Source organism: Vipera berus (genome assembly GCF_964194415.1).
Source record: "Vipera berus genome assembly, chromosome: 9".
Lineage (NCBI taxonomy): Eukaryota > Metazoa > Chordata > Lepidosauria > Squamata > Viperidae > Vipera > Vipera berus.
Window position 1 is genome coordinate 4,762,751 of NC_138212.1, and position 69,769 is coordinate 4,832,519.

Below are 69,769 nucleotides of genomic sequence, written 5' to 3' on the forward strand. Positions count from 1 at the left end.
AATGAAGGCTACTGCTAAGCTTGTAAGCCGCCCTGAGTCTTCGGAGAAGGGCGGGATATAAATGGGATTAAAATAAATAAATAAATAAAAAAGTCTTGAAGTTGCCACGGTCGGACATCCCTGCTCTATACGGACACAGCCCAAACATTAAAAGAGATACAAGAGTTGGAACTTTTCCTCTCTTCCTGCAAGTCTCCCAGAACTGCAGTCCTGGGAATTGGGTTGCCTTCCAAAGTCCCGCGTGCACTTTCTCTGCACGCGCCTCTCCTGTTTGGGCAGGGCAGGGCCAGGCTCGGCCATAAGGTCCTTCGGGTAACGTTTTTGCTACGATCGCCCTGTGCACCTCCTCGAAGGATCGCGCACAATCGCGGGCTAAAAAAAACGCTGTCCCCGTTGACTTTAGGCCAGGGGTCTTCAAACTTGGCCCTTTTATGACTTGTGGACTTCAATTCCCAGAATTCCTCAGCCAGCATGCCTGGCTGAGGAATTCTGGGAGTTGAAGTCCACAAGTCATAAAAGGGCCAAGTTTGAAGACCCCTGCTTTAGGCAATAAGAAAGGGGGAAAAGAGAAGAGCAGGTGGGAAAACGCAACGCATGCACACGCACACGCACGCGAGAAACCCTCACTCCGAAGAACGACCTCATTCCCACGTTGCCAAGCACACTCGACTCCCGATTTCTCGCCCGTTCTTGTCCTGTTGGAAGCGTTTTCTGATTGGCCGCCGACCTTAGCGACAGCCACCAATCAAGCTGCACCATGATGACCTCATTCTTCGGCCGCCCCAGGTCAGGATTGGCTGCTGTTGGTCCCGCCTCTCTATCCCCACGTGGGGGAAAAGGGATCCCGGTCCGGACGCTGATTGGTCGCGGCGTTGTCGGCGCTGGCTCCTCTGTTGCTGAGGGGAAGTGCAAGGGCCCGGCCGGGACAAGACAGGCCAGGAGCGGACCGCCGGTAAGTTGATGCATATGCTAATGACATGCAAATAGGATTCAAATGAGCCCTCCCGTGAGGAGATTTCTGATGGGAACGAAGTCTACCTTCCCTCACCTCAGGAGTTGTACTTTGCAGTCCTACAGGGGGGAGGGGACGGACTCGAGGTAACCCGCATAGCCTGATGGGAGTAGTAGTTTTCCAATAGGGAAGTCCCCAGGAAATCGGAACGAAGGGTCGCCGCTGCGGACTACAGTTCCCATGGAATCCGCGCGCCGGTTCTGGGCTTGTTCAGGAGCTCTATTTCCTCAAAGCATGATGGGTGTCCTAGTCTTTTCGCTCTCGCGTCCTTCCACTTGTCCGGTCCTAAGCGCCGCTCCTGAAGATTTTCGCTCGGGCGAAATATCCGGCGCCTCCACTTTTCAAGAGCCACGGTGCGCGCTGCATCTTGGGAGTTGTTCCCCCGTCTAGGAGAACTTCCTGGTTTCTTCTGTAACACTTTGTGGGTTCCGAGACTACTACGGCCGTGAGGCTTTGCGCGCGCCCCAGCAGTTCGAAGACGGGAATGGCTTTGCCCTGGTGCAGCATGGGAGTTGGTGTCTTTTCTTCCTGAGGGGTGTCATTCCCGATAGGAAGGATAAGGTGCAAAATTACAAGTCCCACAAAGTCGGACTCTCTCTCTCCTTCACCCAGCCTCGTTTCGCGGTACCTTCTGGGAATTAAAGTTTTTTCTGGGCGAGCAGAACTGTTTAATCAGCTAAAGGAGGGAGCCCTGGAGAGACTACATGTCCCATGAGGCTTAGAGTAGGTTCCTTCTTCCTGTTCGCCTTGCGCCAGGTAAACAAGTCTGTCTTCTGGCTCCACCTCTTCATTCCTATTGGCTACTGTATGTTAAGTTTCTTCCCCTCCTTCCCGAAGTCGCCTTTTCACAGGTTACTGTAAGTGCTCCTCTCCAGGGAGGGGCAGGAGTCCTTTGAACGGCGCAGCCCTCCCTCTTCAGCGCCGATAGGCGGCGCTTGCTGTCGGTCTTGGGAGGCGGTGCACGGGAAAGCAGCCGTGAGGCGTCGTTGGCTGCGGCGAAAATCTGTCACCGAGTTGTGGGTGCCGATTGGACGGCTCTTCCAGCTGGTCCAGATTCATTCACCATTTTGTCTGTTGGAGTAAAAGGGGCTCGGAGGGGCCGAGAGGGGCTCGGGCTGGACCATCGGGGGGGGGGGAAAGGGAGGGGGGAGTTGAACTGTTCCAAGATTTCCTGGATGCAGACTTTGGCTCTGCTGAAGCCCTCTGGAAGAGGGGGAACCGTTCAGGTAAGGGGGCTGGGAGGTGCCAACTTTAACACCCCCCCTCCACACACACACACACACTAAGGCAGGGCGGGGGGGGGGAAGGGAAAGATCTGCAGAAGGAGACATCTGCCCCCGCAACCTTTCAAAGTAGGAGGAGGAATCCAGGGCAGACCCAACTTTATGGATTTGTTTCCCCCCCACCCCCACCCTCAATTATGCTGGGGAGGTACCAACTCTGGCACCCGGGGCATTCCCCACTCCCCACAAGTTTTAATGGTTCGCCCCAGAGAGAACCTGCAGAGCTGGGACAACCCTTCGGCCAAAAAAAAAAAGGTGGGGGGGAATCCAGGAGCGCCCCCAACTTTGCCCTTTTCCCCATCAGAATGCAGGGGCTGGGTTGCGTGTCTGTTTGCATGTGTGTGTGTGCGTGAGAGAGGGAGAGAGAGAGAGAGAGAGAAAGCGAGCGAGCGCAGGCATGTTTATTATGGGATGGCACCGAGGAGGCAAGGTTCCAAGCTGAGACCCAATACCAGTTATTATGGGATAGAGAGGGATTGACAGGAAAGCTCTGGCCGGTGCCTGCCTGGAGCAGGAGTGGGACGGAGAGGCTGGTAAGTAGAGGAGTTGCATAACATGGGAGGGTCTTCCCCAAGTGCAGAATTGGGGGAGGGGGGAGAGGGGGGAAGGGAGAGAGGGAGGGATCCATAAAGATCCAAGAGAAGGATCGCAGCTTTTGGAAAGCATTGAAGGTGGAGTGGGGGGTGGGGGGAGAAAGTGAGCAAGGTCACCTGCTGGAGGAGGGGATTCAGGGTTGGCTTTTGAAAGAGAAGGGAGGAGGAGGAGGAGGAGGAAAGATGGCACAAGCTAAGGCGGAGAGCAAGAATAAGACGGTGACTCTGGAAAATCCCTTCCGGAGATTCTCCCACCAGGGATTTTGGGGCTGGGGGAGTCGGAGGAGGTTGGGAGGAGGAACGCGAGGAGGAACGCTGGGGCTGGATCATTTGCAAGCCTCCCTAGTTGCAAGGAATCTGAAGTCGATGCCAAGGAGATGTGTGATGTAATGGAGAAGGAATGCCTCTAAGCATACACAGAATTCTGGGCATTAAAATAAAGGCAAGGCTCAGGCCGGACACCTAAGGAAAAGGGGGGCAAGGAGACTTAACACATGGAACTGATTGGAAGCTTAGAAGGGCCATTGGCACCACATCTGCCGTCCTTCACAAACAGCAGATCTTTGCAAGCTGGAAGGAGGAGGTTTCGAGTGATAACAATATGAATATTGTAGAGTCAATCCTTAGATTGCTTTTTTTCCAGGAAGACTCTGTCTCCCCCTCCCCCCGTCGGCTTTTTTTTTTTGAGGTAGGGTGGGGAAAAAGGAAAAAAAATTGGCCTCTGTCTCTACTTGACTATTCTGCATTCCTTTGCACCCTCCTCTCCTCTCTGGCCAGCAAGGAGACAAGAATTCAGGACTCTTTGGGAGGCCTCCAAACAGTTCTGTATTCACTTCCCTGCTGTAATTTACTATCAGAAATGAATTAAGTTCCTCCAGTATTGCCTATAAGTTTAAGCCTATAAAATTTAGAATCTTCTCGGTTGGGCTAAGGTTGATAGTGAATGGATGAGAGAACATTGAGTCAATGTGCTTTGCTAAAGTGTGAAGAAAATGGCTAGGTTTGAGCTATTTATTTTTTTCTCATCCCTTTATTATCTTGACAAACAAATCACGACAAGGAACACATCCAACACACATTCCTTCTCTTATTTTTCCCCACAACAACAACCCTGTGAGGAGGGTTGGGTAGAGAGAGAGGGACTAAAGTTACCCAAGCCACCCAGCCAGCTTTCTTGCCTAAGGTCAGATTAGAACTCACCATCTCCTGCTTCTTAGCCTGGTGCCTTCACCACTAGAGCAAGCAGACTCTCTAATATTTATGTATATTATAATTAATATTGGAGAAAGTAGTTCACTCTTTGGGACTTCATTGAACTCCAGGGATGTCCTTCAGCAGAATCACCAGTGTTAAAGGTCACATTTGTTTCTACCTAGATGCGCGCGCGCACACACACATACACACACACATATACTTACATACATATACATATATATATACACACACACATATACTTACATACATATACATATATATACACACACACACATATATATATACACACACATACATGCACACACACACACACACATATATTATATATATATATATATATATATATATATATATATATATATATATATATATATATATATATATATATATATATATACATACATACATACATAAACACATACATACATACATACATACATATATAAAGGTGTTTCTGCATGATTTAAAATGTAGCTAAAGATTGGCTTCATATCTCATACTAAGCCATTGTTTGCTTTACTCATGATGCAATAAGCTACAGTGGATGGATGGTAAGCTGTAAGTCATGGTTTGTAACCAGAAAGGCTGGGTTCAGGTAGACACCAAGCTAAATCCACATTGTTGGGATATTTTGAACATAATAACAATGGAAGTTGTAATCTCTCCTGTACTTACATTGTCACTGAATTGGTATCTAATATTAAAATTGCTGGAACTCCTGATGTTGAATAAAATAGAACTCTCTCTCTCTCTCTCTCTCTCTCTCTCTCTCTCTCTCTGTGTGTGTGTGTGTGTGTGTGACCTTATTTTTGTATCATTTATTTAGCACATAAATCCCAGATTTATTTTAAATTAATTCTTTGCTTCTTTCAGGAGAAGTAAGTGCCTAGACCGCCACCTCTCCCTTTAGGATGGGTTTACATTTAAATACAAAAAACCCCCACCCCTTTGCCTGCATATAGATATTATCGCATAATGTCTTTTTGTATTTATATATAACGTGTAGTTTGTTAAAAGTGTGCATCCTTATTTATTTCCAGCTCCCAGGCTGGAATTGAGGCCTTCTTACAGTTTGGAGTTTAGAAAGTTCAGGATAAGGAATTCGATGAGGATAACAGACACAAAGCGAAGAGGCATTGAGTCCTCCTTAGAAGTGACAAACAGCCGAGGAAGTACATATTTATTAATGAGTGGTTTATGGCTCAAGCAGGGAAGTTATTTTGTTCACATTTCAAAACACGTCCACTTTAAAGCCAAAATTTCAGACTTCTTGAGCTCGAAGGATTAAGTTGATGATTGGAGAAATCTGATTACAGGGGAGTGGTGGAACGGAGGATGGCCCCGTAACCTCCTTCTTGTCTTTTCCTTTTAGCTCCCTGAGTCTATGCCCAGCCTGGGAGGAAGATGAAACCGGTGAGAAAGGTGGCCAGTTCCTCCTCTTCCAGTAGCAGCTGCTGCAGCCGCTCTCCACCCTCCACCCGAGCCAAAACTCAGAAGCGCAAGACCGCCATTGACGAGGGCCCCACGCTTGAAGAAGGAGCAGAAGAGGAGGCGCCCGATCAAACCCCGGCTTTTGTGGGTGCCCGGCGCATGCAAGTACAGATGGACCCCAGCCTGAGGGACTTGGCCGGAGCTCACGATGACCCCTACAAACTGCCCGAAGGTGAAGCACAGATGGGGCCCGAGGCCTGCGGGACAGAAGCCTCCTTGAACCGCAAGACGGCTACGTTTAAGTCCCGGGCGCCATGCCGCAAGTACCCTGGGGGTGAAGAATCGAACGGCAGCGAGAACGTAGCCATCGCCTCGGAGGATGAGCCTCGCCGCTGTCCTTCTTCCAGCACGGACACAGCCAGCGAGCACTCTGCGGATGAGAATGACAAGGGGGTGGGAAACATGTGGGCGATGCCCCCCAGCGCGTACGACCTGCGCCAGCTGCGTTCCCAGCGGGTGCTGGCTCAGCGGGAGGGACTCTTCCAGCCAGCCATTGTGAAGCAGGTCAGGCGGGGGCAGGACTTGGGGGTGCAGTTTGTGGCGGACCGGGTCACAGCGTATTACGAAGGGGCCCTGGGGTCTGCTGCTGTAGATATTGTGCTGGACGCTACCCCTCCCCCTGGGGCTTTGACCGTGGGTACCCCGGTCTGTGCTTGTGTGGACCCCGAGGAGACAGCTTACCAGGAAGGCACGGTGGTGGAAGTCAGTATCAAGCCCGCTTCCTACAAAGTGCGATTCAACCGTTCGGTGGTTCTCCCTGGAACTGCCAGTGCCACCTGCAAGGACTCCGCCTGGGTGCCCCGCTCGGCCCTGCGTCTTCTGCGCTCCCCATGGCATTCTGACGATCCTTCTGAAGGCAACAAGCCAGCCAAAACGACAACGCCGTTGCCAGAGCCAGAGGAAGTAGCTCTGTCTCTCTCGGGCCCTGAGCCCAAGCAGCCCGAAGACGCCGAAGTATCCAAGATCAGTGCTGGGGTGCGGGCAGAGGAGAAGTCCATGGTGGTGCCACCCCAGATCCTCTCCCCTCCGAAGTCGCCAGCCTTCCCTCGCCTTCCTGAGCAGCGGTCGCCCTTGCTGAGTCCGGAAGCCAGCGGAAGCCGCAGCAGCAGCGTGATGTCCGTGGACAAGTGTAGCACGCCGGGCTCCTCTCGCTCCCGCACACCTCTCACCGCCGCCCAGCAAAAGTACAAGAAAGGGGACGTGGTGTGTACCCCCAACGGCATCCGCAAGAAGTTCAATGGGAAGCAGTGGCGCCGACTCTGCTCGCGGGACGGCTGCATGAAGGAGTCCCAGCGGCGGGGTTACTGCTCGCGTCACCTCTCCATGCGCACCAAGGAAATGGAAAGCCTGTCGGAAGGCCGAGCCAGTGGTTTGCGGGAGGGCAGCGCTGAATTTGACTGGGACGAAACTTCGCGGGACAGTGAGGCCAGCAGTGCCCGCGGGGATTCGCGACCTCGGCTGGTGGCTCCTGCCGATTTGTCACGCTTTGAGTTTGACGAGTGTGAAGCTGCCGTCATGCTGGTGTCCCTGGGCAGCTCCCGTTCGGGCACCCCATCTTTCTCGCCGGTCTCCAACCAGTCGCCCTTCTCCCCCGCCCCCTCCCCCTCCCCTTCCCCTCTCTTTGGCTTCCGTCCAGCCAACTTCAGCCCCATTAATGCTTCGCCCGTCATCCAGCGGGCCACCGCTCGCAGCCGCCATGTGAGTGCCAGCACCCCGAAGGGAGTCGGGGGTGCCGTGCTGAGCCCCGAGATGTTGCACCACGCCACCTCCCGGGAGCGCCATCATTCGGGCATCAGCTTTCAGACCAACCTCACTTTCACTGTGCCAATGAGTCCCAGTAAACGGAAAGCCGAGTCTCACCACAGCAGCACCACCTCGGCGGCCGACTTCCACAAGAACGACAGTCTTGACTCGGGTGTGGAATCCATTTCCCACACCCCCACCCCTTCCACCCCTGCGGGCTTCCGGGCTGTGTCGCCTGCGGGCGCTGGGTCCTTTTCCTCGCGCTCCCAGCAGGCCTCCCCGCTCTTGCTGGTGCCCCCGCCAGCTGGACTGACCTCCGATCCGAGCCCCACCGTGAGGAGGGTGCCTGCCGTGCAGAGGGACTCCCCCGTGATTGTGCGCAACCCCGATGTCCCGTTGCCCTCCAAGTTCACAGAGAAGCCGCTGGAGAGCCGAGGGGGCAGCCCAAGGACGGGGAAAGCCGGCTCGAAGGAACACCTGGCGGGCAAAGGGCAGTTGCAAATGCCGGTGCCCATTAATGTGGGCCGAACTCTGCCTTCCAGCCAGCCTAGCGTAGCATCTGTCCCCGAACAAGCCCCACCTGTTTTCAGTGTGTCCTCCCCTTTTCAGCCTGTGGCCTTCCACCCCTCCCCAGCTGCCCTCCTGCCTCTCCTTGTCCCTGGAGAGTACACCAGCCACCCGACCCCCAAGAAGGAGATCATCATGGGACGACCCGGAACAGGTAAGCTTTGGCCCTTTCTCGGTTCCCTTGAGTTTTGTCTTCGGGTGTTGTTGCATTTGCCTCTCTGTGTTTCTTTCACTTTTTTTCCCCCACATCCCTCCGGCACAAAATTAAACAGTCTTTAACCAAACTGCAGAGGCTCTGGGGAAAGGAGCGAGGGCTCTATGGCCATTTGCCGTGGCCAGCTCTCGCCAGGGCCCACTCACGATAGCCAACTTGCCGCAGGAGAAAGAGTTACACTAATACAGGGGTCTTCCAACTGGGCAACTTGAAGACTCGTGGATTTCAACTCCCGGAATTCCTCAGGGGGCTGGCTGAGGAATTCTGGGAGTCGAAGTCCACGAGTCTTCCAAGTTGCCCAGTTGGAAGACCCCTGCATTAATATCAACGAAATGGTGGAATGCTTAAGGAGGAACAAAATGAAATTTTTTTTGGTTTATTTTAAATAATTAAATTGAATGGCTAAATTGTCCCACGGCGAGTTCTCCTGTGACTGCAGCTAGTTGTCCCGTTCTGAGGTGCGGGGTTGGGGCGGGGGGGGGGGTTAGTGTAGCTGTGTGGGGGGGGGGTTACTCGGAGGAGTCCCAGTGCAAATGCCTATTTGAGTTTCCATATTCCAGCTACAGAATTCCGAGCAATTGCTTTTTTTCTCTTTTTCCTTTTTGGCATAAGGCTTGTCCAAAGAGCCCATAAGAAGCTGGAATCTTGCTTGGGTAGTCATAAATGACCAGGAATACGTGCTGGTGTCAGCGGCATGAAAAGCTGGGCTGATTTCTTTTGCCCAAAGCCAGAAAAAAAAAAGCAAGCCGCTCGAGGAGGGAAGCTTATTTTCTGCAACTGAAATAGAATTGCAGTTCTGCATTCCTACTCTGTCGGCCTCAACAGGCTATTAATCTCTCTTTTTATTTATTTATTTATTTTTTTAAAAAGCCTGGTTTTCCTTAGTGGATTGGATCTTGGAGAGCTGTTTATAAAAGGTTCTCTTGCCCCCCCCCATCCCTCAAATCTCCGTACACAGCTTTGGGCAATCCTTTTGTTTTTCTCCTCTTATAAACTATCACTTAACACTAGCCTCCTCTACAAAGGCGGTTGAGAGAGTAAGTACGTTAACTATAGCAGAGGTCCCCAACCTTTTGGGCACCAGGCACCGGTTAGGTGCAAAGAGGTTTTTCCGCGGACCGGAGGGTGCGTGGTTTTGTGTGCTGCCTGCATCTCGCGGATGGGGCTTTGCTGGTTTGTGAGGACCCGTTGGTTGCTGGCATGATGTGGCCTGGTACCAATCCACGGACCGGGGATTGGGGATCCCTGAACTATAGTAAAAGCTGGAGGATGGGTGGGTGGGTGGGAACAAGGTTTCTCTTCCAAAACCTGGGACTTTAGAGTTGCTACACCCTGCTGAAGTTGTGATATTAGAATTATTTGTTGGGCGACAGTTTTTCAACGCTCTCCTCCTCTGTCCAACGGAAAAAGGAAAGACTAGGTAAAGGAGAGAATATTGATATATCGATGAGAGGAAAACAATTTTTAAGGGGGACCAAAACTCCATTCTCGGGAGAGTGCTCCTGATGAAAAGTCTCTGCAATCCATCATCCAGTTGCTTCTGAGAATAGCTTCCAGATGGTTCCAGGGAGCTGAGTGTGAAGTCATCTCTGTTGCTCTACTCACTCGAGATTCCGGCTATGTTACGTGTAAAATAATCATTCGATGGGCCTGTCCGTTCCAAACCTCGATCGTGGTTTAATAGCGCCCAGTCTCCAAGTTGGTATGCTTTAACACGACAGACGCTGTCATGGTGCCTTTTAGTAAGAGAGATTTTAAAAACTGAGTTTAATTCTTCTGCCAGGTTTACTCTGGACTCGGATTGGCTCTTTATCCAACTTCCTTAATATCGTAAAACAGGGGTCTTCCAACCTGACCCTTTTATGGCACGTGGACTTCAACTCCCAGAATTCCTCAGTCATAAAAGTCATGAAAGAGCCAAGTTTGAAGGCCCATGGCGTAAAACCTATTTGATGAGTGTAGCATTGGTGTATTCAGAGCTCAGCTGGATTTTTTTATCTTTGGTTTCTTCCGTTATGATTGAAAGCAGGACCCAAAGAAGCCTTTTCTGCCTTCCAGAGATGACAGAGGGAATTCCCCCCCCCCAAAAAAAAATACAATATATACGATACGGGAAACGAATGTCTTGGGATGGTTTTGTTAGTTTTCCAGGTCGAGTTGTTTGCTTCTCTGTTTGCGTTTGAAGGAGATCAGAGTGACAGTTCTATGGGTGGACATGCTGGGGCCCCCATAGCCACTTGCAAAGCGAAGAAAGCATCCATGCTGGTTAATGTTTGTTTGTTTGGGTAATGAAGGGCCAAGGAAATCCATTTGGCTCAGTATCTGTCATAGGTTAATACTGAAGACCTGTAAATAGCAATCCACCAGGGATGAAGGGCAATTCTCTTTGGCTGGGAAAGTTTTTATAAAGTGAAAGGTGATTGGATCTTTCAGAATTTTCTTCCAGGCCATTCATAGGGTGGCTAGCCAATATCTTCCTATGCTTTATCCCGCACAGAAATCTTTGGCCAGTATGGTGCTCGCCGATAACGGTTTTGCCAGTTTGGTTGAGGTGCCAGACTAGAAACTGGGAAACCATGAGTTCTAGTCCCACTTTAAACACACAGCCAGCAGGGTGTCTTTGGCCCAATCACCGGGAGACTGTGAGTTCTAGTCCCGCCTTAGGCGTGAAAGCCAGCTGGGTGATTTTGGGCCAATCACCGGGAGACTGTGAGTTCTAGTCCCGCCTTAGGCGTGAAAGCCAGCTGGGTGATTTTGGGCCAATCACCCGGAGACTGTGAGTTCTAGTCCTGCCTTAGGCGTGAAAGCCAGCTGGGTGATTTTGGGCCAATCACCGGGAGACTGTGAGTTCTAGTCCCGCCTTAGGCGTGAAAGCCAGCTGGGTGATTTTGGGCCAATCACCCGGAGACTGTGAGTTCTAGTCCTGCCTTAGGCGTGAAAGCCAGCTGGGTGATTTTGGGCCAATCACCGGGAGACTGTGAGTTCTAGTCCCGCCTTAGGCGTGAAAGTCAGCTGGGTGATTTTGGGCCAATCACCGGGAGACTGTGAGTTCTAGTCCCGCCTTAGGCATGAAAGCCAGCTGGGTGATTTTGCGCCAATCACCGGGAGACGGTGAGTTCTAGTCCCGCCTTAGGCGTGAAAGCCAGCTGGGTGTCTTTGGCCCAATCACCGGGAGACTGTGAGTTCTAGTCCCGCCTTAGGCATGAAAGCCAGCTGGGTGATTTTGCGCCAATCACCGGGAGACGGTGAGTTCTAGTCCCGCCTTAGGCGTGAAAGCCAGCTGGGTGATTTTGGGCCAATCACCGGGAGACTGTGAGTTCTAGTCCTGCCTTAGGTGTGAAAGCCAGCTGGGTGACCTGCCAATTATCTTTTCCCAGTCTAGGAAGGAGTCTGTGGCACTTCTGAAATCTTGCCAAAAGAATTGCAGGGATGAGGTCAGGCAGTTGCCAGGAGTCAACACAGACTGGAAAGCCTACGCACTTACACACACACACACACACACACACACACACACACAGAGAGGGAGAGAGAGAGAGAGAGAGAGAGAGAGAGAGAGAGAGAGAGAGAAACATACTCCAAAGAGCACTACTGTAATGCTTTCTGGAACTTATATTAAGCTGTGATCCAATCTATTGAAGGAAACCAGATGAGAGAAAAGTAGCAGTGTGAAAGTTCCCTTCTAGAAAGACCAGTGCTTTGATCTGCCTCCTGTTACCAGCAAGGAAAAGCTGTTGTATCCTTTGCTGGTGTGTTCCCAATTCCCCCCCCCCTCCCCCCACTTTTTTTGTAGCATCTGGAGCCCTTTCTGATCATTGCTGTAAAAAAAACCAGTGTAATTTCCCACCCTTTTGAGGCCAGAAATAAATAACGGAAGCATTCAAACGACAGGCTTACCCAAGTTTAAAAGTTTAAAAGCCTAAAAAAAAAAGAAATCCAAAGAAGAAAGGGGAAAAAAAGAAGTCCTGCCAACATGTGTTATGCAGCCACATCTGTTGCAGCCCTTCGGTTTCCAAACATTTCATGTGGTTTCTCTGCCGGATCAAAAGGTTCCCCTCTACTGCATTGGCCCCTCGTTTTTTTTTTGTGGGGGGGGGGAGAGAAAAAAAAGTCTCAAGGAAATATAACCTGTTAAAAGACCAGGACTGTGAGATGAAATGCATAGGGTTGGAAAAGGAAGGGAGGCTTCTATCTGCCCACATGAGGGTGAACGCATGATGCGAGGGAATAGTTGGGACGTTCATCTATCTACCCAATCCTCTGTGGGAACAACAGGACACTTGAATCAGCCAGCAGCATGATAGCAGAGTTTTCTGTAAGTGCTGGATATTAAAAGTGCCTTTCTGGTATGGCCTTTTTTTTGTTGTTTTTCTTTTTCTTTTTTTTTAAATAATCGGTGTACGTGGGCTGCTGCCTCTTGAGTGTAAGCCAGCTGGAGCATCATGCAGGACACGTGATCGTGCAAAGAGTGGTGCAATGAGGTCATGAAGATCTGTTTATATGGCCAAGTGTTTCTGGAGGACGAAGCTCACCTCTCTCTCCTCCGCCCCGGTACAGCTCCAGGGCTTACAACCACTCCCCCCACCCTTCCTGGCTTCAGAGTAAAAAAAAGAAAAACAAAACCCATTTGACAGCTGTGTGTGTGTGTGTGTGTGTTCGTGCGGTTCCACATTTCAGCTGTACCGCTAGTCCTCGACTTACAACAGTTTAGTTTAGCAACCGTGCAAACTCATAGCGGCACTGAAAGAAGTGACTTATGACCATTTTGCACGGTTACGACCGCTGCAGCATCCCCGGGGTCATGTGGTTTACGCTCGGATGCTTGGCAACTGACTCACATTCATGACGGTCGCACTGTCCCGTGGTCATGTGACACACACACCTTTTGCGACCTTCTATCCCAGCAAAGTCAATGGGGAAACCAGATTCACTTTAGCAACCGTGTTACCAATTTAACAACTGCAGGGATTCACTTAGCAAAGAAAAGTCGTAAGATGGGGCAAAACCCACGCAACAAATTTCTCACGTAGCCAACATAAATTTTGGGCTCATTTGTGGGTCGTTAAGCTGATGACTACCTGTCTATAAATGGCAACTCTGAATTTTGGCTCTTGGTACTTTCCATGTAATAGAACAGTGGTTGGGGATACAGGGCGTCCTTGACTTACGACTATTTATTTATCGACCATCCAAAGTTACAGCGGCTCTGAAAGAAGTGACTATTGCAGAATCCCCATGGTCACAGGATCAAAATTTGGGTGCTGGGATCCGGTATGAGGACTGCAGCATCCCAGCGTCATGGGATCACCATTTGCAACCTTTCCAAACAGCTTCTGAGAAGCAAAGTCAAGCGGGGGGGGGGGGAAGCCTCATTTGCTTAACAAATGTGGGACTCACTTTAACAACTGCAGTGATTCGCTTAACAGCCATGGCAAAAGAGTTGTACAGTCGGGCATGTCTCACTTAACAACCATCTATAGGAAATGACCAGGCTTGAGCGTCAGATTCGTCATCTCCTACATCACCTTGCTGAGCCCAAATGTGGTCATATGTCAGGGACTACCTGTATGGGGAGGTATAGCCCACTCATGTGTGAATGCTCCAAGTCAGGGAGAGTTGCCATGTGCCTTACAGCAGAGGCCCCCAACCTTTTGGGCACCAGGGACCCCCGGTTCTGTGGAGAGAGGTTTTTCCGTGGACCGGAGGGTGCATGCGTGGTTTTGTGTGCTGCGTGCATCCCGTGGATGGGGCTTTGCTTGTTTGTGCGGACCGGTTGCTGGCATGACGCGGCTCAGTACCGGTCCACAGACCAGGGTTTGGGGACCCCTGCCTTACAGACTACTGAAATAAAATGGAATTTGCTAATGCATTTGCTTATTTTGGAAAGCTGGTCATTTCTTGCAGAAAAAAGATAAGCCACCGAAGGAAAAATCATTAAAACAAAATGTGTGTGGCTCGCCTCCCTAGACATACATTGATCTTCTCCAGATGTTCGATGCTGTGGGGTTGATCACAGATCGTTCTCCAAATGATCATCTGGAAACCCCCAGTAGTTGTGGGTCCTCAAAATTTGGTCCGGAGGTCTAGCCCTCTGCTGTGCTTGCTCCTTCTAAGCCTCCCCCCCACCCGCCCCAAGATGTGCCTGAGCATCTATCCTGTTCCCAATCTTATCAAAAGCTCTTTCTCCTAACAAGCTTCACAGGTAAAGCACCGTATCCCCTTTTTTTAAAAAATGGGATACGATAGCTTGTTTGCCACTAATCCGACTTCCTCAATCAGTTCAGGAACTCTGACTTCGGATCTATAATCAGAGGATTATTTGAGTCCTGGGAGAGAGAAGATTGTATAAAATTATGCTCCAGGACAGTGTTTCTCAACCTTGGCAGCTTGTAGATGTGCGGACTTCAACTCCCAGAATTCCCCAGCATTCTGGGAGTTGAAAGTCCACGCATCTACAAACTGCCAAGGTTGAGAAACACTGCTCCAAGGACGCCCAGGTTTTACATACTGTTGTGTGTTTGTGTGTGTGTGTGGGGGGGGCGGCGGATAGGAGAGCATCTCTGATCTGCTGAGGAAAGGGGTACATAGTTGGGGAGAAGCTCGCAAGCTAAGGAACTGCGGCATGTGCTTTTCCGATGCCTAAGGTTGGGCTCCGGTTTCTCCTTCAGCATCACATGTGCAGGTTGCCGTCTCCCGGCAACTGGTAACCAAGACTACCGTCTCCCGGTTGCTCGGAGCCCCATCTCTATTTTTATCATTGATGGGAGGGATCTGATCCAGATTTTGTGTGGGGAGGGGGGGTGCGCGTTCTATATGGTTGCCTGTGGCTTTAACGCAAGGGAAGGACTTGATTTTGGAAAACTCGCCCCAAAGGTACCAGCTGACATTTCCACATCCTCATGTGGAATGGACTCGCTTGTATGTTCCCCCTTAGCATCACAACAAAGATGCCTCTCCTGCACGCGCTGCCTTGCCGGGAACGTTCCCACATTTTTGCCTGCGTACAACTCTTACGAGGGTCTTCATCTGACCCTTTTGTGAAGCAATTCAAGTAAATTTAGGGGCCCTTGTTTGCCCTGAGTTTCACGTCCCCAGCTGGAGTGCCGGGCCATGTATGACTATCCCAGTTACAGGCAGTCCTCAACTTACGACGATTCGTTTAATGGCCTTGCTCAAAATTGATTGCAAGAGTACAGGCAGTCCTCAACTTACAACGGTTCATTTAATGACCGTTCCAAGTCACAACGGCATTGGGGGGAAAAAGTGACATGGCCGTTTTCCACATGACCATTGTAGTGTCCTCGAGGTCACGGGATCAAACTTTGGGACGCTTGACCACTGGTTCATATTTATGACGGTCGCAGCGTCCCCGGGTCATGGGATCCCCTTTTTGCGACTTTTTGACAAGCAAAGTCAATGGGGAAGCCAGATGCACTTAACAACGGGGTCACTAATTTAACAACTGCAGTGACTCGCTTAACAACTAGTGCGAGAAAGGTCATAAAACGGGGCAAAATTCACATAACCAATTAACGACATAAATTTTGGATTCAGTTGTGGGTTGTAAATCGAGGACTACCTGTATCTTCAGAAAGTAAAAATGTGACTCAGTGAGAGGGAAGCATACACACACAGAGAGAGAGAGAGAGAGAGAGAGAGAGAGAGAGAGAGAGAGAGAGAGAGAGAGAGAGAGAGAGAGAGTTGTATTCATGTGATTAAAATTCAGAAGAGCTTGGAATTACTCCAGTTCTATGGCCTGGAACTTCTCTGGAGGGGAGATAGGTTACATAAATAATGGGCATGAGACTAAAATAATGAATGAACGATGACACTGTAGCCAGCCCCTTTTGGTCACACCGGTTAGCCCGGGGATGGGGTTCTGTCAGCTTGCCAACGGCCTGTGACACTTGTCCCAGCTGCAGTTTGGCAGCCTTCGCACATAGCTGTAGCAAAGATCAGCCAGAAGCCCAATTTGGTCCCTCCTTCGCTTGGGTTGTTTCACACCTTACAGCTTTCTCCATCTGTCACCGAGCATCTCTGGACACAACTCAGCGGAGGGCCCTTCCTGATCCCCGGGCGGGCGGCGCTTTTTCTGAGATGGGCAGAAAAAGCGCAACCTGGTTGGGGTTTTTTTGAACCATTAGGACAGGGGTAGGCAACCTCTGCTCTTTTATGACTCATGGACTTCAACTCCCAGAATTCCTGAGTCAGCTGACTCAGGAATTCTGGGAGTTGAAGTCCATGAGTCATAAAAGAGCAGAGGTTGCCTACCCCTGAATTAGGAAAACACTACTTGGCTCACAAAATTAAGCTTCTTTGGGAGGCCCATGAAGAGTTTGGTGCAGCACGGAGGTCTGCTGTGTTCTCTTGTGACTCTTGTAAATTTTCTGTGAAATTTCTGCCTGGTCTACTGGCAGTCTTCGACTTACGACAACAATTGTGACCAGGATTTCTGGCACTGTGGCCGCTAAGTGAGTCATGCTCAATTTTATGACCTTCTTGACGTGGTTGCTAAGCAAATCATTGTGGTCCTTAAGTGAATCGTGCAGTTGTTATGTGAATCTGGCTCCTCCCATTGACTTTGCTTGTTGGAAAGGTTGCAAATGGCAGCCACATGACCCAAGGATGCTTCAACCGTAGTAAATACAAGCGTCCATGTTTTGATCATGCCACCATGGGGATATTGCAACACCTGTACATGCGAGGACCGATCAGAAGTCACTTTTTCAGGGTTGCAACTTCGAAAGTATGTAAGTTGAGAATTACCTGTGTACCTTGCCATACACAGATAGGTTAACCTGTATGGTTGTCTGTTGTGTGGATGAGATTTGAAAAGAAGGATTAGGAGTATTCCAGTATCTCAGGGGCTGCCCCAAAGAAGAGGGAGTCAAGCTATTTTCCAAAGCCCCTGAAGGCAGGACAAGAAGCAACAGATGGAAACTAATCAAGGAAAGAAGCAGTCTAGAACTAAGGAGAAACTTCCTGACAGAATAATTAACCAGTGGAACGACTTGCCTCTAAATTTGTGGGTGCTCTTAAGGAGGCTTTTCAGAAGAGATTGGACAACCCATTTGTCTGAAATGGTATAGGGGTTCCTGCCTGAGCAGAGGGTTGGACTAGAAGACCTCCAAGGTCCCTCCCAACTCTATTCTGTAAAAGTTCAGAAGAGGATTAAGGGTGACATGATAGCAGTCTTCCAGTATCTGAGGGGCTGCCACAGAGAAGAGGGGGGTGGGTTTGACCTATTCTCCATAGCACCTAAAGGCAGGAGATGCAGCGGTTGGAAACTAATCAAGGAGAAAAACGATCTAGAACTAAGGAGGAATTTCCTGACGGCGAGGACAAGTAACCAGTGGAACGTCTTGCCTCCAGAAATTGTGGGTGCTCCCTCACTAGAGGTTTTCAAGAAGAGACTGGACGGCCACTTGTCTGAGATGGTATAAGTGGGCAGGGGGTTGGACTAGGAAGATCTCCAAGGTCCCTTCCGGCTCTTTTCTGATTGATTGATCGCTTGTGTGACCATCTTGCAAGAAAGAGAAGGAAGTTCAGGTTTCCATGAGTTGCCTGTATGTGGGCGGGATGTACCTTGTGGAGCAGGAGAGAGTGTGGGTGTTGTTCTTCGTACATAGTTGTCATCCTCTCCCACCAAATCGTGTCCACTCTCCCTCATTGTGCCCCAGGGATAGTACAGTGTGTGCTGGGAGTGGTGTGTTTGTCTCTCCCCCACTCCCCATTTAACAATGGGATTCTCGCCCAGGCCCAGACTGATCTGGCCAGGCGCCCAGATGTAGTGTGTGTATGTGGGGGTGTTCCTGTGTGTCTCCTCGCTTCACCTCATTGTCTATTGGCTGCCTGGTAGGCGCTGGGGGGGCCGCTGGCTGTATCCCACCCTCCCCCAGACATGAGCAGAAGCAGCATTGAGTCAGGCCTGTGGAGGATGAGATTGTGATGCTAAGGGAGGAGGCGAGTGTGAGTCATAGGGAGAGCAGCACGAAGTGGAGGCCCCGAAGGAGGGAGGCGGAGAGGGGCATATATCACACAACACCCAGACATTTGACATCCAGACATTCATCGTTCCCTCATGCATACACTTCTGTCCCTCACCACCCTGCCCCAGGGTAGAGAGATTATCCCAGGAATGCATCTGTGCTGCAAGCTTTTAATCCCAGCTAGGCTGCCTGCCAGCAGTAACTGCTTCAATTTCTAGGAGCGAGCAAGAAACAGGAGTGACTCTCATTCAGTGGCACGTACGGGTGTGTACACACAATGGGCTTCCCATTTCAGGATCTCTCCCTTCTTTCACACACCTTGCTGAGCCCAGTGATCTGTGCCCAAGCCAGGTGTAAAATAAGGGTGCTGGCCTGCAGGTGTGTGTGTGTACACAGCCAGCCCGGCGCTCACCTTAGCATGTGCAGACAGCTTTGAGTGTCAGCCGATCTGATGACCCAAACTCAACCTTGAACATAGGAGTGTAAACTTAAATTAGCCTTTATTCAGATTCAGAAGTGTTATCCGCTGGCAGAGAGGCAGAAAATTCCTTAACATGCAGAGACACACACAAAGAAAAAGGGAAGGAATGTGTGGGGAACCTGTATATGGTCCATGCCATTGAATGCATCTCTTTCTCTCCCCCCCCTTTGTAGTATTTTTCTCAGCTGGCTGAGCCCAGGAAACATAGTACTTTCTCAGGTCAGATACAGGTAGTCCCCGATTTACGACTGTTCGTTTAGTGACTTGTTCAAAGCTACAGCAGCAACTGATTTATCACCAGTTTTCACACTGATGAGTTGCAGCAACCCCCAGGGTCATGGGATCAAAATCCGGAGGATTGGCAACTGGCATGTATTTGTGGTGGTTGTAGTGTCCCGGGGTTATTTGATCCTCTTCTGCAACCTGGCCTACAAAGTCAAGGGGGAAGCCCGGTTCACTTACCAACCATCTGCAGTAATTCACTTCACAACCGTGGCAAGAAAGGTGGGAAATTGGGGCACAACTAACAACTGTCTTGCTTAGCAACAAGAAATTTGGGGCTTGTTGCGGTCCTTAAGTCCAGGACTACCTGTAAAGTATTGGAGGTTGCATTTGACCGGAGGTGGCGGCCTCAGTGGTTAGCCTCGACTGAGCTTGGATCTTAAGACTGGCTTTGTATATAGCGCGGTTTGGGTTCTTCGATGTTCAGAGGAAGTGCTGCTTCAAGTCACCGGGTTTGTTCAGGGCGTCGTCGTCGTGTGAACCTGTTGCCAGGGCTCGCTTTAATCTCACCCTCTCCGACTCATCCTCTCCAGTTCTGCTTTTCTGCAGCTTGTTCTGTTTTTCACCATTCTCCCCCCCCCTCCGCCCCGTTTGTGTCCCTTCTTTTGTTCCCCCCCCCTCCAGCTTTCCCCCCCCTTCCCCCCCCCCCGTCTAAAGTTAGCCCTGCTTTGCCCCTTAGAATAGTATGGAGCTGGAAGGGACCTTTGAGGTCTTCTAGTCCAGCCCCCTGCTCAAGCAGGAGGCTCGCCCTTCTTCGCCACTCCATAGTTCAGGGGTCGGCAACCTCGGCTCTTTTATGACTCGTGGACTTCAACTCCCAGAATTCCTGAGCCAGCATGGGGGAACTATGGCCCCTTCATGACTTGTGGACTTCAGCTCCCAGAATTCCTGAGCCAGCATGGGGGAACTATGGCCCCTTCATGACTTGTGGACTTCAACTCCCAGAATTCCTGAGCCAGCCATGCTGAAGGGAAAGGGAGAGTTTTCCATGCTGAGCCATGCTGGCTCAGGAATTCTGGGAGTTGAAGTCCACGAGTCATAAAAGAGCCGAGGTTGCCGACCCCTGCCATAGTTGCTCTCCTGCACCCCCTTCTTCCTTCCCACGTCGCCCCCCCTTTTTATTTTTTGCTGTTTCGCGCCCCCCCCACGACCCTCCTTTCCCTCTCACCTTAGCCACCTCCCTCTCCCCCCCCCTTTTCAGGCGTCGTCTTTCCCTCGTCCATCCCCCCCCCCCTTTCCCCCGGGCGTGGTCTCTCCCTCTCCCAGGGTTCTGACGCGCGAGCCCGAGGCGGTAGAGTAGAAAAGACGAAAAGGGGAGGGGAAGGGGGGGGCGCGCGAAAAGAAACGAGCTGGAGTAAACCGCAGCCAATAGGCTTCTTCTTTGTCCCCGTGACCCGTCCTCGTTTTTGCATATGACTGACATTCCAGCGGCGGCCAATGGGAGGCCGCCTGGTGCGCGGGTGACGGGAGAGAAAAAAGGAGAAGGGGCCTCATTTGCATGTGAATGACCCGGCGTGGAGGCAGCCAATGGCCTGCGGAGGGCTAATTGGGCATGCGTGACGGGGCTGGCGGGGCTGTGTGTGTGAGGGAGGGAGGGAGGGAGCGTGAGCGAGCCAGCCAGCCAGGGAAGGGAGGGGTGAGGAGGGTTCGGGCGGGGGGCCGCCCTTGTTCGTAGCCCAGAGCGGCGGGGAAAGGCGAGGAGGAGGAGGAGGAGGAGGAAGAAGAAGGAAGGCGGGAGAGGCAGTGAATGGTGTTTGGTTACAACCGGAGGGGACGGCGCGGCGGGCGGAGCAGCAGCGACAGCCTCCTCTCTCCTTCTCTTCCCCCCCCCCCCGCCAAGAGGCGCCGCCACCAGCAACCGCCCGCCTGTCGCCGACAGCCGCGACAGCCCAGCGGAGGGGCGGCGGAGGGGACGGAACAGCCGGACAACTTGGAGCCCGCGCCCTCCCCCCTCCCCTCGCTTTCTGTCTCCCACGGCGGCTCTTCCCCCTCCCTCCCCCCCCCCGCCGCGCTTGCCTCCCTTTCCTCGCGCGCGCCCTTTAATCCTGCCAGGCGACGGTCGCTGCTGCTGCTGCTGGCGGGGGGGGGGACGCAGCGTCGTCGTCGTTGGCTGTTCCCTCCACCTCTGCTCTTCTGCTAACCCCCCCCGTCCTTTCCCCACTTTTTTTTTCCTGGGGGGACCTTTTCGCGCTGGACGAAGAGGAAGGGGCGCCGGACGGTCCTTCTTCTTCTTTTTTTTTGCACAGATTTGTGCCCCCTTCTGACCTTTGAAAACTTGGGCTGCCCGGGCGTACGCCCTCCTTCTTCTCTTGCACGCCCACAGCCTTGCAACTACTACCACCTGGCTGGCCTTTCTTCATCTCCTTCCCCTAAAGATGCCTTCTGACTTAACCCAGGCTGCCCACCAGGCTGAGACCCAGAAGAGGGGCTGCTTCACCTGGGATCGGAACAGGCCATAAGGAGAAGACTGTGGCCCTTTTCGGCTGTTTTATTGCAAGGTGGTGGTGGTGAGGAGGAAGACGAAGAGGATGAGGATGGTAGCCGGTCTTTAGAGGGTGGACCTCCAGCGGGCCTGCTTTCCGCATGGATCCAGTTACAGGGTGCCCCTGGCCCCGAAAAGCACCGGCTTGCTGACCTCGCCACCGCACCTTTAGCCTCCATCCGAAGCTGCCTGCTGCGATTGGCCTGGGCCACGCCTCCTCACTCCTGGGGAGGGAGAGTGGGGGAGAATGGTCTCCAGACAGGTTCGCTGAGAGACATCATCTGGCGCCTGGCGATGTTTTCCACAGAGAGACCCCCGGCAACTTTGCCCCCTTTGCCATCCAGGGGGTTAGGCATGTTCGGTTAGTGCCTTTTGGGGTATCTGTGTCTGGATGGAGAGCGGGAGGGCCATTGCTGGGTTGAGCTGCATCCCTGTGAAATGGTGGGATGCGAAGGCGATAAAAGAGCCCCCTAACCCCGGAAAAGGATGACCTTTAACCTTGGTTGTGTCAGGTCATGGTTTGTCTGCTGTTGAATATTGTGCTGAGAGGGCTTGAGTTCTGTGGAGTGGAAGAAGTGGGGAGTCGGTGAACGAGCCTCCTCAGAGTATCCTAACCATCTCTCAAAAGCTTGATAAACATACAGTGGGATTGCATTCTTTATTCGAGGCAAGAAGCGAACTTTGGATGTAAGGTTTCGGCTTATTTTTGCTGTCCCACAATGGGCGTTGGGATCCTGTTACCCAGAAATTTCCCAGATGAACTTTTTTCTTTTTTTTTTTTAAGAGAGGAGATGTGATTAACGGAAGTTTTTAAATTCCAGTGGGTCAGGATGCTGTTAGAAGCGCAGTGGGTGAAAGTAAAGTGACAGTTCTGTTTGAATGTGCACATGGCCATTTGAAGTCCCTCCTCGTCCTGGTGGATGTGATGAGAAAGAGGCAGGGCAAGGCCGGCGCAAACTTTACTTTTGATTTTGTGCCGTTCGTTGACATGCGGGATTAGATACTGTTTCCCCTCTATAGAAGCAAAGTTGTCCATAGGTTGCAGGATATAGTTACGGATACATAGCTTGTGACCCAAGTGGGATTTGAATCCAGGTTTTAGACAGTTGCTTTGTGTATTTGTAAACTCAGACAGATGTGGAAGAGTGTGTTTATTATATACCGGGACTCTTAAATGTTGTATTCAACCTGTATAGCTTCAGACTAGTCCCCCATGTGTGCAGTATTTTCTTGGTCACCTGTTTTGGTAGTTTTTCTTCACTTGATGTGGCTTCAATCTCAGAAGCTTAATCTTTGCTTGAGGGATAGTGTGCTAGGACTGCTGATGGCCTCTGGTTGTTATATTTAAGATCCTTGTTTCTTGGGGGGGGACAATGTTTCTTGTCCTCGTTTCTACTCACCTTCCTTCCTTGCTTCCTCTCCCCCCCCTTTTAATTCTTTCTCCTCCAGCATAGGGATGTGGTCACCAGCTGAGGACAGGAAGCAACTGAGCCAGCGCTTCCCGGCAGAGTCCGACCACGATGCACTCAGTGCTTTTAATAATTGAGTTAACTTTACACGCAAGTGCAGGTGGGGGAGGGGGGAAGCAGCGTAGCAGATCCATTAGGGACTACAAGGAAGGGAAGAGGAATGATGGGAAAAGAGGTATTTTGATCGGTAGGTAGTAGCGTGTCCCCTTTTGGGACACGCTTCTCCCCCCCCCCCCAAATTTAATGACTAATGCAAAGTTTTAGTTTTAAGCAAGTACTTAAAAGGGGTTTTAATCCTCCCCCAGGAAACAAATTATAGATCAATCTGTAGCAAAGGTGATCTAAGTCCCTTCAGTGGTCAAGCTGCTTAGTTGTGTATCTCAGTTCCTGGCAGCAGCAAATTAAGAAATTTGGAAATCTGCCTCGTTATCTCTTGCGTGATCTTTTGAATGGAGATGCCAAGACTGAACCTTTACGCCTGCAAAATACTTTGGGTTTGTTTCCTAACCTTTCTGTCACTGAAATGCTAAGGACAGAGGCGTCCTTGTGCTGTGGAGGCGTTTAACCCTTCAGCACCTCCTTTTAGCACTCTGTAATCCCTAACCCTTCAACGCTAGTCTCTCCTTTTGCTTTCTCTTTGGGTCGTTCGCGTCCGCTTGGCAGTCTCTGGGAATCGGACACCCTTCCCTCCCTAAAATGTGATTGTTGCAGCGTTGCTGAAAGCTTCTTTATCCAGCTCCGTCCCGATGGGATGATTGATACCAGTTGCGGCTCCTGCTCAAACCGAAGGCTCTTATTGCTGATGGATGATTGAAAGTCAGTGTGGCTGATCCGCAAAAGCTACGCTACATTCAGTGTTGGGTTAAGGGTTGTTTTTTTTTGTTTTGTTTTTTGTTTTGTTTTGTAAACAACGCAGTCGTGGTCTGTTGCCAAGATGCAAAAAAACTCTTGGTCCGTTCACACCTGTTGCTGCGTTAAGCTGTAGTTTCACAGTTAGGGTACCTTGACAAGTGAATGCCGCTTATTGGCAACCAGGGGTTATTGCGCAATGTGTTGTATAGTGTTGTGTGTGTATAGGCCTGTCTATTTGTCCCTTTCCTCTGTGTTGGCCTTTTCCTGGACACCCCAAGGAGGAACTATTGTTTAGCTTGATATGGGGGCAGCAGGAAGTGATGGGAGGGCGAGAGAATGCAGCGCACCAGAACATCCTTCATTTGGGCTCTGGAGTGCCTGCAAGCCGGATCTCCCCACCTCTGTCTGCACAAAAGACCCCTCCCCCCGAATTCACACCCATTCACCCACACACCTCGTATAGAGCCGGGTTAGTGCTTGGCGCTCTCTGCCCCGCACAGCTTGAGTTCCTGAGGATGTTCCCGAGCTTTCTAGTTGGGTGGAAGCCAAACGGCTTGGCTGCCCCACCGGCGAGCGAGCGTGGGAGTGAGTGTCTGAGCAAACGGGGGGGGGGGCCTCAACCTCTCCCTCCCCTTCCCCTCCTGCAGCTGTAAAATTCCTTTGCCTGGCTTCCAGCTGGGAAGGGCGGAGGACGGCCATGGTGGCTTCCTGGCAAGCAGGCGGAGAAGAAAATCTACCTCCCCCCCCCCACTCCAGGGACTCAAGTGACTAACAAGCGATAAGGACTGAATTTATTTATTTAGCGTACGGCTGGTCACACACAGAATTCAAAGCACTTCATATTTACAAGTTAGAACAGTTAAAACAAATTTCTTTAAAAAAAAGAAGCAATTGTAAAACCTAAGAGGAAAACAGAAATAGCATTTCAGAGTTTAATGTCGAGTTTGGAGATCCAGTCAGTAGCTGCCGTTGTTGTTACGCAGAGGAAGTCCTTAAAATCTCCTGGGTATCTTCTATTAGTGCATTCCTTCACTATATGTTGGATAGTCTGGGGGGGGGGGGGCTGCAATCACATGGGACTGAAAAATTGTAGAGGAAAAACAAGGCGTCTTTGCCAGGGAAAGAGAGGGAAGTTTTAAAGGGAGGGAAAGGAGCGTAACCCAACTCTGGTCAATTTTGGGCTCCCAGGTTTGTTTCTTTTTTTGTCCCATGCCATTGAACCTTACTTTGTTTTTCTTTCCTTTTTTTTCCCCCTTCAAATTATCGGACCGACTTGGCTGACGAAATAACTCTTGTGTGTTTGTGTTTGTTTTTTTCTCCCCTTCCTTCCAGTGTGGACAAATGTGGAACCTCGATCAGTGGCGGTATTCCCCTGGCACTCGCTAGTGCCGTTCCTGGCTCCCAGCCAGCCAGATTCCTCCGTGCAGCCCAGCGAAGGCCAGCAGCCTGTCAGTCATCCGTCCACATCCAATCAGAACAAAGGTGAGGTGGGCAAAGGAAAAAGAGAGTGTATCTGCAGACTTTTCCTTCTAAAGCAGGGGTCTTCCAACTTGGTCCTTTTTATGACTTGTGGACTTCAACTCCCAGAATTCCTCAGCCAGGCACGCGTGCCTGGCTGAGGAATTCTGGGAGTTGAAGTCCACAAGTCATCAAAGGGCCAAGTTGGAAGACCCCTGATCTAAAGTCTCTGGGTAGGGAATCAGTCGCTGAAGAGACACTCTGGAAGCGAAGGGATCCTTTTGCTCGCACAAGCAAGTACTGCAAACCTTGTGATAACACATCCCTGTGGAAAAATAGCCCCTGATTTCAACCTTGGCCCGTATGTTCCCAGAACCTCCTGAATCGGCTGCTGTGGCCCACGAACTCCCTGGGTTGTCTTCGGAGGCTGATAGTGCAGGGAGGCCGACCCCCTCGCACCCCGACAGTCCCACTCCAGTTGCCCAACCTTCTACGGTGACTCCAGGAGGAAACGGAGGTCCATCTCAGCATGACGACGACCTCCCAGGGCACCCACGCCTGGACAGCGAGACAGAGAGCGACCATGACGATGCGTGAGTATCAGCTGTTTCGGGTTGTAATGTCTTTCATTATGCGGCTCGGGAACCACCAGCCCTTTGCAACGCCCTTCCTCCTCTTGGATTTGCCAACCGTTTGCACAGTTCGTGTTTTGCACAGCGATTGCCCAGCAGATGCAAGGCTGACTTTTTCCACTGGATTCCGGGAGGGTCGCTGGTTTCGATGGGAAGCATAATGGGAATTGGACGTGCAGCTGGAGGCAACCGCTTGAGGGAATGAAATTGACTAGGGGAGAAAACACGTTGGGGAAAGAACCCAAAGGGGAAAAGAAGCAAGGGTGAATGGAGGGCTTGGTCAAAAAAAGTCCAGAAGCTGTTTGCAACAGATCGACTCCTTCCTTTTTCATACGTGGGAAGGAAGGAATGGGTGTGGTGCCAGGTGTATTGAAGACTACTGGGAGGTCTATGGGATAAGTGGCAGAAAATGGGGGGTACCGCTTTTGGGTCTTCACCTGTTGTCCTCCTACCTAGGTTCCTGTCCATTTCATCTTCCGAGATCTCCATCCCGCTACTGCCAGGCAAGCGACGCACTCAGTCTTTGAGTGCGCTGCCGAAAGAGCGTGATTCCTCTTCCGAGAAGGACGGTCGCAGCCCGAACAAGGTGAGGGCGGCTTCCTTCTTTCTCCTTTCCATCTCATCAGCCTGCTTTGTTGGGAGTATTAGAGAAAGGGGAGGGGGGGGAAAGGTCTTCGGCCACCCTTTGCTTACCTGTGAGACGTTCTCCCCAAATTCATTCTCTGCCTTGGGGTATGACGTAACTGTGGCTCTTCCCTCCACTCCCTCTTTCTTTCTTTTTATTTTTTTTTTGGTAGAGGGAAAAGGATCACATTCGGCGGCCCATGAATGCTTTCATGATCTTCAGTAAGCGACACCGGGCCCTGGTGCACCAGCGGCACCCCAACCAAGACAATCGTACCGTCAGCAAGATCCTGGGCGAGTGGTGGTACGCTCTGGGGCCCAAGGAGAAGCAGAAGTATCACGACTTGGCCTTCCAGGTACAGCCTCCTGCGGAGCCTTGGTCAGAAAAGGAGGTCAAAGGTCAGAGCGTTGGTCAGGCATGCCAGCTGACACGGCTGGAGAAATTAAGGGTCAGCATCATCGTCCAGGGTTCTGCCTCTGAGGAGTGACTGCAGCCTGTTTCCAAGTAAGGGAGGAAATAGGATGACGAATATGGGCATTTCAGCAGAACTTAAGGTCTCAGAAAATCCTGGCTTTTGGGCAAGTTTAGAAGATGAGTCTTATCTTTGATGGCCACCATGATGAAAGTGCAGATAAAGCTTAGTGGAATCTCAGAAGCCGGAGAATTGACCAGAGAAGACCCCGGCCCCCCTCAACATTGGCTAGCAGGCCTTCATTGTCTTAAGATAGATTTAGATAGGAAGCTGGTTTCAAACTGGGTGACGCTGCGTAGATTGATGGGAATTACACAGATACGAATTTATCGAGGTTGTGGTTTCAAAGCACAAAAGCAGAATCTTCCATAGTGTGGGATCTCTGCAGCTGGAGCAGTGACTGGTTCAAGGTTAGCCCTCAAACATCCGGAAGCTTTCTGCTCGCAGTCTCTCTCATCCTCCCCACGTTCCTCTCTCTTCTCACGCTTTTCTTCCCTCATCTCCCCCCCCCCCCCCGAAAGGTGAAGGAAGCGCATTTCAAAGCACACCCCGACTGGAAGTGGTGTAACAAAGATCGGAAGAAGTCTAGTTCGGATATAAAATCTGCTGTGCCTGGAGGGTGCCCCAAGGAGACACGTGAACGTAGCATGTCAGAGACAGGTACCGCTGCTTTAACCTGGGGACGAGCTACTTTTATGCCACCTGCTGTCCCCTGGTGGGGCTCCTCTGGATTTTTCTTACTTTTTGTCCTCCTTTTTTTTTAAATCAGTTGCTTCTGAAATGCTGTTGGGCCCAGATGTCAAGGCAGGTGTCATGGGATCTGGGCACTGCCATGGGGAGCGAATCCTGCCCTCGGGGTCTGATGCCCAACGTCCACGGGCCTTTTCCCACAGTGGTGTGCACGGCATGGACAGTGACCGGGACAACCAGGTGTTGCAAGAGTTTACCCAAGTAAGTCAGCACAAGGATCTATAGGGCAGCAGGAATTGAAGAAGCTTATGGGATGGTCGGGTTGTGCCTGCCCTTAGGATTCAGAAGGGCACCAGGCGTTGGGCTGCCGTTCAGGATGATGCTGCTTCTTGCAAAAACTGTCACTTCTTCCTTGTCTTTTTTTTTTTGGAAAAATTTTTATTAGTTTTTATAGGGTTAAAAAGGGCGGGTAATGGGATGGGAATTTGGGATAGGGTACAGGAAAGGTTGGGGGTGGGGTTTGGGGTTCTCCCCCAATAACATTCAATATTTGGCAAACAGCATATTGTCTGGGTAAATATGTATAAATAAAAGTAGTAAAGCTAATAATAACAATGGTAGGTATAATAGATTGTCATAAACAATAGATTGTCATAAACAATATTAAGTTTTCAATGTATAGTATTTTTCTTACTCCAATAAATTCAAAATTGCATATCACATTCCTTTCTCTCTAACTCACTTATCTAGCCATTGATAAAATTTGTTCCAAGTTCTATAGTAAACTGAAAGTTCTTTCTCTTTAATCTCTAAAGCAGACATGTCAAACACAAGGCCCGGGGGCCGGATGCGGCACACGAAGTGGTTTCATGTGGCCTGCGAAGCCATCCTGGAAAGAGCGAGGGAACGGCCCCCACGGCCTTAGCCCTGGCCCAGAGACCCTCCTTCTGCCAGAGACCCTCAGATCTGTCCCACTCCTGCCCAGACCCTCCATAGGCACCCTTGATGCGAACGATGTAGAGCTGGCCACGCCCACACAGCAGGCCACACGCACTCTAGCCACGCCCACCCAGTAGGCCACACCCACCCTGGCCATACCCACCCGGCTCCCTGAGGGCAACCGCAATGCTGATGCGGCCCTCAATGAAATTGAGTTTGACACCCCTGCTGTAAAGTTAATCTATCCATTTCTGCACAGTCCAATATTTTCTTGATTAATACTTCTTCAGTCGGTAACTTCATTTTTCCAATATTGGGCATACATAATTCTTGCTGCTGTCAATATATGTAACATTAAGTCTGAAGCGGGGAAATATTTGGTGGCCAGGGCAAAGCTGCTAAGTTTTGGGAAGGGGAGATCCACACTGGGTGGAACAATGACCTAAGGAAAATGGAGCTACACTGGTGCGCACATGTGAAGCTGAGATTTTTTCCTAGATATTCTAGATCAGCCTATTTTTCTCTTTTAACCTCAGCAATTGGAGGGTTTTCTGGAGGCTCAGAAAAAAAAGAGTGTTTCATGGATGCAGGCTATCTTGGAATGTCAGGTGGTCCAACATGGTTTCAGAGCGATGTCCGTCTGGGGTTGCCCATTGTGTTCTTAGGTTGTGTCCTACCACCGACCTGCATTTTAGTCTCATGCCCGTTATTTATGTAACCTATCCTCCCTCCAGGGAAGTTCCAGGCCATAGAACTGGAGTAATTCCAAGCTCTTCTGAATTTTAACTGCATGGATACAACTCTGTCTCTCTCTCTCTCTCTCTCTCTCTCTCTCTCTCTCACACACACACACACACACACACACACACACAAGAATGCAACACAAAGGCAGTACACAAGACAACGCAAAAAAAAAACCCAACCCGTCTTGGAAAGGTGCAACTTCTCACTCCCCTTAACATCATCTGATCAACTGCACTTTTTCGTTTTCTTGGAGTGCCTTCAGCCAATTCTGGTTGGAGCTGCTGGTTTTGTAGGGCCTCAGGCGCCAAGGCACGAAGGCCTTTATAGGTCATGACCAGGAACTTGAATTCTACCTGGGAACTAATTGGCAGCCCTTGCAAGGCTTGGCAAATCTGCGTTCTGTGTGCTCAGTGCCAGAAAGCAGAGAGGTTCCCTTCGCAGACCGTTAGAAGTTGCCTCTCCGTGTCTAACAGACGACTCTCTTGGTGTTTCAGATTTGCTCGGGACAGTCTCCGTATACCAGCGGGAAGGGTCAGTATGGGGGGCTGGGCCCCTCGGGGTCCCCCTTTGCAACTCCAGGCGAGGGTCCCCGTCATTCCCTGCACCCACATTCCTTCCGTGCCTCTCGTTCTCAACGCACAACCAGCGAGGACATGACCAGTGATGAGGAGCGCATGGTTATTTGTGAGGAGGAGGGGGACGATGACGTCATTGGTGAGGACCTCCCACCCAAACTGCTCTGAGGTTTTTTTTACATACAGACTTTTCACCTTAAATCGAAAGTCGGATGGCTTTCTCCTGCGGGACAAGGAGAGTCTTCCGGAAATTAAACAGAAGCCAGGGACGTCTTGAGAGAGGTTTTCAATAGTTTTAAGAAATACTCCTTAAATATTTCTTAAATGCCCCCTTAAATTGGCCATATATGCAGCACAGGTAGTCTGCAAATTGTGATCCGTGACTGAAGTTACGACGGGCCCAAAAACGGTGCAACCCAGATTCAAAGAATCTGGTGACTGCAATTTTTTTTAAAAATCAGAAATTAGCCCTTCCTTCTGGCTTTTGGCAAAAAGCCCCCATACCATTGTGGACAATGGGTTTGCCTAGCAGCCATAAATTCACTTAATCACTCTGGCGATTCATTTAATGCCCACTGCAAAAATGTCATAAAATTGGGTCAATCGTGTGATGATCCATTTAACAACCGACATGATTTGTGACTTATTCCGGGCTCACTTATGGTTGAGGACTATTTTCATCCAAAGATTTAACCCGTACCCTTTAATTTACTCATTCTGATGAGGCTCTGGAGGCAATTAAAGGGATTATGATGGGCCACATTCACTTTTCCTGCTTTATAATATGAATAGCTGATTTGTGAAAAACTGCTCTCTAGAAGCTAAAAAATTTAACTGTCAAGTAGATACGTACCAAGGATGAGATAAGGGAGGGACGTGAAATACATATTTGTGGATAGAAGATGTAGCACATCTCGGATTGCCTTGACTACATAGTTTGACATTTGCAAATGATAGCTAGAAATGAAAAGGCACATCTTTTTTTAGCACCAAGATCCTCTATAAAGGAACATTTTCATCTTGGGAACTGTTAAGACTGACCGAAGCTTATTTCCAGGACTATAATGCATGAGCTACTTTCCTGTAAAATAGCTGGGATTTTCAAACATTTTTCTTGAGCAATTTTAATAACCAGATTCCCTTACGTAGAATCTGTTGTAGGAAATAAAAATGGGACATAAGGCAGAACCCATTTTCATTATGAAAAACATAAGCGGTTCTGCAGAAGCGAAAATATTTTTTTTGTGTGGAGAAAATCCCAGGTTCAGTCGCTGCATGCCAAGAAATCCTGAAGAATCCTTGCTTGCCAGTGCAGAAAACAATGAGCCGAGGCTCCGGTTGTGTGAAAGCAGTAAGAATGGGAGAAGCCACAATTCCTGCTTCAAGAAGATCTGATCGTATTCTCAGGAATCTTGGCAATGGGTCTGAATGCACTGTCCCAAAAGCGTTTTTACCCCCCCCCCCCAAAAGGCAACTGGAGTTTCTTAGACCAGAATAGAGAATGAAAGAATTGGAAGGGACTGTGGAGGTCTTCTAGTCCAACCCCCTGCTCACCATTTCGAACAAGTTGCTGTCCAGACTCTTCTTAAAAACTTTGGTGATATTCTTGTTTTTTTCCTTGAAGATGTTTTGCTTCTCATCTGAGATGGTGGAAAATGGAAGGATTTATATTCTTGGCAGTCGTCTAGATGTTGAAGAAAAAAAAGCAAAGTCCAGTTGCCTTTTGAAAAGAGCACCTTTGGACACCATGACCCAAATGGCTTAAGAATCTGCAGGGTAGGCGACCCTGGCTCTTTTATGACTCGTGGACTTCGACGCCCAGAATTCCTGAGCCAGCCATGCTGACTGAGGAATTCTGGGAGTTGAAGTCCATAAAAGAGCCAAGGTTGCCTATCCCTGCCACAGATGTCTGAATGCACTGTTTCAAAGCTAGGTAGTGGCCAGTTAGGAACCAGGCATTTCTGCATATCATCTTCCCCTCTGCCTTTATGGTGGTTTCTTGTGGTTATTTTGCTGACTGTCCCCTTCATTTGCTGCATCCACTCAGTTCTTTGAGTACTCAGTTCAGCTGAGTACCCTGCACCCGAATTCCTTGTTTGGAAAACTCTTCTAGGACTTCTGATGTGTGCGCTGGGGGGCACATGCTTGCTTCCCTCCCAAATCCCTGTCCTCTGGAGCTTGCCTTTGCAGTAAGCGTATTTGCAGATCTGCAGTAAACCTATCTCCTGGACAGCAACCCCCTCTGCCAGTCATCCTGGAGAGTTTTCACAGGGGGAGCTAGATGGGGAGATGGGATCTTGCTTACTCACTCCCATTGCTCTCCTCCTGCAGCTGAAGACGGGTTCAACCCGGCTGACGTCGACTTGAAGTGCAAAGAACGAGTGACGGACAGCGACAGCGAAGGATCATTAGGGGATGAATCTGACAGCAAGGTGTGTGAGTTGCAAGAGGCCGGTTAGAACAAAAGCTTTTTAAGCGCACCAATAAGTACAGAAATTTATCCCAGCTCCTGTCCACCTAGCAGTTTGAAAGCATGCAAGTGCAAGCAGATAACTAGGTACCACTTCGGTGGGAAAATAACAGGGGACGAGAAAGGAGCCCCCTCGGGTGTCCCTTGGGCGACGGTGATGTCACCGGCTCGTTCTTTCAACCCGGACGTGCCTTGGGATGTGCTCTCCACACGACGGATGTAGTAGCAGCTGTAACAAAATAGAAATGGAGGGGGTCACAGCTAAGTGGCACGAAAAGGCCAGTCTTGTCTAGGGAATTCTGTGCGAGCACCTACGTATCGTATTTGGGAGCATTCACCTTACATTAACTGGTCTGCCATTCTCGTGCATCTGATAGCTTGAAGCTGGAGGAAGTCTCGTCTCAAGTCGTCTTGATGAGACTTGAGCTGGGACCTGATCAGTTTCAAAGCTGGTCTCCACCTTTGGCAGAACCTCATGAAAAAACGGTTTTCCCGGGGCTGTTTTAATTTAAGAGCGTCCCTCTTTGCTTGTAGGACTTTGGACGGAAGCTCTTCACCCCGGTGATCCGCTCAGCGGCCCTGCCTCCTTCCTCTGCTGCCTTTGCCCCCTGTCGTCCACCACCGCCCCCTCTGGACTTAGAGCCGCCCCCACCGCCGCCACCCCCACCGCCGCCTCTCGGTCACGAGGAGCAGCCCCCCTCCAAATCTTACAGTTCCTTCCAGATGTCCCCCAGCACCTTCAAGGCCCAAGACTCGCACGGAGCTCTCCGTCCCCACAACAACCCGGCCAAGCGGTTGGAGGCCCGCTTTGACCCAGCGGCCTCCCCCTTCCGGCGGAAGAGAGCGGACAGCGCGGGCAGTTCACAGGGGCCTTTGGAGGCTGGAACGGCTCCCCTCTCGGTTCCCGCCCACTCCGTCATCTCTTCGCCCGGTGGGGCGGTGCAGACCGTGGTGCTTCCAGATCCGGCCCGCTTGTCCACTGGGACCGTGTTGGTGACTGCCCCTTCTCTTGGCACCCCAAACATGGGGGTGATCGGCTACAGCGGATCGCCCAGCTTGGTCCGGCCTGCCTCCACCGTGGTCACCAATGTGGTGAAGCCGGTTAGCAGCACTCCGGTGCCTATCGCCAGCAAGCCTTTCCTGCGTGGAACGGGCGACGTGCTGCCGCTGGTCAGCCCCCCGCCTCCCGACAGCAACGCTAAGCCAGAAGGAATTCCCGTGAGCCGGCTCGGCGTGCTCTACGCTGATAAAAAGACTCCGCAGACCTCGGCCGTGGCTGGCATCCAAGCCACGTCTCCTCACTTAGTCGCTGGACCGCTGCTGGGCCAAGGCTTGGCTGCGGTGGGGAAATGTCCCCCGAGCCAAGGAAGTGTGGTGACCAATCTCCTGGTAGGAACTCAAGGTTACAGCCAAGCCAGTGGCGCCGGAGGAGCCGGCGTTCCAGTGACTGTTCTGCCCCCTGGGGCTATTGCCCAGCAGCCTTCTGTCCAGTTCATCACCCAGAATCCCCCCGGACAGAACGGACCAATGCCTCTCAGCATCCTGCAGCCACAAGGTATTTTTTCGGGCCCAGCAGGAAAGACTGGCAGCATCACTCAAGTTCAGTACATCCTACCTACGTTGCCTCAGCAGCTGCAGGTAGCTGGGGGGAAGATCCCAGCGGCGGCTGGCGCGCCTGCAGCCGCCAGCATCCACTTCACTCTGCCTCCCCCCAACGGAAAAGTCATCACTGCCCCCCAGGCCATCCCCATCATCCAGCCCGCCCCGGGAAGCAGCAGCAACAGCGTCACCGTCATGTCCTCGGCACCCAAAGGTACGTTTTAGGCCAGGGGTGTCCAATCTCTGCCACTTTTAAGTCTGGTGGACTTTGGGTTCCCGCAGAAGGTTGCTGACCGAGTGACTTCCAAGCAAATTCTTTGAACTCTTGAAGGCTGTGAAATAACTGTGTTCTGCTAGCTAGTTCTTTTGCTTTGGGGGTGTCCCATCTTGGGAGAAAGCGAGGGTGGTTTTTTTTTGTGGCACATTGTTTTTATCTTGTCTTATTTTTAAAATTGTTTCACATCTTTTACGCTGTGGTATCCTGTGCAGAGTCTACAAATTGGAGTGGGTCAAAAGAAAGGGGGAAAAAAGCCAGTAAAATAAATACGCTTCTCAGATATTGGGGCAATTCATCACTGCAATGCTTTCATTAGCAGAAGATAATGGGGGAAAAAAATTTCTAAAAAAATTTAACACCTGATTTTCTCTGCATAATGGGAAGCCAAGTATTACGCTTTCCCATTGGTACGTTGTTATGAAGTTACCTAGTCTGGGTAATGAAACGTCTGCAAGAAAACAACCAAGCTCAGAGAGCACCAAGGACCCCCTCCTCCTCCTTCTCCCCACAAACTCCACTCCCTTCTTGCACTGATGATGTTACCTAGTTTGGTCCTGAAACATCTGTAAGAAAAGCACCAAGCTCAGAGAGCACCAAGGACCCCACAGTTCAACCCTGAGCTACAAATATTCTCTTCTTTTGCTACCAAGTATTAGGGGTACCATCTATTGGGAAGGCTCCTTAACGAGACAAAGACACAGGAAGGAACAGGAAGATTAAATGGTGGGGGGGTTATGCACTTTAAATGCACAGTTGCTCGTAGCATTCAGTAAATTGATGCATCCCTAATATCAGTGGTGATGATTGCTGTGCCATCCCTAACCTCCCCTGACTGTTCTCTTCCTCTCTCTCTCTCTCTCCCCCTCCTCTCCACAGTTCAGTCCGTGTCGCCGGTACAAGCACCGTCTCCCAGCAGTTCAGCCCATCTTGTGTCTGGGCAAGTGATGCCCCCCGCAGGGCTACAAGTGCAAGGCAAAGTATTGGTGCCCATGGCAGCCTCCCAGGTGACAGTAAGGACCACCTCAGCAACCCAGCTGCCTCTGGTTACTCCGCCTTTCCCTGTCCCGGTGCAAAATGGGAGTCAGCCAGCCAGTAAGGTCAGTATCTTCAGAAGAGGATGCCTTTTGAGTAAGGAGGGAGAAGAGATGGTGTGGAAGAAGGAGGGGGATGAATTGTTGAAATTCATTGTTGGGATGCATTTCTATGCAACAACTACAGTAGTATTCAGCCAGTAGATGGCAGTGTTTACAAGTTTGGATTGATGTCTCTCTCTCTCTCTCTCTCTCTCTCTTCTCTCTCTCTCTCTCTCTCTCTCTCTCTCTCTCTCTCCTTTTGTTCTAAGTAGAGTTTCCTGTCCTGTTACAGTAACACAGTTGAGCAGTAAAGCACATGGTGACTGTACTCTTCCTTTGCTCTGTGGTGCTTTATATAAACAGCATTTCTAACACAAATGAGCAGTTTTGTGTAATGCAAAGTATAGATTTTGTGATTGGCAGGAAGTACAGGACGGGCACAAATGCTTTGTTGTGCTGCATTTTAGACACTAGGATCTAAGCACCTTGGTCCCTGCCCTAATAGGGGGCAAACGTCAGGTTCACGAGGGTGATAGACAAGCATAGGGGCAATGAGGGTTTGGAATAACATCCAGTGAAAGAGAATTTCTCAAATGATAAACATACAGAACTGCAGCCTCAGAAATATGTAGGCAGTTCTCGACTTAACCATAATTGAGCCCGCAATTAAGAGTTGTAGGTCATGGTGGTGATTAAGTGGGTCACCACGTAACTGCGCCCAATTTTATGATTTTTTTTGTGGCAGTCGTTAAGTGAACATCACTATTATTAAACAAGTCCATTTTCACTGGATGTTTTTTGGCAAAAGCCAGAAATACTAGAAACTGGCAAAAAAAATTGGTGAAATTTGAGGTTATGTGACTGTGAGATGATGCAAATGGTCGTCAGTGCAATCCAAATGCCCAAAAGTCAGTCACATGACCTGGGGGGTTTGTGACAATCGGATCTTCGAGAACGGGTTGTAAGTGGCTCTGGAGAGGCTCATCATAACTTTTGAGCGTTGCTGACAGGTTGTTAAGCGAGGACTTCCTGTGATGCCCTTAAATTGTACTTCGGGAAAGTTGTTTCCAAAAGGTTGTGGTGGGAAGGAGGTTGTGAGGCCGGGGGGAGAAACATGTATGCGGCCTACTACAAGAAAGCACGTTTGGGGCAGAAGGAATCTGGAGCGGCATAAGATGAAAGATGAACCACTAGCGGCTTATTTAGATGAAGTTTATAACAGCGCAAGAATACCTCAAATATTTTATGCACTTAAAATATACCTGAGATCATTTAAATTCTGTGGGGGGGGTTTTTTATGAACGTGGGAGTGTATTTGGTGAGTTGGACGTCCATACAAATGTTAAATAGTGCCTGTGTGCGTATTGCACATCTATCCTGCACAACTGGGATCTCGGGAAAAGGGGAAAAAAAGCAAGGTGCAATCTGTTCCTCAGCCTGGTGTTCTGCAAATGTATCTGCCTGCAGATCTGCAAACGTTTGGAGATTTCCCATCTGGGAAAAAAATCTGTCTTCTGCATGACTGCTGTTAGAAGTCCGAATGCCACATTTTGCTTTTGTTATTTATCTATTTTTTTTTTTAAAAAAAACAGCAAATCTCTCAGCCTCTGGACTGTGAAATAGGGGAAAAAGAGATTTAATAACGAAAACATCTCTCTTGGGCCTGTCAAGTTACGGAGATTTATTGGGGTTCTCCAAAATCCATTCTTTAGAAGGTCTGAAACTGGGGAGAGCTTCCTGTGCCTGAAGAGAACCACAGTCCCTCTTGGCTGGTGATCACCGTTTCCGGCCCACACGTCCTTCCTCTCTCCTCTTCTCCATTGTAGCAAAGACTGAAAACCTCACTTGTGTGTTGGGCAGACTCCCTCGTCTGTCTCCAAGTGTATTTGAGTACTATCACTTGCTAAATTTCTTGACCGCAAATTTCTTGGCAAATGATGTTGAGTCTGAGTCTGGTTTTGCTTCCTCCTCCTCCTCCTCCTCCTCCTCCTCCTTCTTCTCCTCCTCCTCTCCTCCTGCTCCTCTTCTTCTTCTTCTGCTCCTCCTCCTCCTCCTCTTCTTCTTCTTCTTCTTCTTCTTCTTCTTCTTCTTCTTCTTCTTCTTCTTCTTCTTCTTCTTCTTCTTCTTCTTCTTCTTCTCCTTCCCCTTCTCCTCCTCCTCCTCCTCCTCCTTCTCCTTCTTCTCCTTTCTTCTTCTTCTTCTTCTTCTTCTCCTCCTCCTCCTCCTCCTCCTCCTCCTCCTCCTCCCAAAAATGCCTCCTGGTGTTCCTCTCAGCTGCCTGTGCCAATCGGGTTTTTCTGCTCTTTCAGATTATCCAGCTCACTCCAGTGCCAGTTGTCCAGCCTCAGTCCTCTTCTCAGAGCAGTGCCACCTTGGTGCCCCCACTTAGCCCTGCTGCACTCCAGGGCACCATGGCCACTGGTGTCATTGGTTCCCCGAGCCAGGCCCAGAAGGTCCTCTTGCCCTCCTCGACCAGGTATGGCTTTGCAATGTTGGTTTGTAGCACTGGATCTTCGAGGCATGGGGACTATATGCGTGACTATAGCAGCTGCCATTAAATACATTCTCTCTGTCTCTCCCTCCTTCCCTCTTCCTTCTCTCTCTCCATCTCTCTTCCTCCCTCTCCCTCCCTCCCTCTCTCTCTCTCTCTCTCCCCCCTCTCTGTCCCTCCCTCTGTCTCTCTCCCCCTCTCTCTGTCTCTCCCTCCCTCTTTCTCCCTCTCTCCCTCCAGGATCACGTATGTGCAGTCAGCAGCTGGACATGCTCTGTCCCTGGGCACCTCAACTTCTCATTCTCAACCCAGCGTCCCTCCGGCTGCTCCTACCACCACCTACGTCCAGTCCCCAGTGGGGCCTGCCCCCATGGCACTGGGTTTCACAGCTATTGGGCCACTGCTCTCCGGTAAGGCCAAAGAGGCAGTTGTGTGTTACGTGTGACTGTGTGTGTGGGGGGGCACAAGCGAGCAGAATGCCAAGGTAACAGACTGGTTGGCTACCCCAAAAGAATATTGATCTGAAACCTGCGCTCGGTCTGTTTCCTTCAGGTCAGAATCCTGTGCTGACTTCGGGGCAAGTGGGGGTGTCCCCACTTCAGAGCCCTCAACTCCCCGTTTCTGGTGCTGGACAAGGGCAGGTCATCACTGCCGTCTACCCCACCCCCACGGGGACCAGTCCTGTTCAGTCTGCCAGTCACAGTGTGGTCTATTCGGTGGCCGCCACGGGCACTGCCACGGTCTCCTCTCCCACAGCCATCCTGCCCAAGGGTGGCAGCCCCAATCAGAGTGCTGGCAGTTCCAACCACAGCCTGATTTCCACAGGTATTGGGGTTAGGGTGATGGGGATCGGAGTCACACGGGGAAAGGGATGGGGGGAGTTGTCTCCCAGAGAGAAAACGAAGAGGGACCGAAGGCAGACTATAGGAGGGAGGCAGGAACTTGAAAGAGCCTGGTCTGAAATGGCAGATAAAGCTGTCCCTCAAAATGATGATCCTCCTTTAGCTTTTGCTGGTCGTGAGGAAAAGGAAAAAGGATTAAATTCTCCCAGATGTTGTGATAATTCGAGGACTATCTGTTGTCAACGCTGCTGACATCGGATGTTTTTGCTTTGACAACAGATGGAGATGCAACCATTTTCTTCTTATGCTTTACTCTTAGAGTTAGATGATGCTGCGGGGAGGAATGTGCACGAGAGTCTAGCTAGACATAACAATACTCAGCCTAGTGTGAGAACCAAGGTTATTGAAATAAGAGATGATAACAATTGGCGGGCTGAAGAACTGGAGGGGAAAGCCTGCATTTCAAACTAAATTAGAGAATGTGATTTACGAGGGAACTGTGCTTTGATACTATGCGCTCAGGGGAGGGGAATTCAGCTTTTGGCTTCGACTGTGTTAGTGCCGATGCTATGCTACTTAAATAAAGATTCTTTGAGGTAAACAATGCCTCGAAGTTCTTTGAAGAGTTTCTTCTGTTGGAACCATGATATCTGTATTGTAACTAGGCTGACTGCTGAACCCGTGTTGCTCACCGTCGCCTTTACTTTTTTCGTTCCTTCCCTCTCAGCCACGCAAGTAATTCCTCCGGCGCCCACTCGACCTCAGCGCCCGCCCCTCAAGCCCCCCCAGAAGGTGAAAGCCACCATCGCTAGCATCCCGGTTGGCTCCTACGAATCGGTCTCCTCACCAGGCCCCCTTCGGCCTCCTCCGGGGCAGCAGCAAGACTCTGGAGGAGCGCGATACCACCGGGAGAGCGAAACCTCGGAGCGGCCCTTGCGGGAGCCAGGTCCCCAAGACACCCCCCCATCTTCTTCCCCTGCGTGCCAGGGGGCCGAAAAGAGTCCTGCCAAAGCCCAGGAGGTGAAGCGAGATTGCTGGGAGCCAGTATCGCCCCCGGCATGCCAGCCGTCGCAGGTAACAGAGACCCCGGCCGCAGACGTCGTCTGGAGCCAGCGAGACATGGCAGCGGGGTCCAGCGAAGAGGGCGCTGGCCGTGACCCTCCACCGCCCTCCCTGTTAGGCAGCAAAGGGGTGGAAACGGTAAGTAAGCTGGGCGACGCTGCCTGGCCTCTCTCCTTCTCCCCATAAGCAGTCTTTGTGGCTTCTGGCTGCCGTAGCCAGGTCCTGCAGCGCTTTTGTGAGCCTTGCAGTGTACTAAACAGCCTTCTTTAATTTTACAACATAGAGACAGATTTAACCATTGTTTACAAGGGGGGGAGCGTGACCATCCTAGACCAAGCCAAGTCCAAAAGCGGCAAGGAATTTCTAGAAGCCTGGCAGTCTTGACCAATCAGCCATCAGTGTAGACACTAACAACATCTACAGACTGTGCAAAATAGACTCCAGCACTTTTCCATCAGCATAGATTAACTCCCAAGGTTAACATCAGACCGACCGTCAAGTAAACAATACCCCCATCAAGAAACTGCCCCAAAACCCACAGAAGAATAAGACCACCCCCACCAATACCGACAGGGCAAGTCCCCAGAGTATAAACTGACAGCAAACTGCACTCCTTAACTAGCACTGACGATGTTTCCTAGTTTGGGTCATGAAATTCTGCAAGAAAACAAGCAAGCTCAGGCTTTACGTCAACCCTGAGCTACAAATATTCTCCTTTGTTATAGCCTTCTCCTGTTTTAGAAAGGTTGGGATGTGAGCCTATTAACAGAGGACAGCTAATCCTGGACTTCCAACCATAACGGAAGCCTCGAATTTCTATCCTAAAGTCACACGTTGAGGCATCCACATGACAAGACCCCCATTTTACGACCTTTTTATGGCTAAGCAAATGTGGCGGTTATAAAGGGGTTGTTAAGCGGGTCAGTACATTGCTACGGGCATTTTTTTAAATTTTTTTTTACTAGAAACTGGCTGAAAAGTCCAGTTTCTAGCTAAACTCCCCCCCCCCATCCTAAATGCCATCACCTGACCATGACATGCGAGAACTGACCATAAGGGTGAGCCAGTTGGTGGCACCCGAAATGCCATCAAATGACCGCAGGGTATGTGTGTGCCACCATTGGAACTCCGGAACCAGCCCATAAGTACCTTTTTTGGGGGGAGGGGGTGTCTGTCATAACTTTGAACGGTTGCTAAGCAAGAACTACCTGCACTTTGAACATGATTTGCTTTGATTTGGGCGATGTGCCATGGTCCATGTATGTGTGTCTCCTCCCGGTCCCTGTGCCATCTTAGCCTGACGAACGAATACGTGTGTCCCAGGATAATGTTGCAGGATCCAGTCTGGATCCTGGCGACCGGCCCAGATCCCATCTTAACCCTGGTTCTTAAGTGAAACCAAAGAGGATCCGCTTCCTGTTTGCGTCTCGGCGACATGCTGCTGTGTCGTCGTTCCTCATCGTACTTTGAGTCTCCTCTTTCCAAGCTGCTCACGGCTGCTCTGCCTGCCTCCTTGTCTAGGCCTCGAAATTCCCCAGCTCCCCTGACTGGAGAACAGCCGGTCCGGAGGGTTCGGCCTCCTCTGCGGCTCCACCTTCCTCCTTGGCGCTCAGTCCGATCCCGTCGAACTCTGGAGAAGGCCCCAGAAGCGGCCCTTCCACTCTCCCCCCAACGGCAGCCCCTGCGGTCGATGGCCTGGAGCCAAAGGAGGGTCCAGGTGGGAAGAAAGTGAAGGTCCGGCCTCCCCCTCTGAAGAAAACCTTTGATTCTGTCGACAAGTGAGTGATGGGGAGGCGAGCGTGGGCAGGCTCTGTGGCCAAAGTCCTAAAGATTCCCACTGCGTGGATTGTATTCTTTGTGTGTGTGGGGGGGGGGGGGAGAAGGACGTCTTTGTGACTTCATAATGGTGGTGATTTGCAGGGGTAGAACAGGTGCCGGTCTCTCCCTCTTTGGCCGGCCACAGCCGCCTTTGTTGTGTTCTAGGAGCGCCCTTCTGCTTAAATTCGGGTGATAATGAACTTGAGGATGAGCTGAACGCCTGTTAAAACTTTCCCCAAACCCTCTGGGATGGTCAGTGGTTCCCTCGTTGGCATTAGCGCTGCTTGCACAGTGCAAGACGGAACATTGGCAAGACCTGAACCCGTGAGGAGATTACTTTTCCTCAGGAAACAGGCCCAGATAGGCTCCGAGGAAAGACGAAAGAGATTCTGGAGGGATATGTAAAAACGTACGAGAGAGGGTCATTCCTCCATTTTATTTCTGGTTGGTTTTTTTTTGTTTTTAAATTTTATTATTTTATTTATATCCTAGCTTTATTATTTATATAAATAACTCAAGGTGGCGAACACGCACAATACCCCTTCCTCCTGTTTTCCCCATAACAACAACCCTGTGAGGTGGGTTGGACTGAGAGGGACTGGCTCAAAGCCCATCCAGCTGGTTTTCACGGCTAAGGCAGGACTAGAACTCACAATCTTCTGCTTTCTAGCCCGGTGCCTTAATCACTAGACCAAACCAGTTGTTATTGGTTGTTACTGTTGCTTGGATAACAACCTAGTCCTGGGAAGAGTCAAAACTCCCTAACATGGGCATGTTTTATGTTGGTGCCTATCTCGGCCACCTCCACAGGCTCCTGGGAAGTGCCTTTTAACACCCTGAAACCAACTTCCCACCTCTGTTGACCCATCCCATGATGGCTGTGTCTCAGGGCCGTGTTTCCTTGGCAGAAGAGAGGCTGCTAACGCGTGTAAATTTTATTTAAAACCCCCTGGCGTCCCCAGAAAGGCCCTCTTCCTAGAGGGAGCTGGGCTGATTGGGCAGCACTGCCGTACGGAGGGATGCACAGGAGAGGCTGGATTGGAAGCAACGGAGAGTCAGTGGGAGGGGCCAGGCTGCCCCACCGCCTTGCCTTGCCTTGCCTGACCCTTAGCTCCTCCGCTCACCCCAGCAGGGTTCTCTCCGAAGTGGATTTCGAGGAGCGCTTTGCCGAGTTGCCCGAGTTCAAACCCGAAGAAGTCTTGCCTTCGCCTACGCTGCAGTCCCTTGCCACCTCTCCTCGGGCCATCCTGGGTAGCTACCGCAAGAAGCGCAAGAACTCCACCGGTAAGGGGGAAGGAAGGAGAAGGCCAGGAAAGCGGGGGGTGGGGGGTGGGTAGGCGGGGGGAGGAGGTTGGCTGAGTCTTGGAAGAGAAGACGGACGTCTTTAGTCCTGCTGCCGACAAGGATCTAGACGTGGCTGTGCCGTTTGCACAGTAGAACTTAAGGACCTAGATTTGCTGGGGAGCCATTTCAAAGTTTTTTTTAAAAAAAATACTGGTGTACTTGATTGAGTTAACCTGAAACAGAAGACGGCTAAGTTTCTTGTTTGCCACGGTCGTGGCGCCGTATTTCCCTGAAAATAAGACCAAGTCTTAACGTTAATTTTTGCTCCAAAAGACGCATTAGGGCTTATTTTTCCAGTTAGGTCTTATTTTGGGGGGAAATAGGGTACTAAATGCGTCCCATCTTGCTGACGATCTTAACTGGGGCTTGTATTATGAGCATCCTGGGGAAAAAAATCATCCTAGGGCTTATTTTCCGGTTAGGTCTTATTTTGGGGGAAACGGGGTAGTTCAGGAATTTTTATTTGTATCCCGCCTTGATTGTTTTTACAAATAACTGTAGGCGGTCAACATATCCAACAGCACATTAACAATAACCAGCCTGTGAGATGAGTTGGGCCGAGAGGGTGCGATTAGCCCAAAGTCAGCCAGCCATCCAGCTTTCATGCCTTGGGTGGGACTAGAACCCACCGTCTCCTGATACCTAAGCCCACCACCTTAACCACTACGTCAAACCGGCTCTCCGTTGAGGATTATGGGGATCTTGAGCAGCTTTTGGGATACCAGCTGAAGCCCCTGAAATGGGACCCGGGAATACAGTGCGGGCCCGTCTCCTGCTGCTGCGTGATCCTGCTTTCTCTGCTTCCGAGACATCCCTTGTAGAGCAGTATGAAAAACTAGCAGCATCGGTGTATGTTCCTAACATGACCATTTGGGTGGAGTAGATTACTGGAGTGTGAGCATCTCTGTGTGTGTTCGTGTGTCTGCCTCCTAACCCGGGTTTCCCCCCCCCCCAGACCTGGACTCCTCCACGGAAGATCCCATCTCCCCCAAACGGAAGATGCGGCGTCGTTCCAGTTGCAGTTCGGAGCCCAACACTCCCAAGAGTGCCAAGTGCGAAGGAGACATCTTTACTTTTGACAAAACAGGTAGATGGAAACGGGAGGGAGATCTCTCGCCCAACGGGGAAGGCTGCTCAGGTGGGCCCTCTCCACTCGATGGAGGAATCTGTGTGTCAACCTGCTAACATCGAATGTTCTTGCTTGACAAGAGATGAAGAAGTAGCCATTTCATATGTTAAACTTGTGTATTGCTTTAAGAGATTGAGTTTAAGGTTCGGAGGGGGGACGAGGAGGATTGCACTTTCAAGGCCATCTCTAACTAAAGAAGATAAGACCTTGGCAGGTTTTCTAACGGAAGGGAAAGTGATTCTTTAAATTAATTGGAGAATACGATTAATGACAAAATTAGAAAGGTGGAGAATTGTGTTTTAATATATTGTGCGAGGGGCGGAGATTTCAGATTCCAGCTTCCTTCGAGCAAGCATTTGCCGGTGTATTAGGCTAATAAAGGACTTTTAAGGTAAAACAATGCCTCAAGAGTCACTTGAAAAGCCCTTACGTGGGAAACTTGACACTGTGCACGGAAATTTATATGGCCCTCCAATAAGTGATGCCCGCAGCTTACAAGGATAAAAGCCTGATATAAGAGCGATAAAACAGCAATAACGCCCCCCCTTCCCCTCCATTCCCTGGCGACAACAACCAAATGAGCCATTTGATGGGCTCCATCCTACTCTGGGGACCCCAGGCCCATTGGCGGAACTACGTCTTCCAAGGCCTTTTGAAAGAGTCAAGGTGGAGGCCATTCTTATTTCCGCAGGGATGATGTTTTCCTCAGGGAGGGAGCCACCATGGAGGAGGCCCTTTTTTTGTTGTTGTCCCGTTAGATGGGCCTCCTTAGGAATTGGCAAGGGATTTACAGGCTCCCTCTTCTAGCAGTGTCCACCTCTCTGCAGGCACAGACACGGAAGACGTCCTGGGGGAACTGGAATATGAGAAGGTGCCCTACTCTTCACTCCGACGTACCTTGGACCAGAGAAGGGCTTTAGTCATGCAGCTCTTCCAGGATCATGGCTTCTTCCCTTCAGGTAGGAGGGTTGTGGATTGTTTTTTTCCCCCGCCCCCGGCATGGAGTGCTCTTGTGGTGACCAACTTTAGACTCCGATTCACTTCTTTGGCCCCGTCTTGACTTCCAGCTGAAGGTCCGTCTTGAGTATCAGAGGGCTCTGGATTTCCTGGCAAATAGATGGGCAAGAAATGGAGGTAGTGACAGATTTTATTTTCCTGGGCTCCAAGATCACTGCAGATGGGGACTGTAGCCAAGAAATTAAAAGACGCTTGCTCCTGGGGTGGAAAGCCATGGCAAATCTAGACAGCACACTAAAAAGCAGAGACATCACCCTGTCAACAAAAGTGCGTATAGTCAAGGCTATGGTCTCCCCAGTTGCAATGTGTGGCTGTGAAATTTGGACCATAAGAAAGGCTGAGCGCCAAAGAATTGAGGCCTTTGAACTATGGTGCTGGAGAAGACTCCTGCGAGTCCTTTGGACTGCAAGGCGATCAAACCAGTCGGTCCTAGAGGAGATCAACCCTGACTGCTGAACAGAACAGATCCTGAAGTTGAAACTCAAAGACTTCGGCCACCTAATGAGAAGGAGGGACTCACTGGAGAAGAGCCTAATGCTGGGAAAGGTTGAGGGCAATAGAAGAAGGGGATGACAGAGAACGAGGTGGCTGGATGGAGTCACTAAAGCAGTAGGAGTGAGCTTAAATGGACTCCAGAAGATGGTAGAGGACAGGAAGGCCTGGAGGAACGTTGTCCATGGGGTCACGGTGGGTCAGACACGACTTCGCAGCTAATAACATAGCAGGAGATCCTTTTGATGACTTTCGGACTTGGCCAGGGAGGGAAGGGCTGTCTTGAAAGCTGCAGGCCAGAGTGGACTCATTTCTGCAGCTTTCTGGATTGTTGATTTTGGGGGGAAAAGGCTTTAAGAAACCACTCTCTAGGGCAGGGCTAGGCAACCTTGGCTCTTTTGTGACTTGTGGACTTCAACTCCCAGAATTCCCGAGCCAGCCGTGCTGAGGGGAAAGGGAGAGGTTTCCATACTGAGCCATGCTGGCTCAGGAATTCTGGGAGCTGAAGTTCACGAGTCATAAAAGAGCCAAGGTTGCCTAGCCCTGCTCTAGGACAGTGTTTCCCAGGCTGGGCCACTTTAAAATGCGTGGCAGTGCCGGCTGGGGAATTCTGGGTATTGAAGACCAGGGAAAAGATTTTCCTGTACAGCAGCCCTCACCTTAACAGCCATTCATATTGAATCATTCAAATTTAACAATGGCATTGGGGAAAGTAACCTAAAACCGTTTTTCACACGACCGTTGCAGCATCCCCGTGGTCGCGTGATCAAACTTCAGATACTTGACAGTGGACTCCTATTTATGACGGCCGCAGCATCCTCGGGTCACGCGGTCGCCTTTTGTGAACTTCTGACCAGCAGAGTCAAAGGGGGAAGAAGCCAGATTCACTTAACAAAAACTTATGTTACGAATTTGAGCATTGCAGTGATTTGTTTAACAAGTGTGGCAATTTGAAAGGTGGTAAAAACCCGCGTGACCACGGCCTTGCTTAGCCCCGGAAATTTGGGGCTCAGTTGTGCAGGTCATAAGTCGAGGATGACCTGCACAGGGAGCTTGCTACCCTTACCATCATCCCATTTGTTCTCAATTTTATGTGTAGCCTCGCTGAGTTTGTTTTGTTTTCCTTTGGACAGCCCAAGCCACTGCCGCTTTCCAAGCTCGCTACTCTGACATCTTCCCCACCAAGGTCTGCTTACAACTCAAAATCCGGGAAGTGAGGCAGAAGATTATGCAGGCAGCCACGACAGAACAAGCCCCCAGCACGCCGGAGCCCGGAGGCCCCCCAGGCAGCACCACAGAGGGGGGGCAGCTGGTGGAACTGAGTCTCCCGCAAGACTCCGGCCAAAGCACAGAGGCTGCCCCCCCAGCAGCCAGCCCTTCCCCTGCAGCAGCCAGCTGGGACTCTAACCAGCAGTCTCCTCCGGGGACGGCCGCTAGCAGCACCGCCACCACCGCCGCCGCCAGCAGCAGCAGCAGCAGATGAAGAGCACCCAGCAGCGAGCGAGAAAAGCAGCCGCGTGGAGGGTGGGGGAGCCCCAGAGCTTTACCCCCCCCACACACCCTTGTCCTGCTCCTCAACGGTGCCCCTCCCTTTGCTAACCTCACCTGCTCTCTCTTGTGACTGTACGGGAGAAGCTTCTGCACCCCGTAGACACTGCCTGGGCTCCTTGCAGGCCTGCCTCTTCAGCCGTTCTGATCCGACGTGGAAGGGCGGTGGCCTTCCAACAGCTCCTCGGCCCCTTCCTCCTCCCAAGAACTCCCAACGTGGTGGTGGTGCTGACCTATCGACCATTCCAGGACACGGTCCAGGAGACCGCCAGGGGGGAGGGGGAGGGGCTGCCAGAAGGCCCTCCTCCCAGGCGCACCAACCCTCCCACCCCTGTAAAAATGACAGACCTCGTGTTGATTTCCCCGCACATCGAATAATGTTCTACGTAATTTGGAGAACCCACCTACCTACCTACCCACCTACCTGTTGCTTCTGTGTCCAGTCATCGGGGCAGGGTGGGGGTGGGGCGGGGTGGGGAGCCTTGTCCATCCATCCGTGCAGTGGGAAGAAGGAAGGCCTGACCTTCCCGGACCGGGGATCGCTTTGGTCATTGGGCAAACTGGGTCACCGGAGGAGCCAGAAGGAGAAGCAAGAGAGGAAAGTCCATCCGGGGCAAGGCCGGGATCAGTGGAGTTTTGGCCTTGCCGAGAGAGAGGAACCAGGAGAGACATTTGCGTGTGGCACAGCCTAAATCTGGACGGGAGTTAAGAGGGGTTTTGGAGAGGGAGCCGGCCTGGCAAGCTCCCTTCCCAAGTGTGAGTGCCCTGGTGGCCACAGCCACATGTTGACCATGTGTAACCCCTTCTGTATTGGGGTGGCCCCACCTCACATACTATTAAAGCTCTTTAACAATCCGGTCCGGTTGTAGAATTTCGGTGCGGGCGGAGAATCCATCCCTTCTGCCTTCCGTATGGTTTTTTTTTAATCTTCACCGTGACCCTTTTGTGTCCTGGGGCCATCTCATTCTTTCCGCCCTTTTAGCTTTACTCACCCTTGCCAGGCGCCAAGGTACGCTTGAGGTGTTTTTGGTAAGATCTTGTTGGAAGAATGGGAAGCTGGAGAAGTCCCTCCAGGCAGATTTGAAGCTTGGGGCAGAGTCTTGGCTGCCCTTTGCGTGTTTGCCCCAGCATTGGGAACACAAATCTGGTCTTTGGGCTTTGAAACAAAAACGTTCCTGCAGTGAGACCACGATGCAGACCTCTGGGATTCTGTCTGTAGGTAATCCTCAACTTACAAACCATTCATTTAGTGACCACTTAAAAGTTATGAGGGACCTGAGGAGTGACTTACGACCATTTTTCACACTTCAGCCATTGCGTCCCCTTGGGCCACGTGATCCGAAGTCAAGACGCTTGGCAAGGAGCACGTATTTTGTGACAGTTGCAGTGTGAAACCTTCACACGAGAAATATCCATGGGGAAGGCAGAGTCACTTAACAGCCCTGTTACTTAGCTGCAGTAATTAATTTAGTGACTCTGGCAAGAAAGGTCATAAAAGGGGGCAAAACTCAGCAGCTGTTTTGCTTAGCAACATGTTGAGCTCAATTGTCGTAAGTTGAGGACTGCCTACAGTTTGAAATCGAGCCTTCAGTGCATCAGTTCGATGCGGCCTGCAGGTTGGAATCGCTTTGCGACCCCTCGTTGCATTTTGCAACTAACGAGGAAAGAAAAATTCTTCCTCAGTCTTGAAATCAAACTACACCGGCAGCTTTTTAGTTACCGCCCCAACGTAGCCGTCCAGGGGGGGTGTCTGCCGATTCAGCCAACTAGGCTAATTAAACTCAAGTTGATATTGTGTCTTCGGCCACAAGGCATCTAATTTTAGCATTTTTTCCCAGAGAAATGGAATGGGAAATACATAGCTCACAAAGTTCAGTTGAGAAAGAGGAGAGACAGCTGTTAACAAGGTTCTCCAGCACAGCTGTAAGCTACGTATGGTGGGGACCAATAAAGCAGATGTGGGGACCAATGGCCCCTTCAGGGTTGGTGGATTTGACTGAACGGCTCAGGAATTCTGGGAGTTGGAAGTCCACAAGTCATAAAAGGGCCATCATTCCCCACACCTGCTATATAGGCTGGCTTTAAAAAAAAGCATAAACCGCCTCTTCAACTTCATGAAGATAAAGCTAAAGAATTCAAAAAGGCTGCAACCAGGAGGAGGTTTGCGGAGAGCGGGAACAAATTCTCCAAAACGTAAAAGACTTTGTATGCAAATAGTTGCTAATTGCTTCCGGGGAAAACCTACTTTTAGTGTAAGCCAGATGAGTAGGCAACGGTGACAGATGACTCGCCCCATTAGCAAATTACCTGTCTGAACCTCAAGTTAATAGGTAAAGAAACACAAAACCTCTGCCCAGAAATTTCAGGGTTATTTTATTATGTAAAAGCAAGACAAATTCCCATTACGTCTTCTGCCAAACTTTTTGTTTTTGGCAGCTGCAAGTCATTGTGCCGTCCATTCCCATCCCTTGCCAGAAAACCCACACCGAGGCTTAACGGAGTTAGTAAAGAAGTACCCAGTTCCATATACCAGGCAGAAGATGGGTGGCAAACTATATTGGCACTCTGGAGCGGGTTTCTTCGACCTTGGCAACTTTTAAGACGGGTGGATTTTTAACTCCCAGAATTCTGGGAGTTAAAGTCCACTTATCTTAAAAGTTGGCACGGTTGAGAACAGCTAACCTGGAGTGAACAGCAATCTCGCTTCTAAGCCTCCTGCCCTCATTCCAGCCAACGACAAGCCTCTGAGGTCTGATTGACAGCATCCATCAAGGTGTCTGAGCATGGCATTCTCCCAGCAGGCAGAGCAGCAGCCGATGCAGCCCAGGGCAGAGTCGGGCATATCCGTTGCGGGTCAGGTGGAGGTAGTCGTACATGTCATGGTGACTTATAGTCCCGTCTGAATGCACAAAGCCCGGGTCAACATTGAGGAAAGAGGCATTGGGGAGCAGCGGCACCTTAACCTCGAGCAATTCGTTCACCCTTCTGTTCTTCTCTCGTAACGGGTTGGGGTTTTTGCCCCGTGGCAGCAAGCCCTGTGCAGGATACAGAAAAGACCCCGGTTTGCTTATTGCAAGATTCTAAGTCACAAAGTGGTTGGTTTCTAAGCTGATGCGATGTGTGAATGTTCCATTAACTGGGCTCAATGACCTGGGAAAGTAGTCTTTGTTTAGTGCTAGTAGTTCTCACTTAATAACTGTTCGAGGTTCTGATACACCAGGCGTGTCAAACTTGCGAAGAAAATGGCTTAATTGAGTAACTGCGGTGTTTGCTTTATGAGCATTGCAAAAGTCATAAACTTGGGCATGGTGACCCACTTAATGACGGCCATGGCTTAGAACACGGGTAGGTTCTTTTATGACTTGTGAACGTCAACTCCCAGAATTCCACGAGTCATAAGAGAGTCAAGGTTGCCTACCCCTGGCTTAGAACCATAATACCAGGCTCAATTACAGCCATAAATTGAGGGCCACATCTATGCTTCATAAATAATGAAGATAGATATATATTGCAAGCCACACCATTCTAGTTTCTTTGGCCAATATGATTCTGGCTTAATGTTACAGGGCAGAGCAGGGGACCCAGCCCAGTCGAAACAGTGGCATTTTTTAAAGGCATTCTTATCAGATTGAGCCGGGCTTGGAACTCACCAATACAACCACGCGGGCCTGGGGTTGTTGCTGAGTGATGACACGCACAATGGCTTCTATGCCAGCAGCCACCTGTTCTGCAGTGTGTCCATGGTTATTGGTGCCCACCCAGAGTACCACAATCTGGAACCAATGAGAGGGGGAAAAAGAATTGTTTCCAAGTTCTGGGTGTGGGAAGGGACGTAAGATGCCTGGGTGAAAGGAAGTAATTAACGACGTTATTGCTTTTATGCACAGCTACCTATCTAGCACCACAACAGGAAATATGGCTATTGAAACACCACACCCTCCTGTCTTGTGTTTCAACAACACCAGACCTGCTGCTATAAAAGTGGTCATTCTGGATCTTTATGTGGACAAGGCTACAGAGTCTGAAAAGTTAAGGACCAACTTCTATTGCCACCTCAGCAAGTTGAATGCTGCCCTGGGTTTGTATATTTTGAGTTTTCACATAACCCATAGAGCAGAGTTTCTCAACCTTGGCAACTTTTAAGGTGTATAGACTTCAACTCCCAGAATTCTGCAGCCAGCCATAGAGAAACACTGCCGGAGGTGCCGTACAGCATTTTATAATTAAATGTTTTTCAGAATAAAGTTTCAGGTAGGTCCTTAAATGTGCAATGAATCCCAGATAATCTCAGGCAGTTGGTTCTCCCTAATTATTACACAGAAGAATTAAAGGCGGGGTGGGAGGTGGGAGAAACTAAATGCATGTATCTTTACAGATTGCATACATACTCACAGGTTGTTTAGCTCGCCCTTTCTCATTGATTCCCATTTGATGTTTCCATTAAGAAAGTATATGTAAGAGCCAGGTTGGTCTAAAATGCAGGGGTAGGCAACCCTGACTCTTTTATGACTCGTGGACTTCAACTCCCAGAAGGCTCAGGAATTCTGGGAGTTGAAGTCCACGAGTCATAAAAGAGCCAAGGTTGCCTACCCCTGGTCTAGTGTTTAAGGCACCAGGCTAGAAAATGGGAGACGCTGAGTCCTAGTCCTGCCTTAGACATGAAAGCCCACTGGAGGACTTTGGGCCAGTCACTCTTAGCCCAACCCACCTCGCAGGATTGTTGTGGGGAAAACAGGAGGAAGAAAGTGGTGTTGGGTATGTTCACGGCCTTGGGTCAGATGTAAGAATAATAAAAGACAGGATAAATATATATATATATATAGGGAGGCAGGGCTGAGTAACATTTTTAAGAACTGTAGGTAGAGGATCCTGGGCTTGAAGGCCTACTTCATCAGCCGCCACCTACTTACCTTTGGACGGATGTGCTGCAGTTCTCCATTCTGCAGGCGCCAGAGCACGTGCTGAGTGGCATCGCCCCCAATGCCAAAGTTGAGGGCATGCAGCGGGGAGAAAAGCTCCCTCCAGATCTGGAGGAGGAAAAAAAAGGCGAATGAGCAGACGAATAAGACCGACTTGATTTCCCAGAGACTCTTTCCAAGACACTTTACCTCAAACTGGTGCAGCAGCTGTACCAGAGAGTCCCCAATAAAGACCACTTCAGGTTCCTTGTCTTTGCTATCGGCAATGAAACGGTGGTGCTGCAGGAAATGGAGAAAATTGGGAGCTTGTTCAGAGGGGAAGCTGACGAGAGAAGGACTTGCCTCCAGAAATTGTGCCTCCTCCATCAGCGGAGGTTTTTATGACAAAATTGGATGGCATTTGTCTGAAATGGTATAGGGCAGGGGTAGGCAACCTCGGCTCTTTTATGACTCGTGGACTTCAACTCCCAGAATTCCCGAGCCAGCCATGCTGAGGAGAAAGGGAGAGGTTTCCAAGCTGAGCCATGCTGGCTCAGGAATTCTGGGAGTTGAAGTCCACGAGTCATGAAGGGGCCAAAGTTTCCCCCATGCTGGCTCAGGAATTCTGGGAGTTGAAGTCCATGAGTCATAAAAGAGCCGAGGTTGCCTACCCCTGGCCTAGGCCACTTTATGACTGGTGGACTTCAACTCCCAGAATTCCCGAGCCAGCCATGCTGAGGGGAAAGGGAGAGGTTTCCAAGCTGAGCCATGCTGGCTCAGGAATTCTGGGAGTTGAAGTCCACGAGTCATGAAAGACCCAAGGCTGCCTACCCCTGGATAGGGTTTCCTGCCAGAGCAGAGGGTTGGACTAGAAGACCTCCAAGGTCCCCCCTTCCAACTCTTGTTATTCTTGAACAGAATCAAGAGGAACGGAGTGGCCGTAAAGGTCCAGAGAGGGGCCTCCCCTCCACCCCAAGACCCTCTTTTCGGCCAGATCCCTGCAGCTCAGCAGCCAGCTCACCAAGGACATCCATCGTCCATCCCCTTGCACGTCGATGACCGGGGTTGGGGTGCTGGCGGGGTTCTTGTCACCGTCGCTCATGCTTGCAGATCCTAAAGGAGACAAAGCAGAGAAGAGGGACTCAATTCCTGGCTCAGTGGCCTGCCCACCCCGCACCCTCCCCCCCCCCAGCGCATCCCACCACTGAACCCGATTGCTCCGCATCCCCAGCGGGCCAAGCAAAGGAAGAGCTGCACCTGCGCCCAGGAGCTCCGTCCAGGAACAATACGGCCCCGCCAGTCACCGCTCCTCCCTCGCCCGCCGAGCGCCAATGGTTTCGTCTATTCATTTCCCCTCCACCGTACAAAGCTTCGGCGGTACCATTCCTCAAAAGGGGGGGGAAAATTTGAACCTATCCTGTGCAACGCCTGTAGGGCTGTCTTTTTTTTTCCTTTTTTTTTTTGCGGCTAGAGAAGTAATGGCGAAGCTGTCGGCAATGTGGATTTCCACAACAGCCAAAGACTTAATTGATCTGCAGAGGTTTGATATTGCGAGCCTTTTGCACCTCTCGCAACCCCAGGGCATCGTTTGCACCAATTCCATCAACCCGTACTGTAGTGGATCAATGCATCGAGGCATGAACGGAGGGGGGGGGGCGGGAGACGCGAAAGAGGATTAAACGCCCCTCCCCCGTCACACACAGTTACTGCTCTTTGTGCGAGGTTGCTCTCTTCCTTTCAAGCCTTCTAACTGACTCATCATTCTTCCGTTTTCGGAGAGGAAACAAAAGTGGGCTTAATCCATTGCCTCCCCCCCGTGCGCAATGGTTCGTTCTCCCTGCGAGCTGTCTGCCTGCTACAAATAGCCGGTACCATTCGAAAAAAAAGGGGGGGGAGTCTACTCACGGTATTGATCGGGGGAAAAAAAACCCAATAATCAACTGCTCCCCCGGACCTTTAAGCCGCTGGAGAAATTGCTCCGCCTGCCCAGTTTCAGCTCCGCTTTGGAAGCGGTTTCCTGCCGCCACCTGGACGGAACCACCTGACCAGGCAAACTGGGGGGGGGGAAAGGAAGAGGCTCGTTTTTCTCTCCCACACCCTCCTGGTGAAGCAAATGGTATCGGCTACTCTCGCCGGTCAGCGGCGCGCGCCTCCCCCCATTCATCTTTCCGCAGCGTTTCGCTTCTTGCCTTCCGTCGACGTGGCTGCTCCAGAGCATCCCCGGTGGAACTGCGGCCTGGGCATCAGCTCCGCGCGCTCCGCAGCCCTAGCCGTCTGGGCGTTTAACGCAGGGGTAGGCAACCTCGGCTCTTTTATGACTCATGGACTTCAACTCCCAGAATTCCTGAGTCAGCTATGCTGACTCAGGAATTCTGGGAGTTGAAGTCCATGAGTCATAAAAGAGCCGAGGTTGCCTACCCCTGGTTTAACGCGTCGTTCCATTCGGTCGGAGTTATACAGGCGTACATCTACTTGCTTTCCCCAATCTGGCGGCTTCCCGTTATTAAACTACATGTCCCAGCAACCTCGCTTCCGGGGTCAGAGGGGAGTTTCTATGTGCATAATAAAAGTTGGCAAGAGCTGATAGCTGGATAGTTTGTTTTCCTGCTTGATAACTTTTTTTCCATTATGTCTTCAGAATGGACTGATTAATGTAGCTTTGTGTATTGATAGCTGAAATAGATTAGGTAGGTAGACAGACGGATAGAAGGTGAGATAGACACAAATGGAAAATAGAGGGTAGATAAGCGGGATACACAGACGGATAGAAGGTAAGTGAAATAGATGATAGATGAGGATGGATATGTGTGTGTGTGTGTGTGTATATATATGTTCGAATCTCAGAAGGGTATGACTGACTGATGAAGACTAATGAGTCAGAAATGCATATCAGCCTCCCTAAATTCTTTGTTAGTAATTTACACAAATATATGAACTGTCCGGTGTGACTACAGCCTGTTCGATGGCCTTTGAGATAAGGCTGAAAACAGGAAATAAAGATTGGTAGTTCTCAGCTTACAACCACAACAGAGCTCAAAATTTATGTTGCTAAATGAGACATTTGTTAAGTGAGTTTTGCCCCATTTCCTGACCTTTCTTGCCAGTTGTTTACCCATTGATTTTGCTTGTTGAAAGTTCACAAAAGCTGATCACGTGACCCCAGGACACTGCAAATGTCCTCAATGCGAGTCCGTTGCCAACTGTCTGAATTTTGATCACGTGATCATGGGGATGCTCCAACAAGTCAAGTGTGAAAAGCGGTCACTTTGAACAGTCACTAAATGAACTGTTGTAAGTCGAGGGCTACCTGTATTTTTCTTTTGAAAGCGGGTGTCAGGATTTCATTTTTAATGTGCGTGTGTTCACACAAAAAATAAAGGCTATCTTCTCTTATAACATCCACCTGACGCTTTAGAGCTCCAGGGCCGCTCGCAGTCGGTGTTGACAGGAGGGCAGAGATCCGCCCCGAGGCCTCTCATTTGTGGAGTCCCTCAGGGGTCGGTTCTCTCGCCTCTCCTGTTCAACATCTATATGAAGCCGCTGGGTGAGATCATTCGTGGTTTCGGGGTGGGGTATCATCAGTACGCTGATGATACCCAACTTTTTCTTTCCACCCCGAACCAACCCAGTGATGCCCTCGCCGTGATGTCCCGGTGCCTGGAGGCGGTCCAGGTCTGGATGGGGAGAAACAGGCTTCGTCTCAATCCCGCCAAGACTGAGTGGCTGTGCATATCGGCATCTCGGGCTAACCAGACTATTCCACCTCTAACGATGGGGGGTGAGGTGTTGCCCCCCGTTGATAGGGCTCGCAACTTAGGCGTCCTCCTGGATTCACGACTCAATTTTGAAGACCACATAGGAGCCGTGACCAGGGGGGCTTTTGCACAGGTTCGCCTGGTGCGCCAGTTGCATCCCTATCTGGACCGAGATGCCCTACGCACAGTTACTCATGCGCTCGTGACCTCCCGTTTGGACTACTGTAACGCTCTCTACATGGGGCTGCCCTTGAAGACCACTCGGAGGCTTCAACTGGTGCAGAATGCGGCCGCGCAAGTTGTAATGGGGGTCTCCCGATACTCCCATGTAACACCTCTACTCCGCGAGCTGCATTGGCTTCCGGTTGCCCTCCGGGTGAAATTCAAAGTGCTGGTTATTACCTATAAAGCCCTATATGGCCTGGGTCCGGGGTATTTGAGGGAACACCTCAAATGCCCTTCGCCCAGTGCGCTCCCACAGGGAGGGTCTGCTCAGGGTCCCACCGGTAAGAAATTGCCAGCGGGTGACACCCAGGGATAGGGCCTTCTCAGTGGGGGCGCCTGCCCTCTGGAACCAGCTGCCAGTGGAGCTGAGGACTGCCCCCGACCTCCGGTCATTCCGCCGGGGCCTGAAGACCTGGCTCTTCGAGCTCTCGGGCCCAGGCTGAGGAGTAATTTATTTTAATCGGGGTTTTAATTGCACAGGGTTAGTTTAATTTTTTTTAAATTGGTTTTAACTTTTGTATTGCTGGTCTTTTAACTCCCTGTAAACCACCCTGAGTCCTCAGGGAAAGGGCGGTATATAAATGTAATAAAATAAAATAAATAAATAAAATAATGGAAGACTGTTTTGTCTTGTTTCGTGGATAGTTGTGCTCTCTATTGTACTTAAATAGGAGCTGATTAATATCTATGGGTGCGTATAGTCAGGGCTATGGTCTCCCCAGTTGCAATGTGTGGCTGTGAAAGTTGGACCATAAGAAAGGCTGAGCGCCAAAGAATTGAGGCCTTTGAACTCTGGTGCTGGAGAAGACTCCTGCGAGTCCCTTGGACTGCAAGGCGATCAAACCGGTCAGTCCTAGAGGAGATCAACCCTGACTGCTCTTTAGAAGGCCAGATCCTGAAGCTAAAACTCAAATATTTTGGCCACCTAATGAGAAGGAAAGACTCACTGGAGAAGAGCCTAATGCTGGGAAAGATTGAGGGCAAGAGAAGAAGGGGACGACAGAGAATGAGGTGGCTGGATGGAGTCACTGAAGCAGCAGGCGTGAGCTTAAATGGACTCCAGAAGATGGTAGAGGACAGGAAGGCCCGGAGGAACGTTGTCCATGGGGTTGTGAGGGGTCGGACACGACTTCACAACTAACAATATGGAGGTTCTCAGTCCTCCAGGTTATGGTTGTCCCAAAGGTGCTTTTTCACGAGGCAAGTGGACTTTTTTTTTCTCTTTGAAGACATTTCGCTTCTCTCAGAGCTGAAGAAGCTTCTCGGATGAGAAGTGAAACGTCTCCAAAGAGAAAAAAAATTCCACTTGCCTCGTGAAAAGCACCTTTGGGATGAGCTGACTAATAGTAATCGTTGTAGTCCCGCCATCAGCCACACGAGTGTCCCAGTTTTCTACAAATCTTCAAGCAAAAGAGATGGTGCCTAGATCAGCACTAAAGGCAATTTTGGGGGAATAACAGCTCACTTAAATTGGGATCACACAGCCCCATGAGGAGGTGACATTTGTTAGCTAAGGGGGGGGATCTATCACAGGAGAGCTGCATAGTATTTTGTAGAAACGGAGGTGGTAAGACAAATCTGATTATGGAAATAATTCCAGAAATTCATAGAAAGGTGAAATAAATTAGTGCACAGAAGAGGGGTTACACGTGGTGGAGTGTAAAATGGTTTTGTCAGAGTGCCATGTATTATTTAAATAATACATTTATAGTTATCATTCATATCCTCGAAAGGTATTTGAAGGTATCCATCAAAGAAATATGCTTAATTTCTCAGTTCCCAAGAATTTTGCTACCTTCAACATGGAGCTAAAAGTTTACACATAAATGTAACAAAATACTTGGAGTGCACAATGTAAGGATACTGGGTTGAAAATCTAAATAACTCCGATTAAAGAGTTCTTTGTAAAACATGACATAATTCTAAGTCTTTGAAAACTGCAACCTTTGATTAAAACAAACAAACATTAGAAACCAGCAGTATTTCTCAACGTTTTATTGGCAGCAAACTTTTGGATCATGAATTCAACGCACATCTCTTCCCCTGAATCAATAATATGCAAGATCCCGTAAGTGGATCAGATTCTCAGGAGGTGCTAAACCTGTTTTTGCTTATAAATCATATCTCTATGATTTGAGAAAACAATGGAAAATACCCTTTCCCAAAAAAGGAATACGCACAAACTTTGTTACTAAAAGTAAACTGGCTGTTGTCCAAAGTATAACAACTGTTCCAAGTCAAACAAACTCTGCCTTCTATCAGGCACAGAACTAGTCAAAAATGAACGGACCATGTTAAATGATCTGGACTTAGTGTGTTACACCAATAAATGTACCAGCGATTGCAATAATTGCAATTGCAAGTAGAATTAAAAAACAACAACACGCCAAGGTTGCAACCTTGAGGAGAAGCCCCCTCTCTTTTTCAAAGACTCCTGGCCTGGAATGGGACCTTAATCAACAGAAAAATCCCCCTTCCTCTCAAAAGAATTTGGCCAGCCTTGTCCTTTCCCTCCCAATCGGAAGACTAACTGGGAAGGGAGATGGAGCCCATTTGGCCGATGCTCAAAGACACCGAAGGGGAGCTGTTGGCTTGGGGAAGCTGGCTTGGCTGCTGGGCGTTTTCTGAGACTTGCTGAGTTGTCTGGCTTGGGGCTTGCTTGGGTGCCGGGCCGTTGGGCCCTGCTTCAGTGGAATCTAAAGAGAACAGAGGAAGCCTGTTAGATCGTTGATGCCACACGTCAACTGACTCTTAGCCTCCTCTATCACAATTACACTGAACTTATGACAGCCATTCAGACAAGACTTTGGCAAAACGTACTAGCCTGCTATTTGGAAGACCATGTCGCTAGCCGGGGCTTGCCAGGTCAACCAGGGGTGAAATAACTCAAGACTTCATTGCCTTCTGCCTGATCCAGAGTGAACCCTGGCGGCTGTAGCATTGTAACCATTGGCATCCTGTAGGGTCCTGCATATATAACCCAGGTAAGAGTTTCACCAGATCTTTTGAGTTTCTCTTTCTTGCACATTGCTATGACTAATTTTTTTTTTAATCCAAAGACCCATTAAATCAACTTTAATGGGACTCCACTGGGATCAAGAGGCAGATTTTTAGGCCTTCCAGAAGGCCAGGAGAATGGGGGCCTGCTGTATCCCAAGAGCGAAAGGGTTCTCCGGGGCAAGGGCTACACCTGAGAAGGTGTGTTTCCCAGGTCCTGCTACAGAATGCCTCTCTGTAGCTTTAATTTTTTTAAATTTCCAATGTAAGACAAGGAAAGTAAATCTAATTATCGGTATAATTGTGTTAGCATCTCCAGAAAGACTTGCTTGGTGACCATTCCCGCAAACTCTGCCTTATCCAGGGATGCTCAAAACTACTAGGTAACACTTTCTGCTAAGCCTACCTTTTCCACTCTTGCTGCCAGGCGCCTTAAGGCTCTCGCCCTGCTCTTCTTTGGGCCTTTTGCTGGAACAGCTTCCTTCTTGGAACGGCTGGGGCTGGCACTGCTGAGACATCTGTCCCGGGAACAGCATTGGGTCTGGGAAAGGGGGCTGAGCTAGAAGGCAGGGGCCGGGGTTCAGCAGAGACAAATTAGGAGGGAGCATGTGCAGGTCCATCCCAACGGGGGATCCTGCTGGGAAGGGCATGGCGACTGAGACATCCATGGGTGAGACACAGAAAGGCAGCAGCGGCGGATTGCCAGGGGCGGAGCCAGCCGGAGCAAGGACTTCCACGCTGGTCTCGGAAATCCAGCCGGTCTCCACGCTTTGGGGCAAGCAGGCCGTCTTTTGCACGGAGCCCGAGGCACTGTGGTAAGCTCTCAAGTTTGGGGCAAAATGGTAGTGGCTGTAACTGGAAGCCCCACCCAGGTTAGGTTTGATGGGCTGGATGCTGGAAACCATTAGGGAAGTCGCTACCTGAGCCCCCCGAGATGGAGCCACCGAGAACAGACGGACGTTTTTGTATTGCTGGGGAAGAGGGCTACCATGGAACAGTGGGAAGAAGAAAGGCCCAGAAACCTGTTCGGCGTGAGCGATGACCGGCTCTGGGGCTACGTGGGCTCGCTTCAAGGCGATGTCCCTAGCGGCCTTGACAGCCTGCGGAATGTAGGGAGGCATGAAGTAGGAGGGGTGTGGCTGGAAAGGACTGGGGATGGCAGGGTTGGGAACGGCTTCCGCAGGGTGGGAGAAACTCGGGGCCCCCATGAGGGCAGAGACGCTGTTGGCAGGGGGCAGAAGGCCTGAGGAGGAAAGCATGGGGCTAGACTGGGGGGCATTTCTTAACACCATCAGGGCTTCGGCGGCCTCTTTCTGGAGCTGTTGCTCAGAAAGGGGCGAGAAGAAAAATCCTCGGGTGGGCCAGACTGAAAGATGAGCAGAGGAGCTGGGCTGAAAGAGAGCAGGACACACAGTTAACCTCACCATCAACAAAGAGACGTCAACAGGACCCAAGGTATATTTCCAGTTCAGAAAAAGAAAGTTGGAAGGGATCTTGGAGGTCTTCCCAGTCCAACCTGCTGCTCAAGCAGGAAACCCTATACCAGTGATGGCGAACCTTTCAGAGACCGAGTGCCCAAACCGTGACCCAAAACCCACTTATGTATCATCGGGTGCCGGGTGGGCGTGGCCCATTGGGTGGGCATGGCTGCGGTGGTATTGGCAGACTGGGTGGGACTAAAAAGTTCAATCAATCAATTACAACTTTGCAAGATCTTTTTTTCCCCACGAGAAGTTTTAACTGATTGATTGATTGAACCTTTTTTTTTTTTTTGCAAACGGCGGCGGAGGCCTAAAGCGAAAAGGTTTTATAAAACCCAGATGAAGGCCTAGGACAGGGGTGATGGCGCGTGTGCGAACAGAGAGGGCTCTGCGTGCTGCCTGTGGCACGTGTGCCATAGGTTCGCCACCACGGCCCAACACCATTCCAGACAAGTGGCTATCCAATTTGTTCTTCCAGCAAGTGAGGAAACACTATAAGGGAAGGTAGGAAGGTACACCTAACCTCTCCTACCTCATCCTAAGACAGGGGTAGACAACCTCGGCTCTTTTATGACTCATGGACTTCAACTCCCAGAATTCCTGAGTCAGCTGACTCAGGAATTCTGGGAGTTGAAGTCCATGAGTCATAAAAGAGCCGAGGTTGCCTATCCGTGTCCTAAGATAACAGAACTAGACATTCTGGAAAAAAGAGACAAGACCCTAAGCTTTTTCTAGCTTTATTTTCAACCAAGCCCAAGGCTGGCACGTGACCTGGGTGCTTTTTTAATAGATCTTTCAATTCAAGTGGGACAAAGATGACGTGCTGGTTGCTTATATAAGTACACTGTGCGAAAACACTGTCCCAGAAATTAGTCATTTGACCACCTGCCAGTGACAAAGAGCAAAACTGTTTGCTTTAATTAATCATTTTATGGATAACGTTTAGGCTGCTTTATTCCCTGGCTCTGCATTCTCTTTTTATTGATTTTGCTCAGTTCATGCATTTTGTAAGTTATGGCATGTTATTGCATGCGTCTGCAGACATTAAGATTCTTGCAAGGAAGAGATCTGTGCTAAGCAGGAAGCAATCTCCCAGAGAACGCCTGGCTTCCAGCAATGTACTTTAACCCTACAGCCACATTAACAACTTAATGGCTACGCCCATATAAAAGGCCATGCCCAAACAAATATTCCATAGGAATGGCTTAATGGATTGGCCTAGTTCCCAAGATTTGCTAGCTTCCCACAGCATGGCAAACCACGAACCAGAGATGTCAGTGGCTAGCCACAATTAAAAATGGGTCTCGTGTTGCAATGCACATTTTGCCATTTGCCTCTCCTGCAAATGCCTATTCCACAAAGTGCCTGGGTATTTTAACTTAACCTTGCTGGCTGGTTAAATTCAGCCAGTGGGTTATTAGGAAGCAAATATGTTATCTATTCAAAAGTACCACTGAAGTGGCAGGTCCCGCTCTCTCCATTTGTTTATGATAATACAGGCAGTCCTCAACTTACGGCCATAAATTGGGACCCGAACTTCCAATTGTTTTAAGTGAGTCGCGCCCAATTTTACGAACTTTTTTGCCGCAGGGGCTAAAATAAATCTAGCTTCCCCCAGTGACTTGCCCAGTGCCTGAATCACCGTCATGTGACCATGGGATGCTGCGATGGTCATAAACTGTGAGGGATCCTTTTTTCCAGCGGACCTAAGTCTCGGACTACCTGTATCATATTCCTGTCAGCCACTAAATGGAAATGGAGATATCAAGAGAAACCCCACCAAATGAGTCGGCTTATGAGTCTGTCCCCCTCTCTCATGCCCACAGATGAAACAATGCGATGCGTCGGATTCACCGTTCCATCGCCACTTCCCTCACGTCGGTTCCTTTTGAGGAGGACCGGAAACAGAGTAACTCCAGTTCATGAGCTCAACACAGCTAAAACAAAATACCTGACCTCCCAGCGGTGGGGCCTTCGAATGGCGGCTCAAATCCATGTTGCCACTGATGGGGTTCAGGGCCATGCGGCTGTAAAGACAAAGGGAAGGAAAAAGGTCTGCTTGTAACATCCTTTAGTGGCAGCTTGTCTCCCACTTGCCTTCTGTCCTTGCTAAAACACGCAAACTGTTGAGGGGGAAGAGAGACTACTACAGCTGTCATTCTTCCAAATTCTCCTAACATGTACACCCACAGCTTGCTGTTTGGAGTAAATGTTTGTCAGTGTAGACATCTGCTCCTGTACTGGGATCAGAAAATACGGGATACCTAATTTATGTCGGCTATTCCGTTCACCGAAACATTTTTTCCTCCCAGGACGTGGGGCCTAGACCAGTGGTGGCAAACCTATGGCACGCGTGCCAGAGGTGGCACTCAGAGCCCTCTCTCTCAGCACGTGCACCAGTGCTGGCAGCAGCAGGTCCATCAGGCTGCCGCCGCCGCCCAGAGTGGGAGCCCCGTCCAGCACAAAGGAGGTGAAGCGGCCAACGAGTGAGCTCAAGTAGAGGTGGTAGAGCAGAGGTCACCAACCATTGTCGATTGGTGGACTGGAAGAAAAGGGAGGGGGAAGCATTTTGCATGCGTGCGTGCACAGGGCTGCGAGCATGTGCACGCTGCACATGGGGTGGGGCTAGTGCCTGCATGATACTCACTAGCCCTGCCCCGTTCTTGCGTGGTGCAGTGCCTTGTACCAGCGCCTTGCAGCACGGTGGCCCATTTTTGCACCCCTGGTTTTTGCATGCCAGAGGCGGCACTCAGAAGCGCCTCCCTGCCTCCCCCCCCCCCCGAGGGCACCATAATGCTGGTGTGCCCCTGGCACTTTGCAATAAATAAGTGGGTTTGGGGTTGTGGTTTGGGCACTCGGTCTCTAAAAGGTTCGCCACCACTGGCCTAGACAGATCTTAAAAGACTGCTTGCAAAATCATTATTCCAATGGATTTGTTTTCTATTTATCCAATTAATCCACTCTGTCTAGTAGTTCATGCTTTCTTTTTTTGCTGTATTCTTCTAGTGGAAGAGTTCCATCCATATAGAACTAACTAGTTCCAACTAACTAGTTTGAGCATTTTCTTTACCAATAAAACTTGGCATTTTAAAAAGTATTAACTTTCTCTGCATCATTTCACACCTTTCTAGAATAAAACCTGTCTTATTTTTTGTGTTTATTTGTATCTAGGCCCTAGGGTAGCCCCCTATATTATCTCATCTGGTTCAGATGGAATGAAAAAAAATCAGGGCTGGTTATCGTTTTAAATAATTCTGCCAGAATGTCTTTTTATAAATCTTGACAGGATTTCATTCTTTTCCCTAAAAACCTTCCTTCTCAAAACTGCAGGAATCGAGTATTTAAAACTTCCCCTGGTTCATCCAACTGGCACAGCTTAATTGCTTCTTGTAAATATATTCCTATAAACCAATTTCGGTTCAGTTCATTTCTCCCCCAAGATAATCTTGACTCCGGTTGAGCTTATTGTTAATTCATTTAGAACGTTTTCATGGCTGCCCAACTCACACGCGACTCTGGGTGGCATGCAAAAAATCATTAAACTAAAACACAGAAGCCAAATAACGCACACTGAAAACAATTAAATGGCAATCGGGACTAAACAATCGACTAATAAATAAAATGCCACTATTAAAGGACAATCAGGATTAAATAACTCCAACTGGCAGCTCTACTCGTCCTGACCCAAGTGCTAGGAAAAGAGCCAGGCCTTCAATGCCTTTCTGAAAGCCTGCAAGGTCAGGGCCAAAGATTTATCCCATTTATTTAGGGATCAGTGAGGAACCGTCTCACCCCACTGGGATTGGCCAGTCCCACCAGAGCTGGCAGAGGAGGCTTGTTGTGGGTCCTGTTGGCTCAATTATTCCGGCTGGCAGGGTTCAGGAGGAGGGCCTTCTATGCTGTGCCCCCACGCCCCCCATGTGAGGTTAGGCCCAACCCTCCTATCTTTTAGTAAGGGCCCAAAGATGTGGCTCTGCCAGTCGGCTTGGGGCCCCAGTGGGGGATCAGCACAATGGAGGTGGTTGATTAATAACAGATCCCACCTCCCCTCCCACTCTGCCCCACTGAAGTTTGTTGAGTTACACAATGACAATAAAGATATTCCATTCCATTCCATATATTCTATTCTATTCTATTCTATTCTATTATTCTATTCTATTCTATTCTATTCTATTCTATTCTATTCTATTCTATTCTATTCTATTCTATTCTATTCTATTCTATTATTCTATTCTATTCTATTCTATTCTATTCTATTCTATTCTATTCTATTCTATTCTATTCTATTCTATTCTTCTATTCCCATGAGTTCTTGGTTTTAATGTCCGATTTTAACTTTTTGTTTTAACTGTGTATGTGACTGTAAGTCACCTTATGGTAAGATGGGCAGCCAAATTTTTTTATAAAAAAATAAAATCAACCCGGCTTGATTTTTGCAACGGTACTTTTCAACTTCCCAATCTTGTCCACAGCCCTGGGATTTCCTGATGGCCTCCCATCCAGGTATGAACCAGATTGGACTCTGCTGGGCATTTCTGAAATTGCCCAGGATCAGCTAGGTGCTGCTTCCTCTGAAGCCTTTGCAGGATCTTTTCTGTACAGAAATGCTGAAGGAGCCCACTGCAGCAGGATCCGATCTGAGTCAGTCACCGAGACCAGAGATTTTATTCTCTCAAGTTTTTGGACTCGTGCTGGAGCCCATCCTCAGGGAACCTCTCTCTATAAAATGTGTCATTTTTTGGGAGAGAGAAAATAAGTTCTCTTGACGATGGGCCCCAACACGCATCCGAAAGCTTGGAAGGATAAACTTCTGGTCCGGGTGACTGAATCCGATTGGATCCTGCAACATTATGCTGGGACACGTATATTTGCCATCATTCACAAGCCCAGTGTACCTCGATAGGTCAGTAGGTGGAGATAGGCACCAGGGAACACCAGGCACGTGATGAAACACTTGCCCTGGAGCAGACAGGTAACTCTCTGGTGTGTATAAAGCTTCATTTCCATTGCAACCTGCAGAAAAAGAAGGAAGCCCTAAGTGGCTGTTGTGTAGCCTGAGTAGGAAGGCCAATAAGAGGCTTACAGTATAAAACTGAGGCCGAGGTAGAGTTTTTGCAGGCAACTGTAGGAAAAGGCAGAGCCTGGAGGGGGGCAGAGTTAAGAGAGGAATCAGCCTGGAATCATGCGAGTCCAGTCCCTTTTGAATCCCATTAACTCTTATCTAAAGCCAATTTAATGCTGGCCATTAGTTGACTAGATTCTCGTGTATAGACACGAGCAATAAATCAGTTTAACTGGAACTTAACGTGTGGTCCTGATGCTTCCTTGAACCTTTCTCCTGGATGAAAGCATCTACCAATGGTTTTCAAAAAATGTTAGGTCACAGACCATCTCTATTAAAGTTGTCACTCAATATTTGCTAGCAAAGGGATATGAATGGCACTTTTTGATTTCTACTCCTGGGTTCGTTGATTTGATGAAAATTGGTTTCCTGATAGGTAAACAGCGGAGTTTGTAAATTTAAATGATTCATTCACTGCTAGTGCAATTTAGAACTCTTTACTATAATTACGTTCGTGTAGTTAAGTGCAGTCAGTTTTAATATTGAGGCAGCATACTAGAAGATGTCAAATGAAAATGAGCTTTTCCCATACATCTCCTTTCCCAAAATATAAGAAATGACCGGGGGGGGGGGGACTGGAATCCATGCTAAGGGTGAATTGCATTTTTTTAATTTATTAACCACCTGTAATCATGAAAAATTTCTTGCATAATTTCTAAGAACAGTTCTGTGAAGTGAGTCGCTATTCCATTTAGATGTAAACAGGAAAAGTGAAGCCAGAAAACAACCATGTGTTCATCCTGGTATTTGACTGCTTGTTTCACTGAGCCCACATCAAACTGAACTATGCTGTTTTCTCCCTTTGTGCCTTTCAGTCAGTGAGTCCTGGCAACTGCCTTAGACAAATCCCTACTGTTTTCTTGGAAAAGATTTTTCAGAAAGATTTGCTTTTGCCTTCTTCTTCCTAGGGCTGAGTCACTCAAGGCCACTTATCTGGCTAAGGTGGGAATAACAAAGGAGAACAGTTGTAGGGTTGAAATGAGGGGTCCTTTGAGCTTGGCTGTTTTCTAAGTTGGATAATGAAATGTCTGCATGAAAACAACCAAACTCCGAGAGCACCAAGGACCCCCTTAAGGAAGGACTGGAACTCACCATCTCCTGGTTTGTAACTTGGTGCCTTAATCACTACACCAAGTATGTCCAACCCATGGTTCACCAGCTGCACGTGGCCATGGACAGTTAGTAATGCGGCCCCACAAAATGGTAATGTCAACGGTGCTAACATCAAATGTTCTTGCTTTTACAACATATGGAAATGCAGCCTTTTTCAACTTGTGTGTTACTCTTAAGTTAGAATTAGATGATACGGGGGGGGGGGGAGAGGAAAAATGTGTATGGGAGTTAGTTAGACATAACAATATTGTAGCAGTACATGTTTCAAAGCTGTTTGAAACAAGAGATGATAAGAAACCGGGGGGGGGGGGGGGGCTGGAGAACTGGAGGGAAAGCCCACATTTCAAACTAATTGGAGAATGTGATTTATGACTGTTAATTAGAGGAGGGATTTGCACTAGGTACTACATGTTCAGGGGAGGGGAATTCAGATTTTGGCTTCAACCATGTGCGTGCCGATGCTATGCTACTCGAATAAAGATTCTTTAAGGTAAACACTGCCTCGAAGTTCTTTGAAGAGTTTCATCTCTCAGAACCATGACAGGTAAACTTTTATTATGTGATTTATATACATTAACTATATTGTATATTTTATATCCAGCCCCAAACGATTCCTCTTCACTCCGTGCAGCCCAGGCAAGCCAAAAGGTGGGACACCCATGCTAGCTTCATGACCGATGGGTTACCTACCTTCCATAGGTGGAAGATGAAAGGGATGTTCCGGAGGCAGAAAAGGAGAGAAGGAACTTGGGGGCATTGCAAGAGGCGGTGGGAACCAAGGAGAAGGGGCCTGATGTCCTCTGAGGGCCCAGGGCAGCTCACTGACTTTTGAACAAGGAGACAGAGGCAGCCAGGAATTTTCCTGAAGGACAACGGGTAATATAACTTAGTGTAAGAAACATCTTGTAAAAAATAATAATAATAATAATAATAATAATAATAATAATAATAATAATAATAATAATAATAATAATAATAATAATAATAAGAAGAAGAAGAAGAAGAAGAAGAAGAAGAAGAAGAAGTAGTTGTTGTTGGAAGGGACCTTGGAGGTCATCTAGTCCAACCCCCTGCTCAGGCAGGAAACCCTATACCATTTCAGACAAATGGCTGTCCCGTCTCTTCTTAAAAACTTCCAGTGTTGGAGCATTCACCACTTCTGGAGGCAGGTTGTTCCACTGGTTACTTGTTCTAACTGTCAGGAAGTTTCTCCTTAGTTCTAGGTTGCTTCTCTCCTTGACTAGTTTCCATCCGTTGCTTCTTGTCCTGCTTTCAGGCGCTTTGGAGAATAGCTTGACTCCCTCTTCTTTGGGGCAGCCCCTGAGAGATTGGAACACTGCTATCATGTCACCCCTCACCCTTCTCTTCATTAAACTACACATACCCAATTCCATACTGCACTGCTAAACATCCTACACGGTATTCTGCGATGCCAATGAATCCCCCGCCCCCACTAGCAACTATCTTACTGAAATGTATTTGCAGCAAATGTTTTAAGTTTTCGAAACAACCGTGTATGTTTTTTTTTGGAACTTCAGAAAAGCTTACTTAGAGCCACTAAATACGTTAGCTAGTTACCCTTAGAAAATCACTATTGTACTATATAGGATGTAGTTTCGGGTCTGCTTCGGTAGCAGAATTGTGCGGTCTGGTCCTTCATTCTTCTTCCTCCCTGGCCTGGTTGGTTTTGCACGTTGCTTTGGGGAACTAGGTATGTTTATAGCCTAAACATGTAGGGGAGAAAACTATTAGCAGTTTTCCAATACTTTTAAGGACTGTCACTGGGAAGACAGGATTGATTTATTCTCCAAAGCACCCGAGGCCAGGACAAGAAGCAATGGGTGGAAGCTCCTCACAGGGAGACCCAAGCTAGAATTAAGGAGAAATTTCCTGACAGTGAGAACCATTAATCAGTGGAACAGCTTGCCACCAGAAGTTGTGGGTGCCCCATCGCTGGAGGTTTAAAAGAAGAGATTGGATATCCATTTGTTCAGAATGGTAGAGCGGGGGTCCCCAACCCCCAGTCCGTGGACCAGTACCGGTTCGTGGCATGCCAGCAACCGGTCCGCAGAAACAAGCCAAGCCCCATCCGCGGGATGCAGGCAGCACACAAAACCACGCATCCTCCGGTATGCGGAAAAACCTCTCTCCACGGAACCGGTCCCTGGTGCCCCAAAGGTTGGGGACTTCTGTGGTAGAGGGTCTCCTGCCTTGGGCAAGGGGGTTGGACTAGAAGACCTCCAAGGTCCCTTCCAGCTCTATAATTCTATGTTAGCACAGCCAATTAGGGAATCGTGTTTCAGCTTGTGAGAATGAATGGCTACATGGTGATTATTAAATACCGATTGGTAAACGTTTTTCCCAACAAAATATTAAGATTTTCTGCATAAAAAAATTACAGGTAGTCCTTGACTTACTACCACAATTGAGTCCAACGTTTCTGTTATTGAGCCAGTCATTTGTTGAGTGAGTTTTGCCCCATTTTATGACTTTTCTTATCACAGTTGTTAATAACAAGGGGTTGTTAAATGAGTCTGACTTCCCCACTGACTTGACTTCGCTTGTCAGAAGATTGCAAAAACTGATCACACGATCCCGGGACACCGCAACACGAAACCAGCTGGCAAGCATATGAATTTTGATCATATGACCACGGGGATGCTGCAACGGTCATACGTGTGAAAAATGGTCATACGTCACCTTTTTCAGGTGACTTCATGGCCGTAAGTCACCTTTTTCAGTTTTAACTTCAGTCAGTTAATGAACTGTTGCAAATCGAGGATACTATACTGGTAACAGAATGAGACACATAGCATTCCTTAATTCTCCCCGCCCCCCAACTTTTCGTGGATTCTGTTACACTTTGCAAAGGAATCTTGCTTTCGGGGAACTATCCCAGGTTAGGCGCTCCGTGGAATCGGCTGTTCAAATGACTTGGTCAAAAAGAAGCCCTTTCCTCACCTTCCTTGCACTTCTCCGCCTTTGTCTTCGCAGGAGTCCTGAAGTTCCCCGGAGCCCATCTTCAGACTCAATCAAAGGTTCTTCGTTTTCCTTCTTGTCTATCCAATCAAAGGGGAGAAGGAATCCAGTGTTGAGTCCCTGTTTGATTCCCAGGCTGAACCACACCGGTTTCCCCAGTAGTGACGTGTCACGTCTTCTAGATCAGTGTTTCCCGATATCAACAATTTTAAGGTATGTGGACTTCAACTCC

The 69,769-nt window shown here is 49.6% G+C and overlaps 2 protein-coding genes across 8 annotated transcripts; one reads left to right on the forward strand and one right to left on the reverse strand.

The window, feature by feature from the left end:
- The first annotated feature begins 901 nt into the window (after positions 1 to 901).
- Positions 902 to 47,822, forward strand: CIC (capicua transcriptional repressor). 2 transcript variants are annotated; one of them, XM_081334971.1, is made up of 21 exons: positions 902 to 952; positions 5,476 to 8,058; positions 25,003 to 25,152; positions 25,502 to 25,721; positions 26,217 to 26,346; positions 26,558 to 26,740; positions 27,379 to 27,517; positions 27,627 to 27,808; positions 29,725 to 29,944; positions 32,137 to 32,237; positions 32,810 to 34,088; positions 35,028 to 35,248; positions 37,534 to 37,700; positions 37,956 to 38,125; positions 38,268 to 38,540; positions 39,285 to 39,757; positions 41,141 to 41,397; positions 42,567 to 42,721; positions 43,737 to 43,868; positions 44,738 to 44,869; positions 46,553 to 47,822. In XM_081334971.1, exons 2-21 carry the CDS (start codon positions 5,508 to 5,510, stop codon positions 46,900 to 46,902), a joined length of 7,485 nt encoding a protein of 2,494 aa, XP_081191097.1. In that variant the 5' UTR covers positions 902 to 952; positions 5,476 to 5,507; the 3' UTR covers positions 46,903 to 47,822. The 2 variants fall into 2 exon arrangements, with proteins under 2 accessions (XP_081191097.1, XP_081191098.1); XM_081334972.1 differs by having other exon boundaries at positions 42,570 to 42,721.
- Positions 47,823 to 49,328: 1,506 nt separating this feature from the next.
- On the reverse strand, positions 49,329 to 54,455 carry PAFAH1B3 (platelet activating factor acetylhydrolase 1b catalytic subunit 3). Of its 6 annotated transcripts, none has more exons than XM_081335433.1 (6): positions 54,055 to 54,455; positions 52,887 to 52,978; positions 52,076 to 52,165; positions 51,878 to 51,994; positions 50,618 to 50,740; positions 49,329 to 50,002 (listed from the first exon to the last, which is right to left on the reverse strand). In XM_081335433.1, the coding sequence occupies exons 1-6, from the start codon at positions 54,107 to 54,109 to the stop codon at positions 49,736 to 49,738; spliced, it is 744 nt and encodes a 247-aa protein (XP_081191559.1). In that variant the 5' UTR covers positions 54,110 to 54,455; the 3' UTR covers positions 49,329 to 49,735. The 6 variants fall into 6 exon arrangements, with proteins under 6 accessions (XP_081191559.1, XP_081191558.1, XP_081191560.1 ...); XM_081335432.1 differs by lacking the exon at positions 54,055 to 54,455 and adding an exon at positions 53,076 to 54,021; XM_081335434.1 differs by lacking the exon at positions 54,055 to 54,455 and adding an exon at positions 53,771 to 54,013.
- Positions 54,456 to 69,769: the final 15,314 nt, after the last annotated feature.

Bases quoted from the DNA above. Each gene is read 5' to 3' on its own strand.
- PAFAH1B3 (XM_081335432.1), bottom strand. From the start codon at position 53,214: ATGAATAGACGAAACCATTGGCGCTCGGCGGGCGAGGGAGGAGCGGTG. The intron at 51,995-52,075 runs GTAAAGTGTCTT...TTCCTCCTCCAG, and splicing joins AGCTGCTGCACCAGTTTGAG to ATCTGGAGGGAGCTTTTCTC. The intron at 50,003-50,617 runs GTGAGTTCCAAG...TATCCTGCACAG, and splicing joins AGGCCCGCGTGGTTGTATTG to GGCTTGCTGCCACGGGGCAA.
- CIC (XM_081334971.1), top strand. From the start codon at position 5,508: ATGAAACCGGTGAGAAAGGTGGCCAGTTCCTCCTCTTCCAGTAGCAGC. The intron at 25,722-26,216 runs GTGAGTATCAGC...CCTCCTACCTAG, and splicing joins GAGAGCGACCATGACGATGC to GTTCCTGTCCATTTCATCTT. The intron at 42,722-43,736 runs GTAAGGGGGAAG...CCCCCCCCCCAG, and splicing joins GAAGCGCAAGAACTCCACCG to ACCTGGACTCCTCCACGGAA.